General features: G+C 45.2%; 1 protein-coding gene and 1 pseudogene across 1 annotated transcript; one reads left to right on the top strand and one right to left on the bottom strand.

The window, feature by feature from the left end:
• Window positions 39,457–70,277, top strand: SPOCD1 (SPOC domain containing 1). Its single transcript, XM_018066346.1, has 15 exons — window positions 39,457–40,626; window positions 59,132–59,173; window positions 60,155–60,331; window positions 60,774–60,887; window positions 60,980–61,040; window positions 61,352–61,442; window positions 62,192–62,351; window positions 62,491–62,607; window positions 64,199–64,324; window positions 66,707–66,818; window positions 67,034–67,185; window positions 67,485–67,634; window positions 68,154–68,243; window positions 68,534–68,720; window positions 69,610–70,277. Exons 1-15 carry the CDS (start codon window positions 39,457–39,459, stop codon window positions 70,275–70,277), a joined length of 3,417 nt encoding a protein of 1,138 aa, XP_017921835.1.
• On the bottom strand, window positions 54,224–55,211 carry LOC102172397 (annotated as a pseudogene).

Here is a 71,829-nt window from a genome sequence, read left to right as displayed (position 1 = left end):
CAAGAGCACTGGAGTGGGTTGCCATTTCCTTCTCCAGAGGATCTTCCCAACCCAGGGATCAAACCTGGGTCTCCCACATTGTAGTCAGATGCTTTACCATCTGAGCCACCAGGGAACCACTGGACTGCCAAGGAATTCCCTCATATAAAATTATTTTACATACTTTGGTCCCATCTTTCTATTCTGTTTCGTTGTCATTTGTCTACTGTGTTCTACTGATCATTTAAAAACTTTTTTGTCTATATTTCAGGATGCTCTGACATCTTGGGGTCTTATTAATCCTGAAGAGACTGCCTCTCCCAGGGCTAGAGAGGCTAACTCCTAGAGATGGTAAACACAAGTTGCCTGCAAGCACACATGCAAAGGAGAGTGAAAAAGCTGGCTTAAAACACAACATTAAAAAAATTAAGATCATGGCATCTGGTCCCATTCAGTTCAGTTCAGTTCAGTCACTCAGTCGTGTCTGACTCTTTGCGACCCCATGAATCGCAGGCCTCCCTGCCCATCACCAACTCCCGGAGTTCACTCAGACTCACAGCCATCAAGTCCGTGATGCCATCCAGCCATCTCATCCTCTGTCGTCCCCTTCTCCTCCTGCCCACAATCCCTCCCAGCATCACAGTCTTTTCCAATGAGTCAACTCTTCGCATGAGGTGGCCAAAGTACTGGAGTTTCAGCTTTAGCATCATTCCTTCCAAAGAAATCCCAGGGTTGATCTTCAGAATGGACTGGTTGGATCTCCTTGCAGTCTAAGGGACTCTCAAGAGTCTTCTCCAACACCACAGTTCAAAAGCATGAATTCTTCAGCACTCAGCCTTCTTCACAGTCCAACTCTCACACCCATACATGACTATTGGAAAAACCATAGCCTTGACTGGTCCCATTACTTCGTGGCAAATAGAAGGGGACAAAGTGGAGGCAGTGACAGATTTTCTTTTCTTGGGCTCTAGAAACACAGCAGACAGTGCCTGCAGCCATGAAATTAAGAGATGCTTGCTCCTTGGAAGGAAAGCCGTAACAAACCTAGACAGCATATGAAAAAGCAGAGACATCACTTTGCTGACGAAGGTCCGTCTAGTCAAGGCTATGGTTTTTCCAGTAGTCATGTATGGATGGGAGAGTTGGACATGAATTTGAGCAAATTCCAGGATATAATGGAGCGAGGAGCCTGGCATACTGCAGTCCATGAGGTCACAAAGAGTCGGACATGACTCAGCAACTGAACAGCAACAACATGCAAAGCAACCAATCCACATCCACCATCACATTCTCTATCTACCTCTCTCACCAGGCCGGCATTCTCCCTGCCCTAAATCACCCTAGGGTCATGTATCAGACAACTAGGGACCGTTCCCAGAGCAGCTGAAATTTTTCAGACTGATCAATCTTAAACCTGTTTAGTTGTTTACCCCATGAAAACCACAATAAAGGACCTGGCCTGTGGTTTCCTGTTCCTCCTTCCTCCTGACCTACCTGGATTTCTTCCTTACCTGTCCTGGCATGGCCTGGCATGCCCATTCCTCTTGGGAACTGTAAATAATAAACTCTTCTTTCAAAGGCAGTTGTGCTTGCATCTATCACCCTGTCATACCTGATTAATACAAAATCCCAGGCACATTTAAAAACATCTCTGCCAGTACCATACTGTTTTAACTTCTAAAAGGTAATATTTTAATGGATGGGCAAGTCCTTCCTCTTATTTTTCAGACTTTCCATGGATATTATTATAGCTTTATTCTTCAAATTGCCATCAAAATTGCTTTGTTAAATTTGAAGATAAGGTCTTGGGGATTTTAGTTTGAATGTGTGAATTTTTGCATTAATTTGAGGAAAATAGTTGGATTTTAAATATTGAGTGTTTCTATTTAAGAAGTTTCCAAGTTCTCTTCCATGACCCTCAATAGACTTTTTCCGCCAGAAAGTTTATTTCTAGTTGCTTTATGTCTTTACTGATATTGTGAATGGAACTCCTCCCCATTGTAATTTCTAACTGCCTTTTATTTTATTCTTGTATACTTATTTTGTAAATTGGCCATGTTCTGGGACTCAATTTATTTTAAGATTTATTTTATTGGAGTATAGTTTTTTAGAATTTGTATTGAAGTATAGTTGATTTACAATGTCGTGTTAATTTCTGCTATACGGCAAAGTGATTCAGTTATACACATACATTCATTCTTTTTCATATTCTTTTCCATTATGACTTGTCACAAGATATTGGGTTCCCCTGGTGGCTCAGACAGTAAATAATCTGCCTGCAACGCTGGAGACCTGGGTTAGATCCCTGGGTAGGGAAGATCCCCTGGAGAAGGAAATGGCAACCTACTCCAGTGTTCTTGCCTGGAAAATTCCATGGACAGAAGAGTCCATGGAGTTGCAAAGAGTTGAACATGACTGAGCAACTAACACTTTACTTCGCTTTACTGAATATAGGTCCCTGTGCTATAAAGTAAGACCTTGTTGCTTATCCATCCTATATGTAGTAGTTTGAATCTGCTAATCCCAAACTCCCAGTTCTACCCACCACCCTCTGCCTCACCTTGGCAACTGCAAGTATGTTCTCTATATCTGTGAGTCTTTTTTTGTTTCATAGACATGTTCATTTTACATCCCACAGTATTTTACATTCCACAAGTAAATGATATCATATGGTATTTGTCTTTCTCTTTCTGAGTTACTTCTCTTAGTATGATAATCTCTAGGCTGGACTCAATATTTTTAATGGATTTTATGGGGATTTCCAGATAAATAATCATATTAACTCTAAATAATGATTACTTTGCCTACTCTTTTCTAATATTTACACTCTTTTTCATGTGTTTCCCTAATCAAATTAATAAGTATTTTCAGAACTCCATTAATGAAGAGTCATGATATCATTTCTGATTTTTCTTTATATTTAGAGCTTCATTATGAAGCACAGTGCTTAAATTTGGTTTGAGACATTAAAAAAAAATAATCCTTTGAAGGTATCATTTCTGTTTTACTAAGATTTAAGATAGTTAGTTATGGATATAAAATATATCAAATATATTTTCATTATCTTTTAATAATATTATATCATTTTCTTTTTCTACTTATTAATAAGATAAATTATATTCATAAATTTTCTAATATTGATTTATCTCTTTTTATTTCTGTAAACAATACCCCCAAGAGCTATGATATATTTTCCTTTTAAACCAATATTTTGGTCTATTTTTCAGAATAAATTGTATTAATAGACATTAATATTGCACTATCCTAACATTGCTATAATAAATACCTCTTGATCACGGCATATTCCTCTTTTAACACACTATTAGTCCTCTTTGTTAATATTTTTAAAAGTATAAACTCAGTGTATAGCTTAGTTGCACAAGAAATACCACATTTCTCATTGTGCCACAATTTTCTTCAGCAGTTTTGCATCAATATGAGTAAGTGAAGTTGTTCTATTCTCTTCCTTTGCTCCACTGTCCTTGAGTTTAGAGCACAGGGGTTTTGTAAAGAAAACCAGGAATATTTCCTTCTTTCTCTGTCTTCTGATACAATTATCCCTGTTAATTGATGTAACTGCCTGATATGTAGGCGGCATCATTCCCTTGTGATACCTTAGGAGAATGAGGTTCAGACTTGCCATCATTAAGCCTGGTGTCAAGGTCTCTGGGAGCCAAACCTCATCAGTGAAAGACACTGCGGCGTGGTGGAAAAGTCTGGGCTGGAGGGCGAGGCTAACTAGCCAGTGACCTTGGGCATCCTTCCCTCCGCCCCGTCATCTCCAGTTTCTTAAGAGAGTTTTAACAAGATGATTGTGGATAGAACTGAGGACAATGCCTGACGCATAGTAAACACTAAACAGACAACATCTGAAAACCAAACTGGAACAAAACAAAACCCAGAGGCTATCGGATGAACCAGAAATAAGCCAAAGGGAAAATGGTCCTGAAGATGACTCCTTCCACGCTGAAGAAAAGCCTCAGAAAATATCTCTGCCCACAGCAGGAGCCCCTCTCTGGCACCCGTGTCTCATGAGCCTTTCAAATTCAGCAGCTTTTGCCAGCAAACAGTTGCAGGGATCATTGCAACAGTCAACTTTCTGCCTGGAGACCTCAGATTCTCCTAAGCCAGGCCCTACGTGTGGATCCATTGTGACCTGGGACTGCATTCGTACAAAGGCTGTTCAGCCACCAAAAAAAGAGCAATTTCCATTTGTACTGACGCGTCCTGAGTAATGTAAAAGGGGTTCACACGAAGAAATCTCATACCTGAAATGGCCTTTCTCGACTTCACTCACACCTCCCAGTTGCCTTGAAGACTCAGCCTTTCTCAACTTCCATCCTAGCTGGGCAAGCATCCTCTCTCTCCTTCCATTCCTTCCATCCCCGTTCCCTTCCTTCTCCACCCTGTGCCCACTCATGGCGCTCAGTTCTCTACAGGACCCTCCCCAGCAAGGTATTTTGTCTTCGGCTCTGATCGCTTCTCCCACAAGCAGCAGCTGTCCCTGGGATTTGTTGATACTGTTCTCTGGTGCCCTTGAGGATGATTTTTGTCTGCAGAGAAGACTATTTAAAAGGTCTATTTTTGGTTTTAAGAATGGAGTCAGTTTATTAAAATTACAGGTTCTCAGACTTTGGTTCTTTCTCAGGCTTTTATGTTCAGCTTACAAACCTTATTATTCTATTTATAACCCGAACACATTTTAAGAATAATTTTTAAGGAGACTTTGAATAATGTTTGATCCTGTTTATGAGCTCAGTTAATTAAACACCTTCACCAACATAAAACTGCATTGATAAATTTAAATAGATTTGACTTCTTTTTAAGCATTCAAATTTTCTCACTTAACAAACAAAACCTTTGTAAGTGCAAAATAATTCTTATCAATCTAGAAAATTAAACTAATAAATATGGTGAGCCAAAAACTCACTTTGATGTTCCAACATTGTGCATTAGTTTAGTAAAATTTCTGACAATCATACATCTTAATCAATTACTTCATTACACATTTATGCTAGAGTTACACAGTTAATTTGTCATTCTAATAGACCAAGTGCTCTTAAACCTTCCAAACACATAAAATACCAAATATGAGTAGATTTCGTCTTATCACAGCATTATTAATGCTATAGTTCTAATTCTCTTAGACCTTTTGGCACTTCATTTTAAACAATAATAGCTAATACATTGCATTTTCTATGTGCCAAATTCTGTTCTAAGTGTTTTTCATATATTATGTATTAGCTCATTTAATTCTCACAAATTCTTGACCACAGACTTCAAGCGGGCCCTGAAGGCTGCCTGTCAGTCACACTGTATGGCAATGGACCCTTCACTCTCACATGGTTATAAGTGACTATTTCATACATTTTGTTTCAACCTTCTCCCCACATCAGTCTCAGTCAGTGACCTGTCTCGCAATGATTCACTGGATTATTTCCATCAGAAACAGGCCCATCTTACAAAGTAAGACCAAAACAAACCTTCTTTAAAAGCCATATTTTCTCTGCTAACTATCAGCCCATTTTGCTTTTTTATTTTTTCATTTTGAATATTTGTTTGGCTTGCAACAGGTCTTAGTTGTGGCTCGAGGGTTTCGTAGTTACAGTGCATGGGACTAGTTGTCCATGTGGGATCTTGGTTGCAGGGCATGTAGGATCTTGGTTCCTGATCAGGGATCAAACCTGTGTTTCCTCCTTTGGAAGGGGGATACTCAACCCCTGGACCACTAAGGAAGTCTCAGATTAGCCCATTAAAAAAAAACTTCACTTTTGCAACCAAATTCCTCTAAAGCGTTGTTGCCCTTGATCTCTACTCCTCTCCTCTCGTCTCCTCTAAACCTGTTCCCGGACATCCTTCTCTCCCAGTACTCCACTTTTGTTCATCTTTTCGGACCCATCAGCAGCATTTGACACAACTTATCACTCTCTTCCTGAAGACACCACTTCTAGGACCTCCTTGCTTCTGGTGTGTCCTCCTTCCTCACTGCTCGTCCCAACTCTGTCTCTTTTGTGGTTCGTCTCTCTTCTCTTCTCTCACATCGAGTGCTGCAGGCTTGGGCCTTGTTCCTCTCTTCCCTGTGTCTTCTCATTCCCCTGATGCTCCAGTTCCAGGTCCATGGTCTTAATACATTTATTTACACACCCATGAATCCCAAATTATATTGTCTTCCCAGAACTCCCTTTTTAACTACATGCTCACATATCCAGCCACATATTTACTCAATATTTGTACTGGGGGTCTAGCAGACATCTTAAACTGAACACATTCAAGACTGAATTCCTGATCTTTCCCTCATTCACAAAGACTGTTCCACCCAAGTCCCCCCACCTCCCCCACCCTACCTCAGTTGATGAGCATCCTTCTAGTTTCTCAGACTGAAAACCCTGGATTCCTCTCTTTCCAACTGGGAAATTCCACTGGTTCCGCCATCAAAATATACCCAGAAAAAAAAATATATATATACCCAGAATTTGGCCATTGTTTCTTATCTCCACTTCCTCACCCTTGTGTGAACCATCACCTATCACTTGGATTGCTGCATTAGCTTCCTTGTTGGTCTCCCTGCTTCTACCTCGCCCACTGACATTCTGTGCTCAACATAATCCATATAATGGATTAGGACACTGTGATCCCTACCCTCAACCCCCATTTCCTCAGCCTCCCTTTGTCTGTGGAAAAACTTCAGCCAAAGCATAAATTTAATCAGAGAAATGAGAGCATGTGCAAACAAAGGAAAACAGTCAAAGGAGATCAAATAACAATAATGTACTCCTTAAACGTAGTCAAGGACTTTTAGTTCCTTCTCAAGGGCTATACATGATATCCTGAGCCATATCCTGTGAGCTGTCTTATAGACCCTGAAAGCCCCACCAGGTGGGGAAGTTAACTTCATGATGTTCTGTTCCCCAGTGTCTCCTAAATGCCTAGAATGATGCCTGACATTTGGTGGGAACTCAGGAAATACTTTTTAAATGACCAATTCCATTAGAAAAGTTTTATTTACTTCTTATAGATGAGGAACCTGGGACGCAGAGAAGATAAGGAATCTGTCCCAGGTCACCCAGCCAGTGAGTGGTGAGGCTGGGATTTGAACTGACAATCCTTGTTCCTAAAAACAACACTGAATTGCCTCTTTGAGACTTAAAACATGGGAACGTCTATGTAGGCTATTTCCGGGATTCAAGTTCCTTATATTATCTAACGCTTTTTACTCCCCAAAGAATGTACTCCCAGGAATTCCTTGGTGGTTCAGTGGTTAGGACTCCTCGCTTTCACTGGTGCAGCAAAAAAAAAAAAAAAAAAAAAGAGTGCACGACCATTCAGGTTGAGGCTGAATTTTGCTGTCTTTTTTCCTCTTAAGATATGTAAACATGATTTTCCATTTTACAGGAAAGACCTTTGAACTGGATGGGATTGTTCATTCTGTCATGTTCTTATGGTCACATAACTCTACAGACCAAACATAAGCTTCATGAAGACACATTTGTGGATACTCTGTGTCTTTTGTTCCTTACTGATTCCCCAATATCTAGAACAGTGCCTGGAGCAAGGTGAGTGTTCCACAGATGTTTGTCAAATGTCAAATAGATGATATTTGAGATGATAGCCGGTTAAATTTTAGCTATACTATATGGCTTTGTCTGATACAAGGTCACCATTCATCATGCCACTTTCCAATTTATTGCACATGCCACTTGTTCCTTCCTGTTTTCACTGTCTGAAAGTCCTGGAGCACCTACAGCGGACTGTAGTCCTCCACTGGCTTTTATTTCTTTGCATAACTCCTCCCAGCTCCATGTGATCTGGGTACAGTTACCAAACGGTGGCTCAGAGGGTAAAGCATCTGCTTGCATTGCGGGAGACCTGGGTTCGATCTCTGGGTCGGGAAGATCCCCTGGAGAAGGAAATGGCAGCACACTCCAGTACTCTTGCCTGGAAAATCCCATGGACGGAGAAGCCTGGTAGGCTATAGTCCATGGGGTCGCAAAGAGTCGGACACGACTGAGCGACTTCACTTCACCAAACGTGGTGCCCCAGGCATTAAGCCATGGAGAGGTGAAGCATGGCCTGGCCCAGGCCAGTCCTGTGACTGATGGACCCATGACTGAAGTTGGCCAATCAGCTGGGAGTTTTTATTATTGTTGCTATTATTATTACTATTATTATTATAATTAGCAAGATGGATGTTATTCTTTCTTATGTTTCAGGAGGGAATGAAGTGCAGGCTGTCAGTGAGGTTGCTCCTGAGGATGTCAGTGGATTTCTTTCTCGTCACAAAGAGAGTATGTGACCTGAAGGCATGGAACCAACATAAGAATAAAGGTAGAGAGCGGGAGAGGGAGAGAGTGTGTGAGGGAGGCAGGGAGAGAGAGACCTATGCCATGTTTTAATGGTAGTTCTTTAATAGTCTTTAAAATCTTTGATTATTGGTCAGTTCAGCTTTTCTACTTCTACTAGAGACAATTCTGGTAATTTGTTTTGATAGATTGCCATCTTCCTGTGAATTTGCACATTAGTTGCCATGATGTTATTATGTTATTTTTAAATTCCCTTAGCCGCTTCTATATTCATATATGTATACATGTGTGTGTTATACTTAATTAGGCTTGCTAGTGATTTTGTACTTTAAAAATGTTTTTGAAAACCCAACTTTAGTTTATCCTTTCAACTCCTTTTATTTCTTTCTTTGCTACTTCATTCATTTTTTGTTTTATTTTTATTCATTTTCTTCAACTTTCCTTCATTTTGTAATTTCTCTAGGCCTTAGGTTGCATATTCAGCTTATTTGCATTCAGCAGTTTTTTTTAACAGTAAAATAATTTGAAGTTACAAATTGTCTTCTGAATAAAGATCACTGTACCCCATAGGTTTTGCTATAATGGGTTTCTCTTTCCCTTAATTTGATTATTACAATTTCTGTTTTTATTTCCTCTTTACCAGGTATTGTCTTCCATCAACTTTTCCTGGCTAATTCTTACTTGTTCATCAGATTCAGCTCAGATATTATTCCTCAGGGAAATCTTCCTGACCCTGCAAATCAGGTTAGGACTTCTTGTCGTAAACTCTTCCAGAACTGATACTTCCTAATACATCAAGAATGATTATTTGTGCCACCATCTGTTACTTTCTCTTCCTTACCAGACTAAGCTCCTCAGTGCAGGGACCATGTTTATCTTGTTCAGGGCTTCAATATGTATTTATTGAATGAATGATTGAAAACTGGTTATCAGGGAGAATGTGAAACAGTACAACTCTTTGGGAGGGGAACTTGAAGATACTTCTTAAAAATACCTGATTGGTTATGCATTCACCCTTTAATCCATCAATCCCAGTTCTAGTATTTTAACCTAAAGACACACTGGAAAAAAATGCTAAAATGATTTATTGCACAAGGTTATTCATTGTGGCATTATTTGAGATACAAAAGGTTGGAACCAATCCAAATGCCCATCATTAGGAGACTGGCTGAATCAGCTGTGGTCCATTCACACAGTGGAATATTCTCTGGCTGTAATAGGAAATGCGGAAGGTCACTGCAATGGCGTGATCTCCAGATGTATTGCTAAGTGAAAAAGCACAACTTTGTAGAACTGAATATCTAGGATGCTATTTTCTGTGTAACAATGGGGCAGGAAGAGTTATAAATATGTATACAAATTGTTTATATTTGCAAAAAAATAGTAAAAGAATAAACAAACATATAAAAACCCTTGAAAATGATGACTTTTGTGGGAAAGAATAGAGCAGAGGGACAGTGATGGAAGGGATATTTTCTTACACATAGACTGTTGCGTGGTTTTGACTTCAGAATCAGATAAATATTTTACACATTCAAAAATAAGATTAAATCAAAAGGAAAGGAGAAAAAAAGCATCTCTAGAATTTGAAAGCAACCTGAAACGAAGGACCTTGAATGTATATCAAGTTAGTGATATAACCAAGTCAGTAAAAATGATTGTTCTAGTGTTCCAATGGGCTTTACGAAACAACATAGCTACTGTATCTTTTTAAAAAATTAATCTTTTTTAGTTGCTATTTTAATTATTTACTTAGCTGTTCTGAGTCTCTGTTGCAGCATTCTGGATCTAGTTCCCTGACCAGGGAACTGAACCCAGGCCCTCTTCACTGGGGCTCAGAGCCTTAGCCACTAGGCCATCAGGGAAATCCGCAAAGAAACATTTTTGAAGGTCAAAAAGAACTGCAAAGAAATCTTAATGTTTCATTTGGAAGTCTTTCTGTTAGTAAAAATACTGGCATTATTTTTGAAACTAGTTTATATAAATCACAGGATAATGCAAATAAATAATGATGATGGACTGGAATCTAAGATCTTCAGTGGATTCTAGAAAAGAGATATGAGGGTAAGACCAAAGAAGTTAAGTAAAAACCTTAAAATGTTACATTTAAATTGGAAATAATAGCAGAAACTTGCAATCCTTTTATTTTTCTGTTCTAAAGTATATATTTTCCAGTTCTGTCCACTGAAAATGTTGGCAGCAATGATAACCCTTTATCAATGAGCATATCTAGAGCCCAGATTGTGTCCTCCAACTACCAAAAATCTCAGTTCCTTGGAGTCTGGCTAATTCCAGATCTGTGGCAGGAAATAGACAAGATGAGTCGGGGAAATCTTGTTGGGCCAGAAAGCAAGGACATTGTCAAAGAATAAGGGGATCATGTCCAAAGGATGTATAGGAGCCAAAAAGAAAAGCAAGATAATGAGTGAAACACATTGACTATATAAACATTTATATATCCCTATTGATACTCAGAGAAAGAAGGCTTCAAATCAACCAAATATCATTAAATACCATTGGAGGTAACCAGGGCATAATTCCTCATCCTGAGGATTAGCCATGAAAAGGAAAGAATTAGCCTTTATCCTGTCATTTTTCTACTATTTCATCTCAACTTAAAAGCCCTAGTTTATAAGAGAAAGTTCCCTATAAAAAATTCCAAGTAATAAATGTGGAAGGATTGATAGGATTAGAAAATCATCTTTTTTACAGCCCTTAATAAAATAATGGGTTCAGGCAATAATCACCAGCGGATGAAATTATTATACTAAAAGTTGACAGGAAGTTTTATGATGGAGGGATCAGATTGTCACCCCCTGAGCCCACTGGTTAATCTTAGTATCACTGTGTGTGTTTCCAGCTACAACGTCATGTGACACGCATAGCCCTGCCTGTCAAGTATCTGCCTTTGCTTGGATTCCCTCAAAAAAGCAGACCATAGGAAAAGGATCTGGGGACAAGTAGCTTATTTGGGAGATGATCACAGGAAGTACCTTTATGGGAGTTTGGGGAGGAAAGGCCAGGAAGGCAGAAATCCAATACAAAGTGAATTAATGAGCATATCACTTAGACACTGGGTCCCAGTTTCTCTGGGGACCCTCTGAAATGCTATGCAGGCAGTGCTAGAAACCTCCTCTGAGAGGCAAGCAAGCTAGAATGTTGAGCCACCCGCTCCCATCCTGCTTGGTCAAAGATTACTCCTGGGAACCTCCCTGATTAAGAATCTGTCTGCCAATGCTAGGGACACAGGTTCAATCCCTGGTCCAGGAAGTTTCCACATATCATGGGGCAACTAAGCCCGTGGACCAAACTACTGAAACCTGAGCATCCTAGAGCTTGTGCTCTGCTCCAAGAGAACCACCCTCCCCACCAAGGAGAAACCCGAACACTGCAACTAGAGTAGCTCTCGCTTGCCGCAGCTAGAGGAAGCCTGTGTGCAGTGATGAAGACCCAGTGCAGCCATAAATAATACATGCATACATAAATAAAAACAATTTTTAAATTTCACTTCTGTTGTATTAATACCCCAGAGAATGCCCTCAGTGTGCAAGACTCAGCAGGGCATTGGTATAGCACGTCTGCAAGTGGAGTCTAGGATTGACCAAGAGGATCAGCCAGGCATCAGCTCCAGCTGCATTGTGTCCTGCTGGAAGAGTTAACTTCTAGTGACAGGAGCTCCACGAGGAGGAACGAGATGAATGATACACATAGATGAAGGCAGACAAATCCAGAATGGAGGACACTCTACAGGACAAATGACTTCTTCAACATGCTGTTCTCTGAGCTAGTTACCCTGGTGAGCAACAGGCCCAATACCACTGGGGCCCCTCTGAGGACCCACGAGGAGCAGGCTTTGGAGTTGTGCCTTGTAAGACCAGAGAGCTGAGGTGTTTATCGTGCACTCCAAGGCAGAAGGTTACTCTCAGGGCATCAGCTTTCTGCATTTCCAGACTGTGCCTGCTGGAAGGCTGAGTGGCTTTCCCCAGCAAAGCAGAAAGCCCAGGGAAGCCACAGAGCCCAGGGGTGGCAGGGTGAGGTACACAAAACTGGCTCCCCAGCTGCCAGGAGTCAGCGGGCCAAAGGGTTATGGGGAGGGACACCATCATTGTCTGGAAGCATATTGGCAAATTCTCACGTGTTCTTAAAAACAAATGCCTTTTGCTACCCCTGCTACTGGGTACCTCCTGCAGATACCTCCGGTCCGCACCAGGTACCAGAATTTCCCCTGTGAAAGCAGGCTGTGATGTGTAATGTGTGTGTGTGTGTGTGTGTGTGTGTGTGTGTGTGTGTGTGGAGGGGGGAGTGTGAAGGCACTTGTAACAGCAGGTGGTGCTCAGAGTTTCTGTGCTGGGTGCAGCTCATTTCCTCCTCACAGACATGGGCTCTGTGAAGGTTCAAGTTCAAACATGTCACTTTCCTGTTTAAGATCAGCCCAGCAGCCCTGGGGCACCTCCTGAGATGGTGAAAAGAGGCTGGAGGATGGGCTGCTGCTCAGCTGCCTGGGTCAGGCACCTGGAACTGTGGGGTTGACAGGGGTATTGAGGGCTTGGTGGGATTATAGCAGGGCTGAGCCCCTCCATAGGTCCAGGCAGGTGCTTTGTCTCTGGTCCCTGGCCTGGATCCTGTTAAGACCCTGCCCCTGTTCTGGTCGCCATCTCTCATCTCTCAGGCTCTCTCAGCCTCACTCTTCCCCAGCTCTCCATCTGTCGCTGTCTCTTCCTTGCTTTCCCACCCCAATGCCTGGTTCCTGACCACAGGTCCCATTTCTGCCTCTGTCAGGCCTTGGGCCTCCACCCGGAACTCTTCATGGCTCTGTGTCCTTCCTCCTCCTTCAGGATAGTTTTCTGCTTTTCAAACAGGAGCCACTTAAAAAAAAAAAAAAAGTCTTATAAAAATTTTAGATTGTAAACATACCGTAAAGATATTAAAAGTTAGAGAGAGGAAAAAATTAACAATCCCTTCATCTGACTCAACAGCTGTGGTCAATTTGGTTATTTCCTTTCAGTCTTTAAAAAATGAGTTTTTAAGCATATCTTCCTATTTTGTTGTTGTTGTTTAGTCACTTCGTTGTGTCTGACTCCCTTGCTACCCCACAGACTCTAGTCCGCCATGCTCCTCTGTCCATGCGATTTTCCAGGCAAGAATATCGGAGTGGGTTGCCATTTCCTTCTCCAGGAGGATCTTCCCGATCCAGGAATCAACCCGCATCTCCTGCACTGGCAGGTGGATTCTTTAACCACTGAACCACCATGGAAGCCCCATATCATCCTATACTTTTAATGTAATATGTTGCTTTTTTATCTTAATAATAAATCCCTCCAGTGGTTTCCAATGTCACAGCAAAACCCACAATGCCTTTAAGATGGCCTATGAGGGGAACCCTGAAGGTTCCCACCTCCTGGACACTGTCCCTCTTCTCCAAGCACAATGACAGTCTCACTTTCCTGAACGTGCTAGGTGTGCTCCAGCCTCAGATCTTCACATTGGTTAACCCCACTGCCTGAAACGTTTTTTTCCCCAAAAGTCTGCATGGATCAGTTCTCACCTCCTTTAAGGGTTTACTCAAGGGTCACTTTCTTGGCCAAAACTGCTGTGACCAACCCATCTAAACAGTGACAGCTGCCCTCCCAATTTGCTACCCAATTTTTCACTCTAACAATGATGTTGCAGAACAGCTCTACTGCATACATTTTATCGATGATTTTCTCAACCATCCTCTAGAGGAACATTTTGATTGAAGTGGAATTCCTGGATTTAAAGGTATACACATTTAAAATTTCTGTGGAATTGCCAGATTACCCTTTACTAAACTTCGCCGGTGAATACCTTCATCAAGGGCACATGACTGTGCTCTGTCTCCTTATCTGACTTTTTAATTTTTGCCAATTTGCTAAGGAAAATGTATGTTAGTGCTGTTTTAATTTGCATTTCCCTAATTAGAACTGATACTGAACATCTTTTCATGTATCAATACTTATTGGATGTTTGTCTGTGAATCTTATTTTTCATATCCATTGCCTGTTTTCCTATTGGATTACTAGTCTATTTTTTATTGGTTTATAGGAGATCTTTGTATATTGTGGATCTATTTAGCCAGGGTATTTTTTACCATTATTTGGTTCTAGTCACATATAGGTTGCAGGGAGTCTTCATTTCCCTACTACCACCTTTTCTATATGAATAGCAAGGAGAAATAAGAAAGCCTTACTCAGTGATCAATGCAAAGAAATAGAGGAAAACAATAGAATGGGAAATACTAGAGAGCTCTTCAAGAAAATTAGAGATACCAAGGGAACATTTCATGCAAAGATGGGCACACTAAAAGACAGAAATTATATGGACCTAACAGAAGCAGAAGATATTGAGAAGAGGTGGCAAGAATACACAGAACTATACAAAAAAAGATCTTCATGACCCAGATAATCACGATGGTGTGATCACTCACCTAGAGCCAGACATCCTGGAATGTGAAGTCAAGTGGGCCTTAGGAAGCATCACTATAAACAAAGCTAGTGGAGGTGATGGAATTCCAGTTGAGCTATTTCAAATCCTGAAAGATGATGCTGTGAAAGTGCTGTACTCAATATGCCAGCAAATTTGGAAAACTCAGCAGTGGCCACAGAACTGGAAAAGGTCAGTTTTCATTCCAATCCCAAAGAAAGGCAATGCCAAAGAATGCTCAAACTACCGCATAATTGCACTCATCTCACATGCTAGTAAAGTAATGCTCAAAATTCTCCAAGGCAGGCTTCAGCAATATGTGAACCATGAACTTCCAGATGTTCAAGCTGGTTTTAGAAAAGGCAGAGGAACCAGAGATCAAATTGCCAACATCCAATGAATCATTGAAAAGGCAAGAGAATTCCGGAAAAACACCTACTTATGTTCTATTGACTATGTCAAAGCCTTTGACTGTGTGGATCACAACAAAGTCTGGAAAATTCTGAAAGAGATGGGAACACCAGACCACCTGACCTGCCTCTTGAGAAATCTGTATGCAGGTCAAGAACCAACAGTTAGAACTGGACACAGACCAACAGACTAATTCCAAATAGGGAAAGGAGTACGTCAAGGTTGTATATTGTCACCCTGCTTATTTAACTTATATGCAGAGCACATCATGCGAAATCCTGGGCTGGGTGAAGCACAAGCTGGAACCAAGATTGCCAGGAGAAATATCAATAACCTCAGATATGCAGATGACACCACCCTTATGGCAGAAAGTGAAGAAGAACTAAAGAGCCTCTTGATGAAAGTGAAAGAGGAGCATGAAAAAGTTGGCTTAAAACTCAACATTCAGAAAGCTAGGATCATGGCATCTGGTCCCATCACTTCATGGCAAATAGATGGGGAAACAGTGGAAAAAGTGACAGACTTTATTCCTTTGAGCTCCAAACTCACTGCAGATGGTGACTGCAGCCATGAAATTAAAAGACGCTTGCTCCTTGGAAGAAAAGCTATGACCAACCTAGATAGCATATTAAAAAAGAGAGACATTATTTTGCCAACAAAAGTCCATCTAGTCAAAGTTATGGTTTTTCCAGTGGTCATGTATGGATGTGAGAGTTGGACCATAAAGAAGGCTGAATGCTGAAGAATTGATGCTTTTGAACTGCAATGTTGGAGAAAACCTTTAAGAGGGCCATGGACTGCAAGGGATCCAACTAGTCCATCCTAAAGGAAATCAATCCTGAATGTTCATTGGAAGGACTGATGTTGAAGCTGAAACTCCAATACTTTGGCCACCTGATGCGAACAACTGACTCATCTGAAAAGACCCAGATGCTGGGAGAGATTGAAGGTGGGAGGAGAAGGGGATGACAGCAGATGAGATGGTTGGATGGCATCACTGACTCGATGGACATGAGTTTGAGTAAACTCCAGGAGTTGGTAATGGACAGGGAGGCCTGGCACGCTGCAGTCCATGGGGTCACAAAGAGTTGGACACGACTGAGCGATTGAACTAAACTGAACTGACTGACCTCTTCTATGAGAGCTGAAGATCCCATCCCCTGATTTGGGAACCTGGTGAATGTCCTGAACTGTTTGAAAAAGGAATGCATTAATAAGGGTAAATGTAGACGGGGCTGCTCAGCAAAGTTGAGCAGGACAAAGGTGCTACTCAGGACAAGGGTAACCATCACTCCCGCTGAGCACTCCACACAGCGGCCAATGAAGGCCCAGGTTGGTCAGTGAAGTCGATGGCTAATGTGGCCCTTTGGCCAAGGTGGCCTCTGGTGCCCACTTAAGTGGCCACAGAAGATCTGCTGGTGATGGTCCAGTGCCCAGAAAGCCCCCTGGTAGTGGTAATGGAGAGGGCTTAGCAGTCTCTGGGCACTGACTCCCTTCCCCTCCTTGTGGTCTCACACGTCAAGTTCCCTCATCCCAGGCCCCTACCCACCGACCTCTTCCAAGGTCATGCCTCCTCCCGCTCCTTACCCCTCTCCCAGCTCAGTGACCCCATTTACTTCCCCAGATGGCACGTGATCTGGGTTGTCTCTGTTCTCTTTTCCATCTATAGTTAACGCATAAACTCTGCCTCCAGCTTCCTTCAGGACCTTCCCTTTCGATTTTCAAGAACATTTTCTTCTCTCGGCAAAAGCAGTCTCTTGCAAATCAAAGGCTCTGCCTTTCAAACGTGTGGTTTCTGATGTGAGCTTCAGCAGACTATCTGGGAAGTTAAAAAACAATGACATCTGAACGTTGGCTGTTTCCTTCTCTTTGTATTCCTGCTATGAAAGCACTCATTCTCCTGGAGGTAAAGCGGGACCTCTGATTGACGTGAGGAAGTGGGGAAAATAAAAGGATAGTTATTTCGAGATGTGCTTGTGGTGCCTTCCTGCATGTCAATGACAGGTTTGTTTTCCAGGCTGTTACATGTCTTTTCACTTTGCTCCCATAGTCTTCTGTCATTCAGAAATGAAATGTTTCTGTGTAGTCAAATCTATCCACCTTTCCCACTTTTCTTCCAATGGTTTATGAGGTTTGTGTTTTACATGTAGTTCTTTAAATCAAAGGTACTTTGCACATGTGTCTGGTGTGAGGTGGAGTTCAGATTTTGTGGTTTTCAAATTGGACAGTCACTTGTCCTCATGCCATTGATTAAATAGTCTGAATTTCCCCTATGGGTTTGAAATGTTACACTTGATAGATAGAATTTCCCTTGTTTTATAAGTATTTTTATTTCTGGACTGGCAGCTGTCCCTTAGTTTTATTCATTAAATTTTTTTCTTGTGGGAGAAGGGAAGAGATGGGGAGTTATTGTTTAATAGGTACAGAGTCTCAATTTGGGATGATAAAATAATTCCAGAGATGGATGGTGGTGATGGCTGTATAACAATGTGACTGTACTTAATGCCACTAAACTATACACTTGAAAATGATTAAAATGATGTTTTATGTTATGTATATGTTACCACAGTAAAAATTCTAAAATTGTTTTTTATTTGTGTGTATTTTCTATATATCTTTTCTTCCAGTTTAACCTAAGAATTAGCTTGTCAAATTCCATTTAAAAAAAACTTCGATATTTTGATTAAAATTAGATGAAATTTATAGGTGACTTAGGGGAGAAGTGACATCTTTATAATACCGAGTCTTTCCATCCAGGGACACGATGTGTCTCTCCACTTATTCAGATCTCCTTTTATGTCCTTCAGTAAAGTTTTATAATTTCATTCACAGCAGCTTAGTCCCAGATATATAGTGGCTTTAGTTCCCATTGTGAATGGAATCACGAGTGTAGCACAGGGCTGTCACTTAGGTCTATCCCCAGCCTAGCCCCTCAGATGAATGACGGGGTCCAAAAGACACATGAGGCAGGAAGTAAAAATTACACGATTCATTTCACCAAAAGCCTCTGCAATAGGCAACAGGCGAATTCAAGCGAGCTGAGCTGAAGAGACGGCAAGGGCAAGAGGATGGTCGACCTTCAGGATCAGAGAGACCCGAGTTTGTCATCAAAAGGCCAGGAAGAGGGAGAAATGCAGAGGCTGGAGGTCGGCACTGATGCTCATCATTAGTGCTGATATAGCTAAAATGCCTCTTTCGCTTTGCAGAGCAGACTGTGACTTTGAAACCAGGAGACCTGAGTTTGAACCCTGACTGCCACTCACTAACTGAGTGGCCTTGGGCCAGTTGCTTAGCTTCTCAGAAGCCTAGAGTCTTCATGAGCAAAATAAGTGTGAATGCTTCCCTGATGGCTCAGGTGGTAAAAAGTCCACTTACAATGCAGGACACCCAGGTTTGATCCCTGGGTCAGGAAGATCCCCTGGAGAAAGGAACGGCCATCCACTCCAGTATTCTCAACTGGAGAATCCCACGGACGGAGAATCCCATGGACGGAGAAGCCTGGCAGGCTACAGTCCATGGGGTCACAACAAGTCGGACACGACCGAGCGACTAGCACTATCACTTTACTAATTATATATTCAGCTGTGTAATTATTTGTCTGTCTCCCACTGGACTGTAATTCCACGTGGGTAGGCTCCATCTTGAACTGCACATTCATAAATGGGCAGGGTTGCTGCTAGCCTGTCCAGTCCTCTCCAGGGAATTTGAAAAAGGCATCCTTTTTATGCCTGTGAGCTCATAGCTCTGTGAGCCCCTATCTTCGTGGCTGGGTGTATGTTGCATCTTGATCCCAGCTTGTCCTTGTCCTGGGTGCTCTTGTGCAGTGAGTCACCCTCCCTGTGTGTCACAGGTCTGGAACGTGGGATGCTCTCAAGAAATTTATTGGATAAGTTGTTGATTAGATGTGGGGTTTAGAGAAGGAGATGAGGAAGCCCCTGAGGGGTTCTTGTTTGTGTTCAAAAGAAGTTCTCTGCTTGCAGGTGCCCAATAACAAGGAATTGGTGAAGTGCTTTATTTCCTGTTGCAAGGGCTCAGGATGGCATCTTCCAGCACCCAGCCTGGGACCTCTACAGGAATGGGCCAATCTGATGACCTGGTGAGAGAGACCACCCAGGGCTTCTTTGCGTGAGGCCTAGGGAGCCTTCTAGAGGCAGCCTCCCCAGGGAGGAGGGAGCCTGACTTGGTAACAAAACCTTGAGCAACCCAGGGAAATAGAGATGAAAAGTAAGTGGGGAAGCTCTCTGTGGAGGGGAACAAAGTGGTGCCCTGAAGGCTGAGGAGGAGCTAGACACATGAAGAGCAGGGGAAAGCATTCTAGACACAAGGACAGTGTGTGCAAAAGTTTTGAGGCTGGGAAGAGGTTGCTTGGCCCCTTTGGGGAACTGAATGTTGGGCAGGGTGGCTGGCCCTCCATCTGTCTTTTCTTTTTAAAAAATTTTAATTTATTTATGGCTATGCTGGGTCTTCCTTGCTGTGCGCAGGCTTTCTCTAGTTGCGGTGAGCAGGCTTCTCGTTGCAGTGGTCTCTCTTGTTGTGGAGTAAGAGCTCTAGGTGAGTGGGCTTCAGTAGTTGCAGTGTTGGCTCGGTAGTTGTGGCACACGGGCTTATATGTGGGATCTTCCTGGATCAGGGATTGAACCTGTGTCCCCTGCATTGGCAGGAGCATTCTTTACCACTGAGCCACCAGGGAAGCTTTCCATCCATCTTTTCATAGAATCTTCACCAATCAGGTGCCTTTTGGAATGTCCTGCAACCATCCTCCTCTTTGTGAACTCTGTGAAGTTCAAATAACTGAGTCATACCCTGACTACACCACTGTCTCCCCAGCATGTCTTTTATCTCTGAGTACAGCCAGCCTAGGAGTTGACAGAGTCGTCCCACTAAGCTAGAGAAGAACCCTAGCTCCACTGTGTATCGACTGGACTTTGGCAACCCTTCCTTCTCCATCTCAAAAATGGGGATAAGAAGACCAGTCTTACATAGTTGTTGGGGAAATTCTTAATAATAAGGGCAAGAACAAAGGAAAGATATTTTAAAACTCCAGGGAAAAGATAAAGATGCAAAATAAGGAAATATACAAGCACATTCCTTGTGCTTGAACAGTATTCAGATGTTTACAGTAATCCTTAAGTTTTTATTTTTCTTCTTTCTGTGCTGGCCAGAACTTCCAATGCAACACGGAACAAAAGCAGTAATAGTGGGCAATGTTGTCTTGTTCCTGACTTTAGAAGAGATAGTTAGAATGTGCTCCATCCAGTATGAACACTAGCTTAAGAAACTGTGGGAATGGTGAAATCTGAGTCCTCACAGAACTGATCTCTTTCTTCTTGCAACTAAACAATGGTTTTCATGTTTCAACCACCCCAGGACTCCACATTGCCTAAGGCAGTAAAGTTTTTTTTTCTTTTCCCCCCAAAAAAAGACCAGTGTTAAAGGCCTCTTACCCTTTCCCAATCTCAAATCTTCCGAGTTCACACATTCATTCCAAATGCCTGAACATCCTAGAACACCCCCTTGATGGCATCTTGAATTATAATTTAGACTGTTTTTTCTGTGCCTTTATGCCTGCCTGCCTTTGTATAGTGATCTTCCCTCTGTCTGGGACACCCTCCCTTTCATGTACTCCCACTCATCTTTCCAAGGCCAGCTCACTTCTCCAAGGAGGCTCTCCTCCCACCCTCTCTAGCACTTAACATCAGACTCTTTTATGCACAAGGCTTACATGCATAAGACTCTGAGGCACAGGCCCCAACACATGCAAGAATCTTTAAGTATCTGTTGCACTAACACACGCATGCTGAGTCACCTCAGTCGCGTCCAACTCTTTGTGACCTGACCCTGTGGACTGTAGCCCACCAGGCTCCTCTGTCCATGGAATATTCTCCAGGCAAGAGTACTGGAGTGGGCTGCCTGTAGAGGATCTTCCCAACCCAGGGATCGAACCAGCGTCTCTTATGTCTCCTGCATTGGCAGGCAGGTTCTTTACCACTAGCGCCACCTGGGAAGCCTGTACAAACACATAAATGAACCCTAAGATTCTGGATCACCAAAAGGAAAAAAAAGTCCCCTTCTTCCAACAAATCTAGACGGCTTTGCTTCAGCCTCCAAACTCCCACATGTGTTCAAAAATGTTGTCTTCTGCCTTTATGCTGGCTCAACACTTCAGCTGAAAATAAAATTCCTGAGTCACACTTTCTCTCCTTGCTGACGTTGTAGGTGGTGCTCTATTGAATTCCAACACTGGATTCTGCCACCGAGTCAGAGGCCAGCCTTATTTCCCCACCTTGTAAGTGATTTGTTCCCTTTCATGGAGTTGGCCAAAGGATTCTTTCTGAACTTTGGAAATCCCACCACTTTCTTAGAATATATTTGGTATGGATCATTTTGAGTCAGTTTTCATGGGTCTCATTAACTTTTCAATGTCTCTTTTCCCCCTAAAATATGTTCTTGCACTGTATCTTGTAATAATATTGTTTGATGCCATTATTTTGGTTTACTTCTGTTATGTACATATGGCTTCTCTTTGTCATTTTATTTCATCAGTTAAACTTAAAAAAAAAAAAAAAACCTTTTCATTTCAGGTTTCTCACTTTATAATTTCTCCTCCCTTACCGTATATCAGCAAAGCCTGTTCTCTTTTGTGTTACTTTCAGCTTGACTTCCATTTCTGCGACATTGTATGGGGTTGGCCAAAAAGTTATTCATAAGATATTATGAAAAAATTCGGATGAACTTTTTGGGCAATCCAATAGTTTCCCTGAACCCTGACAGCTTATTTCCTTTTGTTACCATCTCACTCTGAAAAATGAATTCTCTACTTCCCCCTGAAGCTCTGTTCCTAGCTTCCTTGCTTTTATCTGCTTCCATTTCTGATTTCTCCTGGTTTCCTCAAAGATGGCCTTTGCCTCATTTTTCTCCTTCTTGTTGCTTTATGGCAGGAGAAGTGGGGAAGGACTAACTTTTTCAAATAGGACATTCCAACTGCATCATGAATAACCTCACTTCTCTCCTCTACAGTGATTGGCTGCTGAGCCTACAGGATTCACGGGATGAGCCTTTGTTAACCTTTCTGGCCTCATTTCCAATGTTCTCCACTCTGTCCATAGTGAACTCTTTGGTTTCATTTCCTTGAAAGCCCAGCATCTTTCCTTCTCCAAGACTCTGAATCATCCTTCTTTGCCTTTCCTCTGCCCTATCAAGTCTCCAGTGCTCAGCACCTTTCCTCCTGGTGCTCGGAGTCAGGACACTCTGTTATCTTCCCCCATGTTGCCCTAATACCATTCAAGCAGTGACACGGGACACTTCAGTAGCCCACGAGGCTTTGTTCAGGGTGAAAGCACAATTCCCATTTGGCCTTTTGAAATTCTGACATTAGTAATGGGATCCCCATTGCAGGGGTAGCCAGAGTTCCTGGGATACCTTGGGTGGGAAGGAAGGTCTTAGTGAGGAAAGGCCAGGTGCCTCCCAGAGGTTTTTAATCCAGTGAAGAGGGACAGAAGAGTCAGCAAGGTTTTTTTCCTGATATTGTTTGGGCAAAACCATGGGCATCAGCCAGTGGCAGGGTGGGGCGCTGGTCCACAGAACTCTCGGAGGGACCAGGGCTAAGCTGCCTGAGACAGCTTTGGTTGTTCTTTTAATTGTGTTTTGATCGCACACATGACATTTAGACAGCACTAAAGGCAATGTTTAAAAAGAAAGAGAAGCCACTGGACCCCATCCATCTTACACATCTGATGTGCTGGAAAGAGGCCTGGGCTTGGAGTCCAGCACACGAGGCTTGGCAGCCTGCCGATTCCTGGCTGTGCCACCTTGGGCAGGCTGTTGGCCCTATCTCTGCATTAGCTGCCTAAACTGTAAAGGGGAACAACACCTTCCTCACTGGGATTATTTGAGGACAATTGGGGAAGTAAGTGAGATCAGGTTTGTGGGATTCCTTAGGCATAGTGTCTGGGGTCTGGTGGATACTCACTAAAGTTTTTTTTTTTTTTCTATGAAGGCAACGGTTTTCATTTTCTTTAAATTTTCAGAAAGCTTCTGCCAAGCTTTCATCAAGTCCATATGAACATTTTGCGCTTGTGATCATGCTTGAAATTTAATTTTGCACTCTGCTTGTAAACTTACTGTTTCCTAAGCACTTGTTTCAACGTGTTCATGATTATTTCATGGTGGATGTGCCATTGAATCAATGTGTCATTATTTATGTAACCATTTTCCCACTTTTTTCAGTGGACATTTTTCAGTGTCTAAATAATTCCACATCGAATTCTGTATTCTGTATTATTGTTGCTTTCATTGGTATCTCATTTTTATTTCTCCTGCAGAAGGTTGACTATTCCTCCATGTTTACTTACTCCTCTATTTCCTCACCTGAATTGCCTGCTCGTGACCTTTGTCCAGATCTGTCTTAGCTACTCTGATATTTTTTATCGCTGTGTACGAAATCTTTACATAATGAAAGCACTAACTATTTGCCATTTTCCCCGCTCTCTGGGTTCATTTCATTTTAGTTGTTTTCTAATAGAAAAACTTAGTGTTTCATCTATCAGTTTTTGTGTTTTTTAAAAGATCTTTGTTTATTTTATTTTTGGCTGCACTGGGCCCTATTGCCGCTCCCAGGCTTCCTCTAGTTGTGGAGAATGGGGGCTACTCTCTAATTGAGGTGCTTGGGTTCTCATTCGGTGGCTTCTCTCGTAGAGCACAGGCTCTGGGTGCCCTGGCTGCAGAAATGGTGGCATACGGGCTCAGTAGTTGTGGCGCACGGACTTAGCTGCCCTGTGGCATGTGGGATCTTCTGGGACCAGGGATCAAACTGGCATCCCCTGCATTTCAAGGTGGATTCTTAACTACTGGATCACCAGGAAAGCCTCCTTTGCGCTTGTGATTTCTTTGGTTGAGTTCATCAGTTACCCAACAAACACCACATGGTAGATGAACCGCATGGAAAGGTATGGGGCAAGGGAGGAAAAGTTACTCCAGTTCTTGATTTCCAGAAGGTGTCAGTTAAGTTGATGTTACAGGCATGAACACAATCATGATGCTGCCTTATCATGAACAGAAGGGTTGCACCAGCTCCAGCATCAGCAGTGGTCTGAGTTGTTTCTCTGCAACAGGCCCTGTTCTGAGAATTTGCTTTTACTCTCTCATTGAAGCAGCACAACTCTGAGACTTAAAAACTATTATTACCCCTTGTTATAGATGAGGAAAATGATCCTCAGAATGATTACAAGACTTACCTGAGCTCCAGCAGCTAGAAAGAGCTGAAGCCAGTATTTGAAATCAGCCACCCCACTCCAGTACTCTTGCCTGGAGAATCCCATGGGCGGAGGAGCCTGGTGGGCTGCCGTCTATGGGGTCGTACAGAGTCGGACACGACTGAAGTGATTTAGCAGCAGCAGCCAGGCTGTAAAGCTTGCCTTCTTAACCACTACCCCAGGGCATCCCCAGGGTGGTGACAGTGGTGATAATGGCAGTGGTAAGGGATGGGGCTGTAAATCAAAGAAGGCCTCCAGGAGGAGGTGAGACAAGACTGAGAAATGAGAGATGAAGACACCTTCACCATCAGGTAAGGGGCTGGGGAGGAATGCTGCTAAGCTGCTATGGAGAAGGCAATGGCAACCCACTCCAGTACTCTAGCCTGGAGAATCCCATGGATGGGAGGAATGGGTATTCCACAAAGAAGGAGCAGCTCTGGGGCTTCCCTGGTGGCTCAGCGGTGAAGAATCTGTCTGGAGGCTGCAACTACTGAATCCTGCGCACCCTAGAGCCCATGCTTCACAACAAGAGAAGCCACAGCAATGAGAAACCTTCGCACTGTAACTAGAGAAAAACCTGTGCAGCGACAAAGACATGGCACAGTCAAAATTTAAATTATTTTTTAAAAAAGAAAAGGAGTAGCTTTCCCAAAAGCATGAAGCTGTACCCCTCCCCAACCAGAGACTGTAATTTGGCCAGTAGCCGCAAAGTACAGGTGTTCTTTCATTGCCCACACTTTATTTAATCTGTGTATTCTTCACAGGCTCCATGTTAGGTGTTAGAGATACAGAGGTGAACAAGACATTCAAGGAACTCAAACTGGGGCTCGGTAACAACCCAGAGGGAGGGGAGGTGGAAGGGATGTTTGAGTGAGAGGGGACATGGGTAAACGTATGGCTGATTCATGTTGATGTTTGCTAGAAATCAATGCAATACTGCAAAGCAATTATCCTTCAATTAAAAATAAATACATTAAATAATAAAAAAAGCAAGACGTTCAAGATAATACCTGCTTCACGGAGCTTTTGTTCAAGGTAGGGGGAAGCAGATAAGACGGATATACTGAAAGTTTATCATTCATTATTGACTAACAGTTAAAAACAATTCCTTTCTACATATTGACTAGCCTTTATATCTTAAGTTTCTCCTTCCCAAAGCAGAAGTCATCTCCCCTTATAGGGTATAGGCATGTGATCTACTTTCCTCCAATCACACTCATCCTCCTGAGATATCAACCAGAAGATAGGCTGTGTGGGGCACACCTTTTGCTTGCCTGGATGGTGGCCAAGGCAGGACTGGTCCCGGGGTTTGCGATGGCAACAACAATTCCCCCATCAGCTCAGTTCTGCTGTGTGCTTCTTGGAGATGCTCCTGAGCTGGATCTAGAGCTGAGTTCTCCATCGTCCAATGAGCCTAACATCCCTAATTAAATTCCCTTTCTACTTAAATTGGCCAGAGTGGACCCCATTGTCTGCAGGCAAGAGGGCTGTGAATATGCAGACAAACAAATAAATACACACACCAGGAAAACCAAGGGGTTTGCCCAGAGTTCCCCAGTGGTGGAGCTGAGATCTGAACCTAGGAGATGAGGATCCAGAGGCAGCATCTCATCCTAGAAGCCACTGGGTCAGTGGCCCTGCCTCGTGGTACCAGTCCTCCAGGTTTTCTGGTCTGAGAAGACCATCTAGTCTTCCCTCTTTTGTGCAGAAGAACACGATTTCCTTTCCTTTCAGGTGCACAGATTGCAGGTGGCTGGGAGGAAAACCTTTGCATGTGGTGCCCTGGCCCCGGGCTCTTGATCTCTTGCAGCGATCTCTGCACTATCCTCCTGCCCCAAGGACTGCTAGGTGATGGGATTGTGTATTTTTGTTAATGTTATCATAATTCAATTCTGTATCTATCCCAAGGTCAGAAATAAGGGAGGGGCTACAGCCTGACTGGACTGTCCCAGAAAGGGAAGAAGGGGAGAAACAACGCAGGGTGTATGGCCTGGGGGTTGCGGGCCATCCAAGTCCCGTATGTCTGTGTCTTTGTGAAGAAGGGGGGCTCACGCACACCGCAACTAAAGAAAGCCTGTGAGCAAAAACGAAGACTTAGCACAGCCAAAAATAATAAATCAATCAATCAAAGAAGGCAGGCTCAGTGCCCCTGGAAGCCGGAGGCATGTCCTTGACCTCGCTATTAAGAGGACCACTGCAGGGACTTCCCTGGTGGTCCAGCGGCTAAGATTCTGCTCTCCCAATGCAGGGGCCCCAGGTTTGAACCTTGGTCAGGGCACTAGATCCCACATGTCACAACGAAGGAGCCTGTATGCCGAAATAAAGACTGAAGATGCTGTGTGCCTCAGTGAAGACTTGGCGCAGCCAAAAAAAAAAAAAAATAAATGAATAAACAAAACAATACCAAAACAAGACTACTACTACAGAAGGGAAAATGGGGGCTCCTGTCTGCAATGCAGGATCTGCTTTTGTTAAGTCAGCATCTTGTTCTGGGAGACAAGACAACTCGCCCGGAGCATACACTGACAGCAGGGGAAGTCGATCACACACAAGTGGTCCCTTCACTGGCAGGACTTGCCTGTTAGCAGCAAAAGACAGGTGTTTTTCTGTTGGATGCATTTCTTTACATTTTCCAAGGCTGGTGGATCAATAGCTACAAATAGCTCAAATAAATTTCTGTCTCAGCTCCTTACAACTCCCAGGTGGGAAAATGCACCATTGGATAACTCAGGTTCCCATCAGGTGCCACTGCTGTCAGCAGCTGCTGTCCCTGGCTTCTCTAGACCCATGTGACAAGCCTTGTAGGGTCAAAACTACTGTGCCTATCTCAGAGATATGGAAACTGAGTCTCAGACAGGGGAGTCATTACCCAAAGTCCTAGAGCTGGCAGTCATTGGCTTCAAGGCCTCTGTGTGTGGTAAGCTGTGTTTTTACAGACCCCATGGACTGTAGCCTGCCAGGCTCCTCTCCAGGCAAGAATACTAGAGTCGGTTGCCATGCCCTCCTCCACTGATCTTCCCAAACCAGGGACTGAACCCAGGTCTCCCACATTGCAGGCAGATTCTTTACCATGTGAGCCCCCAGGGAAGCCCATTTGTTTTTACGAACTAGGTTATTACCATTGTCAGTTTCCCAGGCTGGCACTAACAATGATTCTCAGAGACAGCAAGTTGTCATCCCAAGGTCACAGAGCCAGTAAATGGCAAGGCAGGAATTAGAAGCCAGTTTGTGGGACCGCAGAGCTCGCTACTAGGAGAGCTTGTCAGCCTGGGCTGGTCCAGCCTCCACAGGCCTGCCCTGGAAATAATGGAGAAAGGACGGAGGCACTAAGATTTGTGTTTCTCTGAGCAGCCCCCAGAGGGAAAGGCAAGCTCCTTCTCCATCCGTGGTACCAAGGGCATCAATTCCCAGTTCTGGAAGGACCTACTCCCCAAGGCTGCAGTTCTATTTTTAGCCTTGAATCCATCAATAAGCAGAGCAGGCAACTCCTGGCTGCCTGATTTTAGTTAGAGAGAGACGGAGCATTTATTAAGCATTTTCTGTGTGCTGGCCATTACACGAAATGCTTCATGTAGATCATCTACTGAAATCTTTACAACGTTCCTATGAAATGACTATATTATTATCATCATTTTATAAGTAAGGAAAATGAGACTCAAGGAGGTTAGAGAATTTGCTCGAGGCTACACGGCTGATAAGCTGCAGAGCCAGGGTCCAAATGAAGATCACACGCAGTTTTGTGGGACTCTAAGTCCACACTCTTTCCAACCTGGCAGTCTCCAGATAAGGCAGCCTGGAAGAGCATTTTGGGCAGAGGGAACAACACAGGCAAAGGCAAGGACATTTGAAGTGCAAGGCCTGTTTGGGGAACAGTTAAGAGTCTGGTGGGATTTAGGTTGACAAGGAAGATGAGGCCAGGTCCTTAAGCAACACAGATTCTGTAAGATTGTCAATCCCAGGATGCGGAGTGGTTCTGGAATTCTGGTTTCTGGAAAGATTGTGAGTGGAAGAGTGATACTACCATGTCTGAGCTGTAGAGTAGACGATAGATTTGAAGGAGAGACTGTGGAGAGGAAGACAAAGGAAGATTCCCACTAGTAAGAGTAGTAATAGCTTCCATTTATTGAGCACCTACTATGTATGTTAGGAGTATTAAATGCATTTAGTAAGTTACCACCTAATTCATGGATCAGGGGCTCATTCAGTGGTAGCTATTTGGAGGCTATTATTATCTGTCTTTTACAAATGAGAATACTGAGGCATTGAGAGGTCAAGTGACTGCCCAGGGCCACTTGGATTGAAATCCGAGTCTGGTTGATTCCAAAGACCTTGATGGCTACCGTGACCAGATGGGAGGGCAGGTCATAAAAACAGTTTCCAGCAAAAGAACATTTATCTGACATTCAGGAATGAAGACGATAAGGTAGGTTGCAAAGATCATAGGGAAGCAGAATTTTTCTTTTGTTTTGTTCTTTAAATATGTTTATTCACGCACACTGAGGAAAGCAATTACGTCACTATGGTCACCAAGCTTTTCTGGGGCCAAAACTGGCAGACAGACTCAGCCAGGGGAAAGGGCATTGTTTCTGCAGGGCAATGACTGGGGAGGCAGGAAAGGGCAGGTCCCAAGTTCAGTTTGTCCAGCTACTCCGAGGCCTCTCATAGTCAGAGGCATAGTAGCAAGTGGCTGAGGCGAGTGAAAAAGCGGGGTGGGATCATTCTGAGTCTCAGCCACATCTGATAACTGACATCAAAAGTCTCCAAGGAGGTAGAAAACATACCTTCCCCCTGACACACACACACACACAGTAATGGGGGTGTGTCAAATGTCAAAGGGACACGGGAGCCAATTGAAAGAGCTCCCAGTGACCAAAACTGGAACAGTTTGAGCAACAAAAGAAAATAAGGTAGCATTGGATTACAACCCATAGCACACAATAAATACCCATGAGTTCTTACTGATTACAAATACATGATTGAATAAATGATATAAATAAATGATTAAGGAGAGAATAAACCTCCCATGCAGAATTCCAAATAATTTATGTAGACATTCTGCCCTCAAGGAGTAGAGCATTACTCCCCACTGTTTACGTGTGGGTTGCACACAGTGGCTGCCTTCTTAAGAGTACCAGGGGTGGGAGGGGGGTAGGGGAGGTGCGGAGAAGCCTTGCCAGTGGAGAAACTTGACAAATGCGACCTCAGCCAGGTGACGAAGGTCGGCAATGATAAGCAGTCACGTTGATACGATGTGTGTGTGCATCAGCAGCCTTGGGCAAGGTGCCAGTAGCTTTGCATAAACACAAGCATGTCCACCTGCAGCGGCCATGGCCCTGGTTTATCGTTGGCTGTGTCTGTCCACGACCCTGCAGGCTGAGGATCAGGAGCCTTGGAGCGTCTGACCAGCGATCGCCTTTGCTGCTAGGAGCTCAGAGGCACAGGAAATCCAGAACCTTCGGCCTCGGCCTGGAACTTAGAGGGGCAGCCAGGTTCAGGAACATCTTAGGAGGGCTCAGTCAGAGGTCCGGCAGTGCCCAGCAAACTTGGCCAGGATTGCAGAGTTCACAGTGTACAGGGCATGACCTTGAGTCAGAGAGGAGGTCCCAGGGGCTGGGGTCACAGCAGCTGGCAGCCTCAGCAAAGTCCCATGGTGCCTGTCCTCAGATGAGTCCGTGCCTCGGGACACAGAGCTGACGGCTTGTGTTCCAGAGTCTCTTGCCTGGGGCCCAGAGGGTTTGCTTCTGGTTTCCAGTTCTTAAGTCAACAACTCATCCTTCAGCAAATCGAAAAAGCTGGGAGGAGGTAGTGCGATGGTGAGCCAGAGGCCTGTGCAGGCCAGGTTCAGTGGAGGGGGACGGCACGGTGACCTCTGAGCGAGCTGCCCCACTGACTTCTGCTGCTGCTGGCTGGTGGAAGCCAGCCTGGGACTGACCGTGCAGGGGGTGCCTCTGGGGAAGCTTAGTTCCCAGGGACATCTGTTCTCCCGTCACGAGTTTACCTCCCTTCTTTCCCTGGGTCCCACAGATTGAGAAGCCAGAATTGAAGAAAAAGCACAGAGGTATCCATGGAAAAGAAACTTTGTCCTCTCTGCCCCTCCCCAGCAGCTGGAGAAGCTGACTGACAAAAATCAGCCCATCTCAGGGAGTCAAGACTGAGACCTTCCTGCTAGTTGAATTTGTAGTAGCCTCTGGTGTGGTGGCCAGAGGGGTATGGGACAGTCAAAGCCCAGCCTGTCGAGTAATTGACTGGAGGGAATCCTGCCAGCGGAGAGCTGCCTGGTGCCTGGGGAAGGTCCCCAGCCCTGGAACTGCTAGGAGAAGCAGAGGGAGAGGTGGGGCTGGTAGACCTTATGGCTGATGAGAGGTCGGGTTGACTTCTGGGTTTCTGCCGGGGAGGACTTGGTGGATGGACCTCAGGGCACGGAGATGGAGACGCAGGAGGAGCGGCAGGTGGGGCAGGAAGCCAGCTTGGGCCACGCCGGCTGGCTGCAGGCTGGGAGCGGAGATGGCACCTCTTGGGCCAGGAAGACAAAGCCCTTTGTGTTGGGGTTCCACATCCACTCACTCGGCTGGTGCCCGGCCAGGAAGGCCCAGCCCCCAAGCCCTCAATCAGCGGCAGTTTCCCTGCCAAACATACAGCACCAAGGTCTCCCCCATCAGCACGCTGCCTCTCCCTGGTTCTCAGGAGCCCCTTTGCTTCTCCCCGGCGGGGTCCCGGCCTTAGCTCTCCCCATCCCTCTTCCTTCCTCGGAGGCAGGAAATTTCTGCCCTTGCAGCCCACTTGGCCGAGGGTCACCTCCCAGCTTCCAAACCTAGTCTGGGCTTCAGACATTTGGGGAGAAGGAAGGGAGGGAAAGAACCACTGAGCATTGAGTGGCTACTGGTCTAGGTGCTCCGTGACTCTCACACCTCTCTGATAAGTGTGTTGTCACCCTTTCAAATGGCAGCCCTGGGATTTGAACCTATGTCTGTTCAGCTCTAAAGTGAGTGCTCTTTGCACAAAAGGAGAAAGCTGTAATGCCCATATGCTCTCAACATTGAGCTAGCTCTTGCTCCTGTGTCTCCATCATCCCCTCTTCCCTGGCTCCTTCTCATTTGGCCATAAACTCAATGCTCCTTTTCCTGGAAGTCCTCTCCCCTTGACCTTGCAGTCCTCCCCTTCCTTTTGCTAGCAAACCTCCTGCTTCATTCCCTTCTGTCATTCCCATGCTAGAGTCACCAATGCCCCTGGGCTCCATGTTAGGCTCTTTCTTGTTCTTTTTCATTACAGTTTTTTACAGGAAATTGAATATATTTCTCTGTGCTATACAGCAGTGCCTTGTTGTCTCTTTATTTTATGTATAGTAGTTTGTATCTGCTAATCCCAAACTAATTTATCCCCCACCACCCTCTTCCCCTTTGATAACCAAAAGTTTGTTTTCTCTCTGTGTGTGAGAGTCTGTTTCATAAATAAGTTCATTCGTGTCATACTTCAGATTCCACATGTGTAACACGATGGGCCCTTCCTTATTTAGTCTTTATATTTCCATGTTTGGACTTCCCTGGTGGTCCAGTGGTTAAGACTGTGATCCCAATGCAGGGGGCATGGGTTCAATCACTAGTTGGGACTAAGATCCTACATGTAGGTTGGTCGAAAAAAGAAAAAAAGAAAAAAAAAATATTTCCAGGCCCTTCTGTAGCAAATGACACTCTCGACAAACAACTCCTTGAAAAAACAAAAGATTTGTTTTTCCTTAAAAATGGAAAAGAAATATATGCCCCAAACACATACTTATTGCAGGAAAGAAAGAAGAAGAAGAAGGAGAGAGAGAAAGTGAGCGAGAGGCAGGGTACTAAGAATTAGAAAGTGGTCAAAAATGCAAGAACCTATCTATGAAACAGAAACAGACTCACAGACATAGAGAGCAGACTTGTGGTTGCCAAGAGGAGAGTGGAGGAGGGATGCTCTGGGAGCTTGGATTAGCAGAAGCAAGCTATTATATGTAGAACGAACAAAAAGCAAGGTTCTACTCTATAGCACAGGAGACTATGCTCCATGTCCTTTGATAAACTATAATGGAAAAGAATATTAAAAAAGAATGTATTATATATATCTATGTATAACTGAGTCACTTTGCTGTACAGCAGAAATAAACACAACCATACTTCAACTATACTTCAATAAAATAAATTAAAATTAAATTAAAAAGAAAGTGGTCATTAAGAAGTGAAAAAAATAGCACCTATTAGGATGCAGAGTCTTTAGGGGGTTTCTCCTAATGACTGGTGGGAGTGTAAGTTGGCACAAACACTTGGGAGCACAGATGGGCTTCAGTGATGAACATCAACATTCACCTGTTCTGAAGATTCTGATTTAAAGCCCGCTGCCAGATGCAAATGTACAATTAAAATGCACAGTGCGGCATGACCACCTCAACTTTACTTCTGATCATCAGGCATTAGATTTTGATACAGGAACGGACAACCTAGATCCCTAACATGGATAATAGCCAGGATATAGAAGCAACTTAGGTGTCCATCGACAGATGAATGGATAAAGAAGTTGTGGTACACATATACAATGGAATATCACCCTGCCATAAAAGGTACGGATTTGAGTCAGTTCTACTAAGGTGGATGAACCTAGAGTCTGTTATACAGAGTGAAGTTATACAGAAAGAGAAAAACAAACATCATATACTAACGAATATATATGGAATCTAGAAAAATGGTGCTGATGAAGCTATTTGCAGAGCAACAATAGAGACACAGACAGAGAGGACAAACTTGTGGACTCAGTGGGGGAAGGAGAGAGTGGACTGGATTGAGAGAGTAGCACTGAAACATACGACCTTATGTGAAATAGAGAGCCAGGGGGAATCTGTCCTGTGGCACGGGGATCTCAGCCTGGTGCTGTGACCACCTGGAGGGGCGGGATGGAGTGGAGCTTAGGGAGAGGTTCAAGAGGGAGGGGCCGTGTGTATGCCTATGGCTGACTCATGTTGATGTAATGACAGAAACTAACAACATTTTAAAGCAATTATCCTCCAATTAAAAATAAATAATTTATTTAAAAAGAAAAAAGACTGAAGTTTCAGGTTAAGAAGGAATTAAAAGGAGACTTCCCTGATGGTCCAGTGGCTAAGACTCCATGCTCCCAGTGTAGAGGGTCTGGGTTTAATCCTCGGTCAGGGAACAAGATCTCACACACTGCAAACAAAAGATCCTACGTGCCGAAACGAAGACCTGGTGCAGCCAAATAAACAAATATTTTTTAAAAAGTTATAAAAAGAGAAGGAATTAAAAGAACAATAGTAAACAAAAAGAAGCAGGAGAAATTACATAATGAGAGAAAGAGCAGAAGGTAATGAAATAGAAAATATAATGGCAAAACCAAAACAAAAGCCCAGAGAAAATAAACAAAAATCTAATTCTTAAACAAAACAAAACATAGAAAGACTGATCAGGAGAGAGAGAGAGAAAGAGGAAAAGCACAAATAAACAGTATTAGGAATGAAAAGTGGATTATAACTCTGATACAACAGAGATTTTTTTTTGACTCATGGGAATACTATGAACAACTTTGTGCCATACTATGAACAACTTTGAAAACCTACGCTGCTATCAAAAAGTCTACAAACAATAAATGCTGGAAAGGGTGCAGAGAAAAAGGAACCCTCTTACACTGTTGGTGGGAATGCAAACTAGTACAGCCACTATGCAGAACAGTGTGGAGATTCCTTAAAAAACTGGAAATAGAACTGCCATATGACCCAGCAATCCCATTGCTGGGCATACACACTGAGGAAACCAGAATTGAAAGAGACATGTGTACCCCAATGTTCATTGCAGCACTGTTTATAACAGCCAGGACATGGAAGCAACCTAGATGTCCACCAGCAGATGAATGGATAAGAAAGCTGTGGTACATATACACAATGGAATATTACTCAGCCATTAAAAAGAATACATTTGAATCAGTTCTAATGAGGTGGATGAAACTGGAGCCTATTATACAGAGTGAAGTAAGTCAGAAAGAAAAACACCAATACAGTATATTAATGCATATATATGGAATTTAGAAATATGGGAACGATGACCCTATATGTGAGACAGCAAGAGACACGGATGTAAAGAACAGTCTTTTGGACTCTGTGGGAGAAGGCAAGAGTAGGATGATTTGAGAGGGTAGTGTTGAAACGTGTATATTATCATATGTGAAGCGAATCGCTGGTCCAGGTTTGATGCATGAGACAGGGTGCTCAAGGATGTTGCTCTGGGATGACCCAGAGGGATGGGATGGGGAGGGAGGTGGGAGGGGGGTTCTGGATGGGGAGCACATGTAAAAACAAGTAAATAAATAAATTTGAAAACCTAGATAAGATAGACATAAAACATAAACTACTAAAATTGGTTCAAAAAGAAAAAGAACTGACTAGACCAAGAGTCATTTAATAAATCAAGCTAGAAGTAAAATGTCTCATGGGCCAGTGGCACCATATAATTTTCCAGTGAATTTCACCAAATGTTATAAGGAGTAGAAAATCTTCACACAATGCTATAAAAGATGCTATAAAAAAATTACCTGATTCATAGTATAAGACTAGTACAAACTGGACACTAAAACTAGAGAAGGCAGAATAAGGAAATAAATCTTTATGCTATCTTTCTTCTAAACATAGATGCAAAAACCCTACTAAACTGTATTAAATCAAATGTGGTGGTGTTTATTTTTTTTTAAATCATACTTCGCTAAGGACTGTATTAGTAATGCAAAGATGTTTCAACATTAGAAAATGCTATCAATGCATTTTATTGCATTGTTTTAGGTAGAAAGGTATCAAAAGATGTGGAGCAAACATACAATAAAATTTGCCTCATTAGTGAAAACAGTATTTAGTGATAATAACAGAAGGGAATGTCCTTAATGTAATATATATTATCTACCAAAAGTCTTCCCTGGTGGCTCAGAAGGTAAAGCATCTGCTTGCAATGTGGGAGACTTGTGTTTGATTCCCTGGGTCTGGAAGATCCCCTGGAGAAGGAAATGGCAATCCACTCCAGTACTCTTGCCTGGAAAATCCCATGGACAGAGAAGCCTGGTAGGCTACAGTCCATGGGGTCGCAAAGAGTCGGACACGACTGAACGACTTCACTTCACTTCACTTCACCAAAAGTCTACAGCAAATATTGCGAAACTTTAGAAATTTACCATTTAAGTAAAAAAAAAAAAAAAATTCCCATGCGTCTATTCAAAATGGCACTACAAGTGCTACACAATGCAAGAAGATTAGAAAAAGAAATATGACATATAATGAAAATGCAGGCTAAATAAAAGATATCAAATAAAAAAGGGAACCATAACTCTAATGCAATACAAGATGAAATTGTTATTTTCAGACCTAATGATCACATAGTTACATATAATTACAAGAAACCAATAGAAAAATTATTACAATTAATGAGAGAGTTCAGCAAAATTTCTGGATACACAGTTCACAAAATATAACTGTCTTCTTTTTCACTGGTAATAAACAAGTGGAAAAGTAAGAAGAAAAAAGTAACAAAGATTACAGAGCACAAAATAACTTAATAAAAATGCACAATGTTTTGGTGGAGAAAAATCACAAAATTGAATAGAAAGTATGGAGAGAAATAAATCAAATTTATAGGTTAGAAGATTCAGTATTATACATATTCAGTTATACCCCCAATCTGTACATTAAATGAAATTTTAGTATAATTCCAAACAGAATTCTTCAGGGAACTTGAAAAAATGGTTCTACCATTCATATGAAAGAATAAAGGTATGTAGACAACCAAGATAGTTATGAAAAATAGGAACCAAGTTGGGGATAGGACTTGCCCCCGAGGTATCAAGATGTTATCACAAGACCATAGTATTAAAATAATGGCATATTAGTTAGGAATAGAGAACTTGATCACTAGAACAGAACAAAGAATCCAGAAATAAACCCAGGCGTTACTGGGAACAAGGTATATGTCAGAGACGTCATGAATCAGTAGAGGAATCAGCAAACAATTCAGTAAAGGGCATTGGGCCAAAACCTGGCAAAACTTTACCTTGATCACTTTGTATGACAAGACATTTAGAATATCAGGAGACAGTGAGACCTGGTGGGTTTTTAAACCAATTTATTAAAAGTAAATTAAAAGAGGTTAATATAGGATTAATATAGGTTAAGGATATAGACCACATACCCAGCCCTCATTTTCCCTCATTGACATATGTTTGCTTTTTAAATTCAACATCATGTCTTTGAGATATTGGATAGGCTAAAAAGTTCATTTGGGTTTTTCTGTAACAACGTATGGAAACCTTGGCTTGAAGTAGCACTATTTGTTATCAGTCACCATTGCCCTTTTATCCTCTATGCCATGTGATACCTCTGCTTCTCCTTTCCTTGTCCAACTGTGGGAGACTTTCATTATCTAAATGGGCCAGAAAAATAGTTTACTTGGTCTTAATGGCCCTGGTCCATGTCTCTGCCATCATGACCAGGATATTCCACAGGGTGAAGTCATCTTCAAAAATTTTTCTTTAGAGCAGTAATTGTGGTCATTGGTAACATCCAATCTCACCTCTTAACCTCATTTGTGACCTTGATGGCCATATAATTAGAGTTTTCAATATAGATCACACTAGAGCTTCCTTTTTTTCCCCTTAGATTTTATTTTCTAGAAGAGTTTTAGATTTGGAGGGGAAAAAATGAAGATTGATACAGAGAGTTTCCATATACCCAGCACTCAATTTCCTTCATTAACATTTTCTTGCTTTCTAAATTCAACATCATGTCTTTAACATAAAACATCTTTATTGGATTGTTCGGGTTTTTTCATAACATCGTATGGAAACCTGTATGAACTTTTTGGTCAAGCCAATATTTAAATGTATTAATTCTAACTGAATGTAGTAATCCCATTGACTGGAAGCTTCTTGTGGTCTCGCATGGCACAAGTTTCATGCTGGGGAATTTCATCTACCTCTCAGTCAAATCTCTAGTTCTACAGTGAAAGTATTTACATAGTCATAATGTTATAAATGGGGCTTCCCTGGTGGCTCAGTGGTAAAGAATCCACCTGCCAAAGCAGGAGACACGGGTTCTGTCCCTGGGTGGGGAAGATCCCCTGGAGGAGGGAATGGTAACCCACTCCAGTGTTCTTGCCTGAAGAATCCCATGGACAGAGGAGCCTGGCAGGCTACAGTCAATGGTTTTGCAAAGAGTTGGACATGACTGAGCAACTAACACACGACAACTAGAGAAAGCCTGCGCAATCAAGACCCAGAGCAGCCAGGAATAAATTAATTATTTTAAAAAGTCAGCAACGTTTCTTTTAAAAAAGATATATACATTTATTTGGCTGCACTGAGTCTTAGTTGTGGCATGCACGATCTTTAGTTGCAGCCTGTGAACTCTTAGTTATTGCATGTGGGATCTAGTTCCCTGACTAGGGATCAAACCCAGGCCCCCTGCATTGGGAGTGTGGAATCTTAGCCACTGGACCACCAGGGAAGTTCCAGATGGAAAATTTTTTTTTTTTTTAATTTCAAGAAAGACTGCAAAAGCAAAATTTGGATTTCTTAAGCACATGCAAGATAGTCATACAGCATTTACAGTGTACAAGGAATTATACAAGTCTAGAGATGACAAGTATTGGGGAGGATGTACATAGATTACATACAATGGCTATGCCATTTGGTATAAGGGACTTGAGCATTCCAGAATTCTGGTGTGCCTGAGAATTGGAGAACTGAATTCCCCAAGCAAAGGGACGACTGTAATAGCAACTAGTCGCAAAAAATATATATAAATATAAAAGACAAAAACTGGGAGGAGCAAACAGGAAGGATCGGTAATGAAATCACACAGCAGTTAGTCAATCAACACTGTTAGCCTGGCGAGCTGCAGTCCATGGGGTGGCAAAGACAGGAACACAACTGAGCGACTGAACAACAAAGACATTAATAAACCAAGGAATAGAAGTATGAGTCTATTATTCATAATCACTGAATAAAAAAAGAAAGAAAGTTGTTCTCAAGAGCTGGGCAAGTGAGAGGACACTTTTAGGTTTTAATTTCTAACCTTCCTGTTGGGGTTGGGTGTTGCGTGTTCATCTACTAAATTATATTTGAGACAACAATAATTAAAATAAATAATTGAGAAAAAAATGTAGATCTGATTCTGATACTCCTCTAGAGGTTCAGGTACTTTCAGTAACGCCCCATTGCCGTAGGATCAAGATGAAACTCTCACGCAGGCATTCAAGGCCCTTTCTCGCCAGGCACTTCCTCCCGGGAGCCCTTGGGTGGGAGAGGGCGCCCTCTGCCGGAGCAGCGACGCCAGCACGCCCGAGGTCCCGCCCTTGGCGTATCAACAGACTCCGCCCCCATCCCTCGGGGGCTCTCCGCATCATGTGATCTCAGCCCCTTTACACCTGGGTGTCGCACCCCGAGAAGGGGAGCCCAGAGACCCCAGACCCCAGGTGAGAGCGAGTGGGTCGGTGGGTTCTGGGTTCCCTGAGCGGTGGGAGACTGCCTGGTCAGGCTGGGAACCTAATTGGGAATGTCTGTCAGGCGCAGCCCGATGTGAGGGTGATGGACAATTAACCTGAGTGATTTAGAGCTGGTCTTTTTTTCGGGGGCCGAATCCCGTGTCTTCCACTTTTTATCTGCGCGTGGCCTTGGGCGAGCCACTGGATATCAGTTTCCTCGCCTCTGGCTGCCAGCATGAAATGAAATAATGCACAGAAGTACATTATTCATAAATGATAACTTGTTTTTAAAGCTCATACAAGCAAATATGTGAACTCTCAGAAGAGGGGAAGACCTCATAAAAGGTGGCTGTAGCTCAACCCTGTTTGGAGACAGGCCTCCCCTCCCTCATCTGGGGCACTGTGTCCCGCTGGGGTGCTTATGTCAGTGGTTCCTGGGTGCCCTGGAGGTGCCACCTATAAGGGAGGCTGCCTCCGAGGTTCCCATTGGCTTGGTGTCCTGAGTGGGCCGGCAGGTCAGACCCCCCTCTTATCTCCTCACAGGGCCTGCCTTCTGCACTGGGCCCGTGGAGGCAAACAGACATGTCTCAGGAGGCGGCTCCAGTGGGCCCCAGCACGGAGGACCCCGTTCTCAGTCCCCTCAACAGCCTTGGACTTTTCCAGGAGGACATGGAAGAAACCAGCTCCATGTCAGGCCTGGCACCAGACCTGTCAGGAGAGAGCTCGGGGGACCCCGTTTGTGCTGGCAGTGGGAAGAGGGTCCTCAGGGAAGAGTCTTGTCAAGATGCCAGCTCCCAGGCAGTGGGTGCTCCTGGGGGTATCCCAGAGGCCACGGCCCATCCTGTGGTCCTGCGGCAGCAAGCTGTGGGACAGAGCTGGAATTTGGTGCCCAGCCCGAGGCTCTGCTGTCACCTACCCACAGAGCCTGCCCAGGGGAGGGCTCAGGCCTTCAAGAGGGTCCAGATTATTCTGCACGACATCTTAGCAGGAGGTTGTCCCAGGAATCTTTGTAGTGGGTGTGTGGGAGCAAGAAAGAAAAGCAGGAAGTCTGAAACCCCCTCAGAGGGTCAGGAAGGTAGCTTCTTACGGCTTGGTCAGAGCCCTAGTGGGAACAAGCCCCAGGCTGTGGGAGACCCCCTGCGAGGTGCTGACGTGGCGTCCTTGGAAGGCCCGTGCAGTCCTCTCTCTTGCAAGGGCACTGGGTCTGGGCCTGGACACCCAGGTGGAGATTGGGTGGACTGTGACTCAGGGATTGAGAAGTTTGAATATTTGCCCACTGTAAGGGGTGGGACCCCGCCAGGCAGCCCCTGGGACCCTGTGAACTCCCCTGTGCCCACTGGAGGACTGTCACTTCAGCTAGCTGCCCGGGATCCTCTCCAGAGCCCTGAGCTGTGCCCAGGAGGGTCTGGAAAGGCTTCCACAGCACAGCAAGAAGCTGAGCACATCATGAGGCCTGGCTTTGGTGATGGCCATGGTGCTTCACACAACCAGGAGGAGCTGGAGGTCGTGGCTCGACCAGTGTCTTGGGGGAGGCCAGGGCAGGGACTTGGTAACACCCCCTCCAGCTTCCTGGAGCCTGTAGCCAGCAAGGCTAGCTCAGGCCCATCCACGAGGCAGAGAAATTCCAAGTGTGCTAAACAGTTGAAAATGGACCCAGTGCCTGGTACCCAGGATCAGGGCACTAACAGATGGCCAGACAGCTCCAACCAGGACCAAACAGAAGAATCCAGCCCAGGAAGCGGTCCCAGGCTGGTAAGTTGACTCTGAGAGGTTGGGATGGGAAGGGCATCGTTATCTTTTGGTGTCAGTGAGTCGTGTCTTCAAATCCTATCTCTGCCCACTTCCTAGTTGAGTGGCCCTGGAATATTTTTTAAGCTGTTTCCTCATGTGTGAAAAGGGAATACTAGTTCCACTTTAGTGGGGTTGTTTTGAGGAATAAATGAGATGATGGTGTGAAATAACGTACTTAGCACAGCATAAGGCACAAGGTAAATCTATTTGTGTTAAATGTGCTTTTCCTTGAGTGTTGCAATAGTCCTGTGAGATAGGCATTAGCCCTATATTCGCAGGGCAAGCTGAGGCTCAGAGAAGTTAACAAACTTCCCCAAGCTCACACAGCAAGGGAGTCAGTGCCTAGCCATGTTCCCTGTATTCACTGCTTCCCTTTCCATTGTTCTTTTATTGATGATAATAATTGTCATTTTATTAATATTAATAGTCATGGTCAATATGTTTATATGCCAAGGGCAGAAAATGGCATTGCTCTGTTTGATGTATATTTCTGACATAGTTGAATTTTTTAAAAATTGAAGCATCATGTTAGTTTCAGATGTACAGCATAGCGATTCAATTATATATATGTAAGAGTTGGACACGACTGAGCGACTGAACTGAACTGAATATATATGTATATATACCAACCTAGATAGCATATTTAAAAGCAGAGACATTACTTTGCCAACAAAGGTCCGTCTAGTCAAGGCTATGGTTTTTCCAGTGGTCGTGTATGGATGTGAGAGTTGGACTGTGAAGAAAGCTGAGCGCTGAAGAATTGATGCTTTTGAACTGTGGTGTTGGAGAAGACTCTTGGGAGTCCCTTGGACTGCAAGGAGATCAAACCAGTCCCTTCTGAAGGAGATCAGCCTTGGAATTTCTTTGGAGGGAATGATGCTAAAGCTGAAACTCCAGTACTTTGGCCACATCATGCGAAGAGTTGACTCATTGGAAAAGACTCTGATGCTGGGAGGGATTGGGGGCAGGAGGAAAAGGGGGCGACAGAGGGTGAGATGGCTGGATGGCATCACTGACTCGATGGCCGTGAGTCTGAGTGAACTCCGGAAGATGGTGATGGACAGGGAGGCCTGGCATGCTGCGATTCATGGGGTCACAAAGTGTTGGACACGACTGAGCGACTGAACTGAACTGAACTGAATGTTCTTTTCAGATTCTTTTCCCTTATAGGTTATTACAAAATATTGAGTATAGTTTCCTGTTTTATGTAGTAGCTCCTTGTTGGTTACCTATTTTATGTATCATAGTCACATAGTTGAATTTTTATCCCCTTGATAGAATATGTGTTGTGTGCTGAGTGCTTTTGATTTAGTCTTCACATGAAGCCCAGAGAGGTGAGGTTACGGGCCCAAGGTCTCACAGCTGGCAAATGACAGAGCCAGCATGCAGACCCAGGCAGTCTGTCCGGAAAGCTTACTGCATTGCCTGCTTGCGCACATTCCCCACCATCATTGCAGCAGTAAAGGCCCCTGGCATGCTTACTACATGCTGGGCACTATTCCCAAGCACTTATCTTCAGTCTTCCTAACACCCTTATAGAGAAGATGCTGTTGATATATACCCATTTTAATGATGCAGACACTGAGGCTCGGACGGGTAAAGTGAGTATGTCAAGGTCAAACAAGCAAATTAGTTGAACTAGGATAGGAACCAATCAGCTGCCTGTGGTGATTTATCACTATTTGGACTATAATTACATTCGAGATACTATTACATTATCTGTGTAAATATCACTCAAAACATTAATTTTTAATAAAAAACGAATACATGTTTATCATAGAAAATAAAGAAGAAATAAAAATCCCCATAATGCCAACAACATTCAGAGCTATCTCCTGTTGACATTTTGGTGTATATATCCTTTCTTCCATTTTTTTCATATACATATATATCTTTTCTTTGCCTAGAAATGGAACCATGCAGATCAAAATTTATAACTTGATTTTTTAGGTATTAAAAATTGTTTTTACAGTGAATTTGTTGACATAGAATGAGGAAATCCCCTTTAATGTCTCCTGACCCAATTGCGCTTTGTTTGATGTTAATGGTTAGCATTCTTCCAGTCTCCTTTTTTATGAACTTCTATACATATATGAACATCTTATATTGATCATACCTTTTTATATATAAGTAGGCTCATGCCGTGCCTCATTGTTCTGGGACTTGTCCTTTGATTTTCAGATGCTTTAGAGTTTGAAGGCGTTTCCAAGTTGGCAAATCTGTGCTTTCCCTGAACGCTGCATCATGTCTGTCTACAGGCACTGCTGGGACCAGAGGGTGGGCTGGGACTTGCTTTTCTCATTTCTGGTCACTGTCCTGTAGTTAAGAGCATGAAGCTCAGAGGCTGACAGATTGGCATTCAGGCCTGGCTTTGCTGCTATCTGAATGTGACCTAGGCAAGTGGCCTCACCTTTCCGAGCATAATTTTCTCATTTGTAAAATAGAGGCAATAAATTACTTACCTCACTGGGCAGTGGTAAGGGGCAGGTGAGATGACATGTACCTATGTTCGGTAGCACAGTGCCTGGTACAAGAAAAATACTCAGAAATGTTACCTGTTGTTGACTATACTTTGTCCTCCTCCAAGGACTGCCGAGGTGAACCCCTGTGCATCTGGCTTCTCCCCATTTCAGATTATCTATGTGGGCCAGATGCCCAGAAGTGGGATTCCTGGGTCTGCAATGTTTTGAGGGGGTGTTTGAATTTGGTGGTGGAGGCAGGTGCCTGCCCGCCTTGACGGGAAGCAACCCACGGCTGCCCTCTGCTTTAGTCCCATCCTTGACTCTGCGACACGGTCCCTCATCCCACAGCATCCCAAACAACCGGTTGCCATGGCAACTGGTGCCAGCTGCAGGAGAAGAATGGAGATTGTACTGCGACAGGGATAGGCAGGTGGTTGAGGCCAAGGCTGAGTAGGGTGTGGGCAGGTGTGGGTGTAGTGCCCAGCTGATCTGGATCCCCTCCCAGGACTCTGGCACCTTCTCCTGGGGACCGCTCAGCTCAGGAACAGATAGACAGGTTCAAGGTCAGCCTCTGCTTCTTACAACTGAGTGACTTTAGAGACATCTCTTCTCTGAATCTTAGTTGCCTCCTCTGTGAAATGGTGCGGGGGATCAGCTGGGCCCCAGAACTACTGGGAATCTGGTGTGAGAGGCTGGCTGTGTTGTGTTCTTTCGGTTTGATATAGAGATTCTTGGAGGAGGGTGGAGAAGTTGGTTTGATCCCCAGGGTGGTTAGTGAGATCTGGAGCCACTCTGTGGCTGGGATAGCAGGAGGCGTGGGATGAGCAGCTCTGCCAGGGGCCCCGGCTCTGCCCTCCACAGTGCAGGAGGTACACAGCTCCTCTGGCCCCACTAGGCTCTCAGCTCAGGTACCCTGTCTGCAGCTACAAAGTATCAGGCTGTGTGTGAGGGAGGCACATGTCTCCAGCAGATGGACAGCCCAAAAATAGCTCTTTTAAGTGCTTACTATGTACTAGGAGCTTCACATAGGTCATCGCCTCATGTTTAATCCTCATAGTAGCATGAAAATTCAGTGTTAATATGCTTATTTTGCTGATTAAGAAAACTGGGATTCAGAAAAGTTAAGTGACTGACTGACGGTCACACAGCAAGTAAGTGATGGAGTCAGCGTTTGAATCCCGGCCTGTCCAGTTCCACTGTGTACCCTGAGCCCAGCTGCCAAAGGCCTAGCTACGAGATTTAGACTTTTTTCCCTCCTGAGGGAGAATGCAGTTTATTTATTCTTTTAAATTAATTTTTGTTGGAGTATAATTGCTTTTCAGTGTTGTGTTTCTACTGTACAAAGTGAATCAGGTATACGTATATGTACACTGTCTCTTTTAGATTTCCTTCCCACTTAGGTCACCACAGAGCACTGAGGAGAGTTTCCTGCACTCTGCAGTAGGTTCTCATAGTTATTTCTTTTTTTCGTAGTAGTGTGTGTATGTCAGACCCAGTCTCCCAGTTCATCCCATCAGTGCTTTCCCTCTTGGTATCCATAACTTTAATCTCTACTTTTGTGTCTCTATTTCTGCTTTACAAATAAGTTCATCTGTATCATTTTTCTAGATTCCATATATCATATGATACGTGTTTTTTTGTTTCTGACTTACTTCACTCTGTGTGACGATCTCTAGGTCTGTCCAGAGGATTTAGGTTTTTATGGAGCTTTATTTGTTCAGCACACAAGGGTGCTCCTTCAGGATCTCAAAGTCCAGGGGAGAGGAGACAAAGTAACCAGAATTGAAATGCAGATAGAAGCCTGGCATGTTCTGGATCCCCAGAGGACAATTGAGTCTTCCCTGGGGAGGGGTGAGAGGGAAGGCTTGGAGGTAGGGTGGAGCAGAAGGAGGGGCTGTTGGAGCTGGGTTTGGGCAAAGAAAGTGGGTGTGCAGCAGGCCAAGACATAGGAAGAACATCCCAGGAAGGACAGAGCACACGCAGAGGCACAGAGGAGGCAGCCTGGAGCACTGCAAGAGAGGAGCAGTAGGGGGGACAGGGTCAGAGGGGAGGAAGGAGGTGGGAAAGATCAGTGAATGTAACATTGCTCTATTTTGGGGGGCTCCAAAATCACTGCAGATGGTGACTGCAGCCATGAAATTAAAAGACATTTGCTCCTTGGAAGAAAAGTTATGACCAACCTAGACATTAAAAACCTAGATATTAAACCTAGATATTAAAAAGCAGACATTACTTTACCAAAAAAGGTCTGTCTAGTCAAAGCTATGGTTTTTCCAGTAGTCATGTATGGATGTGAGGGTTGGTCTATAAAGAAAACTGAGCACCAAAGAATTGATGCTTTTGAACTGTGGTGTTGGAGAAGACTCTTGAGAGTCCCTTGGACTGCAGGGAGATCAAACCAGTCCATCCTAAAGGAAATCAGTCCTGAATATTTATTGGAAGGACTGATGTTGAAGCTGAAACTCCAATACTTAGGCCACCTAATGTGAAGAGCTGACTCATTGGAAGAGACCCTGATGCTGGGAAAGATTGAAGGTGGGAGGCGAAGGGGGCGACAGAGGATGAGATGATTGGATGGCATCACTGACTCAATGGACATGAGTTTGAGTAAACTCCGGGAGTTGGCAATAGACAGGGAAGCCTGGCTGCTGCAGTCCATGGCGTCACAAAGAGTCGGACCCGACTGAGCAACTGAACTGAACATTGTTTAAAGGGAATTGGAGAGACTGAAGTGTGGTCAGGTACCAGGAGGGAATCTCTCAAGGACAGGAACCAAGGAATCTTTAACAACATCAAAGTTTACAGAGAGAGCTTTCTGTCTTCCAGGCACTGTTCTCAGAGCCTTGAATAATGATAATAATCCTTGCATTGACACTAGGAAGTTGATAATTGGTATGATCCTCATTTTACTAACGAGAAAACTGAGGCACAGAGAGGTTAAGTAACTTTCCCAAGATCACACAGATCCTAGGTATTGGCAGCAAGTATCCTGTTGCATGAATATGGCACAGTTTATTTATTCCTTGACTCCATGTGAGCATTTGGGTTGTTTGCAGGTTTTCGCTTTTACGTCTGGTGCTGCTGTGATGAACAGTTTTGTATGTTTCTTGGTGCATATGGGCAAGAATGCCTCCATGGAATATTCCTGGGAGTGGAATTGCTAGGTTATAGAGTGTACATGTCTTCAACTTAGGGCCAGATGTGTCTAAAATGGTTGAAGATAGTCTGTACTCCCATCAGCAGTGCCAAATTCTAGTAGCCCCGTATCTTTACCAACACCTGATATTATCAAACTTCAGTTTTTGCCAGAGTGAGGATATGCTATGGTGTCTCAGTGTTTTAATTTTCGTTTCCCTATTACTGAGGAGACTCTTGGCATAAATTCTGGTATTTTCTGTTCAATCTTTTACCAAAACATTTTGGTTGTTTTAACTTTTTCTTATTGATTTGTAGGAGTTTTTAAAATAAGTATATATTTTAGATACTATTCCATTGCCTGTTATATGTTTTGCAAATATATTTTCCCAAAGTTCATATTTTGATTTCTTTATGGTATCTGTTGATAGGTAGAAATTCTTTTTTGTTGTTGTTGGTGTTGTTGTCTGGCCACATCGCACAGCATGTAGGATCTTAATTCCCCAACCAGGGATCAAAACTGTACCTCCTGCAGTGAAACTCGAAGTCTTAACCACTGGACTGCTAGAGAAGTCCCAGAAATTTTTAATTATTAAAAATTGTTTTACTGTGATAAAACATATGTAATGTAAAAATTCCCTTTTAAAACCATGTTTAAGTGTACAGTTAAGCATGAAGTGCATTCACGTTGTTGTACAACCATTACTACTATTCATCTCCAGAACTTTTTCATCTTCGCAGGCTGAAATTCTGTACCCATTAAATAATAATTCCCCAATCTCCTCTTGCCCTTCATAACCTCTATTCTACTTTCTGTCTTTTTGAAATTGACGATTTTGGTACCTCACATAACTAAAGTTGTACAATAGTGGTCCTTAATGTGTCTGGCTTATTTCACTTACCATGATGTCTTTAGGGTTCATGTTGTAGCATGTGTCAGAATTTCATTCCCATTTTAGGGCTGAATTAACATTTCATGGTATGTATTTACCACCGTTTGTTTATCCATTCATCTGTTGATGGAAATTTAGGTTATTTTCACCATTGTAAGTATGCTGCTGTGAATGTGCACGCAGGCTAAGTTGCTTCAGCCATGTCCAACTCTTTGCGACCCCATGGACTGTAGCCATATCCAAATTTCCAATAGTCTCATAAAGATGATCATTTATTTTTATACTTTTTTTTTAAGTTAGGGTCTAAATAGGATCTGTATGTTAGAATTGGTTGATATGCTTTTTAAGCCTCTCTTAACCTATAGATGGGAGTCCCAGGTGGCTCAGTAGTAAAGAATCTGCCTGCTAGTTCAGGACACGCAGAAGATGCACGTTCAATCCCTGGGTCAGGAAGATCCCCTGGAGGAGGAAATGGCAATCCACTCCAGTTTTCTGGCCTGGGAAATCCCATGGACAGAGAATCCTGGGGGGTTACTGTCCATGGAGTCGCAGAGTCAGAAACAATTGAACATGCACACACAACCCATAGATCTCTTTCCAATCTTGTTTTTTCTGAACTTTAAAGAGTTTTATAAATTAAAATATTTTTATGTTATATAGAAGTATAGCTGATTAACAATATTGTGATAGTTTCAGGTGTATAGCAGAGCAACTCCACTACACATATATGTATATGCATATATATTTATATATAAATTTATATATTTATATATATCATAATAATATATTATATGTAGTATATATTTGTAAGGGAACTCCCTTCTATTCCTCATTTGCTTGTTATGAAGGGAAAGTACATTTTAAGAAACACATTTTCTACAGGTTTTGAAATAAAATGATTTTTATTCTCTTACTAATAGTAGTAAATTTAAAGAGTTGGATTTTTTAAATGTTAAGTCAGTCTTTCATTTCCAGGATAAACCCCAGTTGATCATGTTGTATCTTGTTTATGTTTTCTGAAAACATAAACATGTGTTGTGTTTGTTTCCAGAACATAATGATGTGTTTTATGTTTGTTATGTCTTCTTGTTGATAGTATTGGGTTTGGAAATTTTGTGTTTCTGTTGATGAGTTAGTTAACTGGCCTGAAATGATTTGTTCCCATACTGCCCTTGTGAGGTTTCGGTATTCAGTTTTGCAGCTTCAAAGAATGAGTTGTAGACTGTGTTCTCTTTTCCCATTTGCTGCAGCAGTTTGTATAAAATTGGAATTATTTGTTCTTTGAACATTTCAGTAGAATCACTGGTTAAAGAAAAATCTGGACGGATGTTTTCTTAGGGAAGATAATTCCTCCCCTACTGAGTCAATTAATTCTATGCTTATGTGTTTATTCAGTTTTGTAAAAAATGTTCATTGAGTCAATTTTGGTAAGTTATGAGATGGCTGGATGGCATCACTGACTCGATGGACGCGAGTCTGAGTTGAACTCCGGGAGTTGGTGATGGACAGGGAGGCCTGGCGTGCTGCGATTCATGGGGTCGCAAAGAGTCGGACACGACTGAGCGACTGAACTGAACTGAACTGAACATCTTTCTAGAAATGCACCCACTTAATCTGAGTCTTCAAATTTACGTGCATGTTGGCATAAAGTATTTTACAGATCCTCTAATTTTTTTTAATTCATGATTACTCATTGCAAATATTGTCTTGTTGTACCTTCCCTCTTTTCCTTATTGTTGCCAGAGAGTTGTCTGCTTTTTGAGTCTTTTCACAGACCTGGTTTTTGGTTTTGTTGACCCTGTCTGTTGTATATTTGTTTTTAGTGTCACACTTCTTTCCATTTATTCTCTTATTTTTATAATATTTTGAGAATAACGCTTGGTTCATTAATTTTCTTTATTTTGTTTCTAATAAAGTCATTTAAAGTTACAAAGGAACCTCTGATGATCATGTTAGCTGCATCCACATACTCTCGTATATAACCTTTCTTATTATAATTCAGTTCTCAGTATTTCATAATTTTTACTACTCATTTTATTTGGCCCGTGTACTATTTATAAGCGTTATTTCTTAATTTCCATTCGTATGAGTTTCTTTCTTTACTTTCCTTCTCTCTCTCTCTTTTTGTTATCCTTTTTTAAATTAATTAATTTATTTGACTGTGCTGGGTCTTCACTGCTGTGTGGACTTTTCTCTAGTTGCCGCACGCGGGGGCTACTGTCCAGTTGCCGTGCTCTGGCTCCTCATTGCAGTGGTTTCCCTTGTTGCAGAGCACAGACCCTAGGATGCAAGAGCTACAGTAGTTGTGGCACGTGGGCTCAGCAGTTGAGGTTCCCAGGCTCGAGCGCACAGGCTCAACAGCTGTGGGGCATGGGCTTAGTTGCTCTGTGACGTGTGGGATCTTCTTGGACCAGGGATCGAACCTGTGTCTCCTACATTGGCGGGTTGATTCCTTACCACTGAGCCACCGGAGAAACATTTATTATTGCTTTTCAACTAACACATATTGTGCCTGAGAAAATGATCTTCATCTGAGTCATCTGATGTGGTAGCCCCTAGCCACTTGTCTCTGCTGAGCACTTGAAAGTTGGCCAGTCCAAATTGAGATGTTCAGTTCAATTCAGTCGTTCAGTTGTGTCCTACTCTTTGCGACCCTACGAACCGCAGCACGCCAGGCCTCCCTGTCCATCACCAACTCCCGGAGTCCACCCAAACCCATGTCCATTGAGTTGGTGATGCCATCCAACCGTCTCATCCTCTGTCGTCCCCTTCTTCTCCTGCCCTCAATCTTTCCCAGCATCAGAGTCTTTTCAAATGAGTCAGCTCTTTGCATCAGGTGGCCAAAGTATTGGAATTTCAGCTTCAACATCAGTCCTTCCAATGAACACTTAGGACTGATTTCCTTTAGGATGGACTGGTTTGATCTCCTTGCAGTCCAAGGGACTCTCAAGAGTCTTCTCCAACACCACAGTTCAAAAGTATCAATTCTTTGGTGCTCAGCTTTCTTTATAGTCTAACTCTCACATCCATACATGATCACTGGAAAAACCATAGCCTTGACTAGATGGACCTTTGTTGAGATGTACTATGACTGTAAATACAGTCCTGGATTTCAGTGACTTAGTCACTGAAAAAAAGAAATTAAAATTTCATTAATAATGTTTTAGATGGATTATTAGGCTTGTCATATTGGCATGCATTTTAAAAAACATCAAAATTGGTGAATTCTTGTGTTCAGTTCAGTCGCTCGGTCATGTCTGACTCTTTGTGACCCCATGGACTGCAGCACACCAGGCTTCCCTGTCCGTCACCAACTCCCAGAGCTTGCTCTAATTCATGTCCATCGAGTCAATGATGCCATCCAACCATCTCATCCTCTGTCGTCCCCTTCAGTCTTTCTCAGCATCAGAGTCTTTTCCAATGAGTCAGTTCTTCGTATCAGGTGGCCAAAGTATTGGAGTTTCAGCTTCAGCATCAGTCCTTTCAATGAATATTCAGGACTGATTTCCTTTAGGATGGACTGGTTGGATCTCCTTGTAGTCTAAGGGACTCTTAAGAAGCTTCTCCAACACCACAGTTCAAAAGCATCAATTCTTTGGTGCTCAGCTTTCTTTATAGTCCAACTCTCACATCCATACATGACTACTGGAAAAACCATAGCTTTAACTAGATGGACTTTCGTCGGCAAAGTAATGTCTCTGCTTTTTAATATTCTGTCTAGGTTGGTCATAGCTTTCCTTCCAAGGAGCAAGCATCTTTTAATTTCATGGCTACAGTCACCATGTGCAGTGATTTTGGAGCCCAAGAAAATAAAGTCTGTCTCTGTTTCCATTGTTTCTCCATCTGTTTGGCATGGAGTGATGGGACTGGATGCCATGATCTTAGTTTTCTGAATATTGAATTTTAAGCCAGCTTTTTCACTTTCCTCATTCACTTTCATCAAGAGGCTCTTTAGTTTCTCTTCACTTTCTGTCATAAGGGTGGTGTCATCTGTGTATCTGAGGTTATTGGTATTTCTCCCCGAAATCTTGAATTTTTGTGTAGCTAGTTTAATATTAAAGATAGAGATAAAAAGAAACATTTTCAGAATACTATGCTTTATTATTTCAAGAAAGGTAAAAACACAACTGAAATGCAAAAAAAGATTTGTGCAGTGTGTGGAGAAGGTGCTGTGAGTGATTAAACATTTCAGAAGTGGTTTTCGAAGTTTCATGCTGGAGATTGCTTGCTGGATGATGCTCTACGGTTGGGTGGTGCTGATGGTGGTTTAGTCACTAGGTTGTGTCCGACTCTTGCAACCCCATGAATGTAGCCCCTGTCCATGGGATTTCCCAGGCTAGACTGCTGGAGTGGGTTGCCATATCCTTCTCTGGGAGATCTTTCCATTGAAGTTGAAAGGGATCAAATAGAGGCATTAATTGAGAACACTTAAAATTAGTGTTATACCCAGCTTCCCAGGTGGCCCAGTTGTAAAGAATCTGCCTGCCAGTGCAAGAGATACATGAGATGTGGATTTGATCCCTGGATCGGGAAGATCCCCTGGAGGAGGAAATGGCAACCCACTCCAGTGTTCTTGCCTGGAGAATCCTGTGGACACAGGGGCCTGGCAGGCTGCAGTCCGTGGGGCCTCAAAGAGTTAGACACCACTGAGTGAGCACAGATGCAGTGTTACACCACATGGGAGGTGGCCGACACACTAGAATATCCAAATAAGCGCTGAAAGTCATTTGCACCAGCTTGGTCATGTTAATTGCTTCGATGTTTGGATTCCACCTAAGTTAAGCAAAAAAACCCTTCTTGACTATCTCTGCATGCGATTCTCTACTTAAACATAATGAAAACGTTCCGTTTTTAAAACAAACTGTGACAGACGATGAAAAGTGAACACTGTACAATAATGTGGAATGGAAGAGATCTTGGGGCAAGTGAAATGAACCACCACCAACCATACCAAAGGCCAGTCTTCAGCCGAAAAAGGTGATGTTGTATATATGGTGGGGTTGGAAGGGAGTCCTCTATTATGAGCTCCTTCTGGAAAACCAGACAATTAATTCCAACAAGTATTGCTCCCAGTTAGACCAACTGAAGGCAGCACTTGATGAAAAGCATCCAGAATTAGTCAACAGACTACGTATATCAGGATAACACAACATCACATGTTTCTTTGATGACCAGGCAAAAACGGTTAACAGCTTGGCTGGAAAATTCCGATTCATCTGCGTGTTCACCAGACATTGCACCTTCAGATGTCTTTTTAGTTCATCCTTATAAAATTCTCCTAGTGGAAAAAAATTCAATTTCCTGGAAGACTATAAAAGGCACCTGGAACAATTCTTTGCTCAAAAAGATAAAAAGTTTTATGGAGATGGAATTATGAAGTTGCTTGAAAAATAGCAGAAGGTAGTGGAACAACCAGTGCATAGCTTGCCCAGTGAAGTTTTTGGTGAAAATGAAAAATGTGTCTTTTGTTTTTAACTTTAAAACCGAGGGAACTTTTTGGCCAACTTAGTGCATGTTGAAATGATAATGTTTTGGATGTGTTAAGTAAAATGTAAAATAAATTTCACTTGTTTCTTTTTACTCTTCTTTAATGTGGCTACTGGAATACTTAAAAATACACCTATGGCTCACATTCATATTTAATTGGGCAGTGTTGGTCTAAAAAATACTCATTTTTTGAAACTTGCTGAGGTTTGCTTTATGGTTTAGGCTGTGTTTAATTTTCATATATGTTGCATGTATACTTGAAAAGATATGTGGACTCTAGTTGTTAAGAACAGTGTTCTATATATGTACACAGGTTAAGCTGCTTCATTGTTTTCATTGAATCTTTTTTCTCCTGACTGATTTTTTTCAGCTAGATTTAACAATGATTAAGAGAAATTCATAAAAATTTCTTGCTACAATGTGGATTTGTCATTTTCTTCATGCTTTGCCAATTTTTACTTTCTGTTTTTGGAGGTTCTGTTACTAGATGCGTATACATTTAGAATTGTTGCAGCTTCTTGGTGAAACTGCTAGTCATTATGTAATAAAGTCTTTACCTCATTATTTTTGCCTTAAATCTGTTTTATCTGATATTAGTGTAGCTATATAACTTTATTTTGGTTAGTATTTACCCATTCACATATTACTCCATTTTTTTCTCTTAACCTTTTTGCATCACTGTGTTTTAGAAATAGGTTTTACAAATACTTTTTTTCCCTTTAAAAAATTTTATTATTTTTAAAATTTAATTTTATATTGGAATGTAGTTGATTAACACATATGTTTCATGTGTACAGCAAAGTGATTCTGTTATACACATATCTACTCTCGTTCAAATTCCTTCATAAATATCTTATAATTGGATTTTCTTTTTTAAAGATCTGATAATTTTTATATTCATTTGAAGTGTTAGTCCATTTACATTTGTTGTAGTTACCAATTTATTTGAACCTATTCCTACTGCCTTATTTTGTACTTTGAATATACCCTGCATTTTCTATACACTTTCTCCCTTTTATTGCCTCCTTTTATTTATATTTTCTTTAAAAATAATTGATTAATATTGGATCACAAAATATAGGGAAGACACAAGGGCAATGCCTGTGACCCCTTGGCTGTACTTCCCTTCCATAAATACCTTTTAGAACCCCAGATTCTTCCTGCCCAACCATTGTCTCACATCCTAGCAGCTGCAGAGTATATATCCGACCATGTGGGAAGCTTAAGCAGACTCCTTTTACTCACTGTGGTGTCCCTTCCAACTAAGTCTTCCAGCTCATGTTGCAATAGCACTGATTGTTCCAACCGTCTGTGTTCCAAAACTCTCATGAAGGAATAGGTCTCAGGCAGGTTATGCCTGCACAGCCCTTAGACCATGTAGACAACACAGCCCTGTCTACACTTTTAAAAAGGCCCTTCTTAGACAGCCATGGCAGAGGCCCCTTCTCTGCACCCAGTGTTCTAACCCCAGGCTGCCTGTGGCAGCTGGATGGCAGCCCCTGGGGGTCCCCTGCAGCCTAGCGTGGTGATGGAGGAAGGCCAGGCCAGGCCAAGCAGGAGGAGTAAACCATTTTATTGGCCTCAGACTAGAAATCCACGGGTCTTGAGGACCTCTGTGAATTTTTCAGTTTTCTTCTGTGTTCTTTTCGGCCTGCTTCCGTCGCCTCTTTAGCTACTACTGTCTCCGAGAATGGGCTTCCCTGGTGGTGCAGAGGTTAAAGCGTCATATGGTACTTGGCCTTCTCTTTTCTCTTCTCCTTCTGGGTGGCTTTTACTGCCTGGTACGTCCAGCCAACCTTATGAGCCAGGTGCCCTAGGTAGGCAGACTTCTGCCTGGGCTTCAGACGCACAAGCTCGAGGGAGGCAGGAACCACCATCTGCTTTTTCTGGCCATAGGGTGGTGGGACCCCTTCAGACACCTTGAGGTGGTCCAGAGCAGCCTGGCCTCGCTTGGTCTTGCGAAGCAGTGTGCCTCAGGCCTTCAGGGGTTCAGCAGTGGTGGGGCCGCAGAAGGGGGCTGGTGTTTATCCGTTTGTGGAGGAAGGCCGGGTAATTCAGTTTATTTCTGTAGAAATTGCCAGAGATGCTGATGCCCTCACAGCACACGACCACAACCTTCTGGCCCAGAAGCACCTGCTCGGCCATGATGGCTCCCGGCGCTGAGCACGATGAACTGCCCTTCCGCCATCTTTGGCAGCCAAGTGGGGCTTATCACCTCCTTTTAGATTGACTGCTTTTTCTTATTCCTTTTTATCTCTCTAGTAGTTTGGAAGTCTTCTGTGTCCTATTTAGATTCTTTTGATGTCTGTTAGAAATGTCAACAGAAATGCCTAGGCTATCAAAGTATAAAGGTAGTTACTATCTTCCTCTGAAATAACAGGATTTTGGAATGCTTTAATTCCAGGCATGCACCTTCCCAATTTATGTGATGTTGTTATCTAGGAAGTTAGTCCTCAGTTATTTTTCCAATCCCACAAATTACCCAAATATTATAGTTTCATAGAATCTGTGTTTGTTTAGGTTTAACCACATACTTATCATTTTCTTTGGTCTGAATTCCTCTTTGCATCTCAGCTTTTCTGTCTGGATCATGTTTTCTTCCTTTTGCCTCAAGTACATCTTTTAACGTTTATTAAGAAAGATAAAATTATAAAAAAAACACTCTCTAGGTTTTTATCTATGATATCTTTATTTTTAAATTTTTAAAACTTTTTTAATTGAAGTATAATTAATTCACAGTGTTATGTTAGGTTCAGGTATACAGCAAAGTGATTTGATTCACTGAATCTGTTCTTTTTCAGATTCTTTTCATTATAGCACAGGGAACTATATTCAATATATTCTAAGGTATTGAATATAGTTCCCGGGAACTATATTCAACATATCCTAAGATATTGAATATAGTTCCCTGTGATATACAGTAGGTCCTAGTTGTTTATCTGTTTTATGTGTAGTAGTGTGTGTATGTTAATCCCATACTCCTAATTTATACCCCACCTTGCTATCCTCTTTGGTAACTGTAAGTTTGTTTTCTATGTCTGTTAAGTCTGTTTCTGTTTTGTAAGTTATGGTATCTTTATCTTCGTTCTCAAAAAATATTTTGTCTGGGTGTACAATTGATAATTATTTTCTTTAAACACATTGAAAAATATTATTCTGCTATGTTTTGCCATCCATATTACTATTGAAAAGTTAGCTGTTAGTTTAACTGCCATTTCTTTGTAAGTAAAATATCTTTTGGTGAGAGGCATTATAGCGTTGGGCTTCCCCCCATGGTACAGTGGTAAAGAATTCACCCGCCAAGACGCAAGAGACACCGGTTAGATCCCTGGGTCGGGAAGATCCCCTGGAGTAGGAAATGGCAGCCACTCCAGTATTCTTGCCTGGAAAATTCCATGGACAGAGGAGCCTGGCGGGTTACAGTCCACGGGGATCACAAAAACTTGGACGTGACTGAGCGCACATATGTATTGTAGCATCAGTGGTTAAAGATGTGGCCTCTGGAATCAGCCTGTGCTGCATGCTCAGTCGTGTCTGACTCTTTGTGACCCCAGGGACAGTAGCCCACTGGGCTCCTCTGTCCATGGGGTTCTCCAGGCAAGAATACTGGAGTGAGTTGCCATGCCCTCCTCCAGGGGGTCTTCCCAACCCAGGGATCGAACCAAGGTCTCTTGCATTGCAGGCAAATTCTCTACCATCTGAACCACCACAGAAGCCCAAGAACACTGGAGTGGGTAGCCTAACCCTTCTCCCCCGGATCTTCCTGACCCAGGAATCAAACTGGGGTCTTCTGCATCGCAGGCACGTTCTTTACCAGCTGAGCTACCAGGGAAAACCCCTGAAATCAGACTGCCAGGATGTAAATCTCAGATCTCTGGTTTACTAATTGTGTGACACTGAGGAAACTGACTAGCCTTTCTGCACCTCTGTGTGCCTCAGTTTCCACTTCTGTAAAACAAGGGCAATAATAGTACCGATATCTGACTCACAGGGTTTTGGTGCAGATTAAGGAAACTAACATGGAGAGTATTCAGAACAGTGATAGCACATTGTCAGTGCTAGATGGCTAGCAAAGTGTTAGATGGTTATTTTTTCTCTTATTGCTTTTAGGATATCCTTATCATTACTGTGGCGCAATTTCACTATGATGTGTCTAGGTGTGAATCTACTTTTACTTAAACTTTTTGAAATTCACCAAGCTTTTGGAATCTGTAAATTGTTGTCTTTTATCAATTCTGGAAAATTCTTAGTCATCTGTCTTCAAATACTCCCTCTGCTCAGTTCTCTCTTTCTGGAACTTTGGTTTGAGTGAAATCAGTGCTTTTCACTCTGACTTTTTTGTTTCTTTGATTGTGTTTCACGGTCTCTGTGCTGTGAATAATTTGGATAATTTCTTTAAACTTATCTTCTAGTTCACTAGCTTATTTCAGCTGTCTAATACTGTTAGGCCTATATATTGACTTTTTAAGTTTTCATACTTATCATATTTTTCATTTCCAGAAGTTGTGTTTGGTTCCCAACCAAATATGCTTGGTCTTTTATATGTATTTTTGCCCTTTATCATATATTTGGACTATAAAGAAAGCTGAGCACCAAAGAATTCATGCTTTTGAACTGTGGTTTTGGAGAAGACTCTTGAGAGTCCCTTGAACTGCAAGGAGATCAAACCAGTCCATCCTAAAGGAAATCAGTCCTGAATATTCATTGGAAGGACTGATGATGAAGCTGAAGCTCCAATACTTTGGCCACCTGATGCAAAGAACTGACTCATTTGAAAAGACCCAGATGCTAGGAAAGATTAAAGGCAGGAGGAGAAGGGGATGACAGAGGATGAGATGGTTGGATGGCATCACCGACTCGATGGACAGGAGTTTGAGCAAGCTCTGGGAGTTGGTGATGGACAGGGAAGCCTGGCATGCTGCAGCCCATGGGGTTGCAAAGAGCCAGACACGACTGAGCCACTGAACTGACTGATATGTTTGACCTCGCCTTTTCTTTTTTTTCTTTTTTGGCTGCACTGGGTCTTCATTGTGGCATGCAAACTTTCTCTAGTTGCAGTGTGCTGGTGTAGTTGCCCTGAGGCATGTGGGATCTTACTTCCCTGACCAGGGATCAAATCCATGTCCCTGCATTGGAAGGCAGACTCTTAACCACTGGACGATGAGGAAGGTCCCCTCACCTTTTATTTATTTAAGCATATTATACATACATACGTTGTATTCTTGTCTGATAAGTCCAGTATCTGAAGTCTTTGCCGGTCTGATTCTGCTGCCTGTTGTTTGGAGCCTCATAACACTGGTATGTGGACTCCTGAGAAGAGGGGCCAGCCTAAAGGTTTTAAACTGGGAAAGACCATTCTTAATCTCTTGCCTGCTTTCCTTCCCAGATATCCTGTTTTCTTATCTCCTCCCCTTTTTTTTTTCTTCTCAATTTACTTTTTTGAAAGGCTGATTCATTCCCATGGTTTAAAAAAAAAGTGAAAAACCTCCTTCCCAGCTCCCAGTTCCTTTCCCACTGGAAGCCTCTGTTACCAGGTTCTTGTGGATACTTCCGGAGGTATTTTATGCAGATGCAAGCAAATACAAATTGAAAATTCTGTCTCTTTTTAAAGCAAATGGTAGCACACTACACACATTGTTCTGAACTTTCTAATTTTAAAAATAGTATGTAATTGTAAAAGAAACACATGCTCATTTTGAATAACATAAATACCCAGGTGTCTACGAGTAGAAAGTGAAAGTCCCCCTGGAATTTCATTCCCCGGAGATAACCTGTCTTATGCGTCTATAAATATGTATTTACATAAATCGGCTTATGCAACATGTACTTCTCCATAACCTATTTTTTTCTTTTTCTCCAAACTATGCAGCTTGACATCTTTCCATGAATCTTACCACATCTGGCAGTGCTCCCCACATAGCTCAGCAGTTAAATGCCTGGACTTTGGAGTCAGACAGAACTAGATTCTAATTCTAGCTCTGCCGCTTAGTAGCTACGGGACTTTTCAGAGCCTCTCTGAGCCTCAGTTTCATCATCTGTAAAATGAGGGTAGAAATAGTACATAGTCCATGGTGTTGTTCAGAGATCTTAGTAAGATCATGTATGACGTGCTCCCTCCACAGCCAACTGCTTTATGAGCCCTCAACAAACGGTGGTTTTTACGATGACTCACTCTTTTTAATGGCCACTTAGTATTGTGGCCTGGAGAATTTCATGGCCGTAATAGTCCATGGGGTTGCAAAGAGTCAGACACGACTGAGCAGCTTTCACTTTTAGAATCCATAGTATGATATGTTGCTATTTACTAACCATTCTCCTTTTGATGGACATTGGATTGTACCCCATTTTTTAGTTACAAATGCCAACCTGGTGAACACTGAATATACATCTTTCACCTTTGTGTGGGTATCTTCTTATGAATTCACTGCCGTGGGGGGGTGGTCACTGGGTCCTCTGAATTCGAATCTTTCTATCCTCTTTCTCTCCAAGGAGGCGATGAGAATGGCCCATGGAGTGAAGCTTGTGTGTTACGTAGGTTTTTGCTTTTTATTACTGCTCTTCTTTCTCCCTCTTCTGAGGTCTGGTGGGGGTGGGAGGGGTCCTCCCCAGAGACAATCTCAGCCCCTTGCCCCTGCCTGCCCTCTTCCAGAGCATCCTTACTCCCTATGATGTGAATCAAACCTTGGAACCTGACCATTCATGATCATTCACTCAAGGATTAGTGTTCAGACCCATCTACTTTCAAAACAACTCCTGGTGACTTGTAATAAGTTGGAAGAATCAAAATACACTGAAATGGGATAAAAGTCTAAAGAAAGCAAGAAAAGGGCAAGGGGAAGGGGCACTTGTTACTAACAACCCCTTGTTACTTGTTACTAACAACCCCCTTACTCTACCAATCCTGGAAAGGTACAACCACTAGGTTTAAAGTTAAAACTGAGCTTCCTGGTGGCCAAAGCAGAAAGGGGAGCAGAATAGGTTCTATAGGTCATCAGAAGACCCAGAACTACTCTGCACCTTGAATGGGTCATGAAGGGCTTTCTCTCTGGGTAACAGAGGGATGATCAGTAGGCTTTCAGAGGGGTGATGGATATGTTCACCATGTGTCTGCTTCAGGGGGAAAAGGCAAGTCACTGACCCCAAAAAAGGGGCCTGACAGAGATTTTGAGAAAGAGAGGGTGGACTCAGAACAGGATATGAGCACCTCTGGTCATAAGGGTGAGAAGGGTCTCGGTACAGGGTCCAGGTAACTGTGAACATGGCTGGGAGGAAGGGTGAAGCTGAGAGGATGAAAATGAAGCCAGGCTCCTTTCCTGGGATGGAGACCAGGCAGTCAGCAAACATTTACTGAACCCTACTGTGTGCCGGGCCTTTTCCAGGCATTGGGAGTACAGTGGGGGCCAAGACACACATGCTCTCTGTCCTCATGGAGCTTACAGTTCAGCGGGGAAGAGAAAGGACCGTAAATTGCAGGTGAGGTTAGCGGTCTGAAAGGCACTTCTTCCCTGGCAGGTTGGTTCCGAACCAGTGATCTACCTCCTGGGGGCCGTGAGCTACAGCCAGGCAGGGGGCCAGCTACCTCCAAGGTTGGAGGTTCTGGAGGACATGATGGAGGCCTACTCAGCCTCATCTGTCCAGAGGCCCAGAAAGAAGCAAAGGTGCAGGGCCCGGGGCCGCATGAGGCGCCAGGTACAGAACAGCGTCTTTACACTGACGTCACTTAATCCTGCTGGGAGAGACACATGGGCATGTGGTTCACAGAGACGTTGCTGCGGCCCAGAGCGATGCTGTGACTTGCCCACGGTCACACAGAATGTGACAGCGAGGGGTGCATTAGACTGTCATTTAACCTGGTGTCTGTATGCTCCTTCCTCTGCACTGCTGAGTTCAGGAGCTTGGCTGCAGCAAGGGAGGGAGGGAGGACCCGTGGCCTCCATGCATCTGGGGAGAGAGCGGTCATGGACCTTCCTTCCTGGCCAACTGGCATGTCCCGCCATTCCAAGATCCTCTAGCCACCTCCCTCGGGGAGGGGGACCCTGGTGGTCTCTCTGACCCCTTTCACCATCCCCAGGAGTCACTCCCTGCACCCCAGGGACTCCCCCTTCTTCTCTGTGTCCTCGTTCTGTTGCAGGTGAGGGTTCGTGTTCAGAAGCCCAGTGCTGAGGGTCTAGGGGTGAGTGCTTCTGCTCTGGCCACGTGGTCTCCCTCCCTGGGCACAGGTCAGGGCGAATGTGGGGGTGCACAGGTGACTGGAGAGACAGTGCCCCTGCCCCCGACCCTGGGGCTGGGAGGCTGTACCCAGGGACGAGGCCTCAGTTTCTCACCCCTCCCCAACAGTGCAGCCCAGTGGAGGCTGAAGAGGAGGAACCTGGAGAACAAGCAGGGGGCGAGGACTTAGGTGAGGGGCTGTGGAGGGTGCCCTTCAGCAGCCGCCTGTCTTCCAGGAATTTCTGAGGACACACAGGGCTCATGCCCAGCTCCTGGCCTGACCCCTGCTGGGACTCCTCTCCTCCCCTCACCATCTGCCTGCAGTCCTTCCCCAAAGGGGTGGGGCTGCTGGCTGCCTGGGCTCAGCAGACAGACATCCTAGACACTTTGGGTCCCTGAGGTGGGACCCCTTCTTTACCTCCTGAAGCCCCTCAGCCTTGAGTTGCCCCACTCCCTTGCCCTGAGCATCCCCTGGGAGCCCATGACTCTCTCTCCCCACAGCTCAGCTTCAGCCCCAACAGGAGAAGCCACCCCTGGATACTGGGGTACGGAACACCGTGGTCCGCACCATGCAGGAGGCGCTGTGGAGTCGGTAAGGCCTTACTCCACCTCCTCTGACACCCGGGACATCCTGAAGGGCTGCCCTCACATGTCCCACCTCCTGGGGCTGTGCCGTGTTCTGAGGGCTTGTGTGTGTACCGCTAACCCCATTTTGTCCTGTGAGGCCATTTGCCCACACAGCAAGCCAGTGGAGAGCCGGATTTGAACCTGGGTCTCTCTGGCTTCAAGGTGGCGCCTTTCCTTTAAGCCACTGCAGCTCTGAGTGTCTGCTTGGTCCTTGTGGATATCACCCACAGAAAATGCTTTCAGACATGGGGCAACTCTGTGCTGGGACCATCTCAGAGATCTGAGCTCAGAGCGCTCATTTTACTAACGGTGAGACCAAGGCCCAGAGAGGGCAGGAGTTTGATTCAGGGTTATTTCCAGGACCAGGTCTCCATCCTCTGCCCTGACCAGTGCCTCACCCTCCCACCCCCCGGCTTCTGCCCCTCCATCCATACCCTGGTTCCCTGGTCAGGGAGAGCAGGGGCTGAGCAATCGGACCTTGCTTTTCCACTCATCATGTGGCCTTGGCGAGCTCCTTATCTTCTCTGAGCAGCAGTCACCCATCTGTAAGTGGGGAATGATAATACCTGTTCCTCACAGAGTGAGGAGAGAGGGGTTCACTTAGGAAAATGTTCAGAGTAGGAACCGGAGTTGGCCCAAACCCTGCTCCCCACCCCTGCCCGCTCTCAGGCTCAGTGCCCTGGCCCTGCCCTTGTTCCCCTCCCTACCCCACAGCCTTCGGAAGCACCCAGACCTGGTGCTTAGTGAGAAGGTCGTGGAGGGCATCGCTGCTGGCATCGAGGCAGCCCTCTTCAACCTGACACAAGCCACCAACAGCCGCTACAAGACCAAGTACCGCAGCCTGCTGTTCAACCTGCGGGACCCCAGGAACCCGGTGAGCGGGCCTCTGGGCTGGGCTGGGGCCCGTTCTGAGGTGGGAAGCCCTGGAGTATCTGGGAGCCTGACCTGGGAGTGCCAGGCAGGGTTGGGGTGGGGGTTCTCCAAGCGGCGTTATGTAGCTCCTACCCCTGTAGGAGCTGTTTCTCAAAGTGGTTCATGGAGACATCACCCCCCACGGCCTGGTGCGGATGAGTTCAGTCCAACTGGCCCCCCAAGAACTGGCCCGCTGGCGGGACCGGGAGGAGAAGAGGGTGAGTTGTCGGATCAGGTCAGGACCTGGTGGAGGGACTCGGGGGAGGCCCGAGGATGGAGCTGGAGAGACAGAGTGAGGAAGAAGGCGGTGAGATGGGAGCACAGGATAGACAGAAGCAGAAATGAGGAAACAGAGCAGGCAGACGGGGAGAGAGTCAGAAAGCCTCTTCTCACAGGGGGAATAAAACGGGAGAAGAGGCAGAAATGAAGGGGGTTGAGGATGGAGAGCCTGGTAGAGGTGACATCCCTGGAGGTGTGGTCGTCCCCTGGCTTTTCTGTGGAGCTGGACTCGGGGTGTGTGTGTCGGGCTGGGGGGGACTGGGGATGGTGGCCCAGACTCTCGAGTCCAGGAATATCATCCGCCATCTATGGTGGGTAGACCCAGTGTGAGGCCTCTGCTCCAGTCCCAGCCCCAGAAGTTCCAGAAAAGGCTGAATGTCTTCCTGGTGCCCCAGGCCCGGTGAGGAAGCCCACAGCCTCCCACACTTCACAGTTACACCCCCACACACTGTGTGTCTGTGGGTCTCTCCCTCCCTGGGAATGACTCTGAGACGGAAAGTGTGGTGGGCACTGAGCCAGCTTTGGGAGATGTTTGTGTACTGGTTGTTGGTGGCTCAGTGAGAAAGAGAGGAACTGACCAAGGGAGTGGGGCCCACGGATGGACTGGGGGCACTAAGCCCTTGTTCTGACAGATACTAGGCTGGTTAGAATTAATGCGTGGAATCCATTAGGCCCGTCTGCCCACTGCAGTCTGAGCTTCTGTCGGGGCATTGTCGGGGTCAGGGAGTAGGGTCATCTGTGTAAACTGTGGGGCCCCTGCAGAATGAAAACGCAAGCATTGTTGAATGATTAAGAATTTCAAGACGACAGCAGCATGAAGCGTGGGGCCCTTTTAGAACAGGGCCCTGGGCTACTGCATGGAGCCCATGCCCACAAATCCAGCCCTACAGGGAGGACTGGGCTACAGGGAGGACTGGGTTTCTGTTCTCCAGGCGTTGTTAGAAAGGGACAGGCAGGCTTTCCAGAAACATTTCAGATAGGATGACATTGATCAACAATAAGGATCACAAGGAGCAAATACTATGAACTAGACTCTAGGGTAAGCACTCTATATAAGCTGTTTAATATGACAATCTTAATTTCATTTCTAAAGAACAGATCAGCTGAAGCTTAGAGCCACGAAGGGCTTGCCCAAGGCCTCACCACGTTGTGGGTTTTTATTAGTGGCAGCTGGTGGGCCGGCGGCTCTGCTTTCTCGACAACACCGCACACTCTTTTCCAGGACAGAGAGTGGGTGGGATACTGTCTGGGGCGGATTTGACTTGTGGGAGGAGCAAAGTTCAGGAAGGCTTCCTGGGGGAGGCAGGGTTTGAGTTGGAGGGTGAATGAGTGGACTGTGGAAAGGTAGGGCAGCTGGTGGAGGTCTGGCCGGGTTAGGGAGCTGCAGAAGCGGAGGTGTGGAGGAAGGGAACCAGCTGGCATGGCAGGGGAGCGACAGTGGAGGGACCTTGGGGGAGGAAATGGAGCACGTGGGCTCCTGGTGGCCAGAGCCCCCAACCCCAGCTGAGCAGGGGCTGCCCCCTCTACCAGGGCCTGGAGATCATTGAGCAGCTGCGGAAGGAGCCACATAGCCTCCCGGCCTCCAAGCTGACCCATAAGGGGGAAGTCGAGATCCTGCGGGACATGGACCAGACGCTGACCTTGGAGGACCTGGTGGTAAGTGGGAGCCTGACCTGGTGGTTGCCAGGCAGGGCCTGTGCCCACAGGCCCAGCCCTCACCTCCCCAGCCGCGTGGCCGTGGGCAAGGCACCTGATTGCGCTGAGGCCCAGGGTTGTCGCTGTAAACCGGAGTTGGTTGCTGCACAGGGTCTGGGAGAGCATGGGGCGAGACGGCCGCCGGCACTGGGCCTGCCGACACCTTCTCAGTGCTGCTCCCCCGCCTTTTGGCCTAACCCCACGTGTGGAGTAGTGAGTCCCGTCTCTGCAGTTCCCTCCAACCTCAGGCACTCCGACCACATCCCAGGTTGGGAAGCAGGAGGGCCACGCTGTTTGAGGCAGTGACTTTTGGGAATGTTAAGGAGCAGAGGCTTACTCTGTTCCACAAAAGGACCGAGGATGCTCCAGCAGGGAGCTGCGTGGAGTCCTGGCCATCTGTGCAGCGTGTCCTTTTATCCCCTGGGGTCTGCCCCATCCTCGTGCCCATCCTGCTCCTTCACCCCGTCGGCTCCTCCATCTTGCACTTGGCCCAGCAGGCTGGAGCAGCCCTCCAATCAATGAATCCATCCAATCCATTGTCAGCCTCCTGTAGCCAATTGGAGCGCCTCCTTGGCTCACTTCAATCACTCCCAGGAGAAGGCTGCTTTGGCTTTGGTTGGGTGTTCCATGGATTGGATGTTCACCCTGGTCTAATCAGTTGTGTGTCCAGGATAGGGGAGTGTTGGGCAGGTCCCTTGAGCCATGTTTCCTGGGGAAACGGCCGTGACCATGACCCACAGAAATCCCTACTCTTCTGCACCAGTATCCAAGCCAACAACCAGAATTGTTGGCAGTGCAGAGAAGAGCCCTGAGGGGGTGTGGCTGCTCCCCAACCCAAACCAGTCTGCATTCCCTGAGAAAGGTGAATGCAAATGTAGGGGGAGGAGCCAGAGACAGATGGGTAGAGAGAGTGGTTGGAGAGTAGGGGAGGGGAAGATGACACAGAATAGCAGTCCCTCCGGTTGAACACCTACTGTGCTCCCCTTTTACAAGCAGTGCCTCATTCAGACCTCACGATGAGTGAGATGGGTGAGGCACCTCAAATCCAAGGTCGCTTAGTTGGCAGTGGGGGAGACTGGCACCCAGGCTGTCTGACTCCAAAGCTTGAGCCTTGTCCACTGCTCTAGAGGTGGTTTTAAGGCAAAAGTAAGTTTCAAGATCTTTTCAAATCTTCCTAAAGAAATGTTTGCTCTGTGTTTAAAGCTGGTTCTATTGTAAGGTAAAAGGCTGATTTAGCAATGGGCATTAGGACTTTAAAAATGTTCATTCTCCCCGATTCTGTCATCTGCTTATGAGAACTCATCCTAAGGAGGTAAATTGAAAGTTTAGGAAAATACTTTATGCTCAAAGATGTCCTCAGTGTTATCTGTACTAGTGAAAGCCTGGGCATGACCCAGTTGTCATTCAACAGTGCAACAGCGGTGATGCACACACTCCAGTCCACCCCATGAGTGCGGTGTCTATAGGGACCATGTAACATGGTAGATGCCTCTGCTGGGGTTCACGGACAAAATGAAAAGACAAGCTTGCATGTATAATCCCAGCTCCTTTTTTTAAAGTTATTTATTGACGTATTTGGCTGTGTCAGGTCTTAGCTGCAGCCCTAGGGATCTTCGTTACAGCCTGCCGGCTTCTCTGGTTGTGGTGTGCGGGCTTAGTTGCCCCGTGTCATGTAGGATATTAGTTCTCCTACTAGGGATTAAACCCACATCCCCTGTACTGCAAGGCAGATTGTTAACCATTGGGCCACCAGGGAAATCCCCCAGCTCTTTTAGGATTCCCCGAACTCTGGGTACAGATAAGCTATTATAAAGGAATACCCAAAATATCAGCAGTTGCTTCTGAGTGGTGAGACAAGGAGTGATTTTTTTTTTTTTTTCAAATTCTCTATGTTTTCTAAATTTTTTGCAACAAGTTCGTGGTACTTTTGTTATTAAAGAATGTATGAGGCTGACGCTGTCTGGGGCTTTCTGGCCAGCATCCGCCCAGCTGAGGCCAAGGTAACCGCCTAGCCGTGAGAACCACCTCTCCTCCTAGCACTGTCCCCCCAGCCCTGAGCTCTCTTCTGCTCCAGCTCTGGAGCAGAGGCCTGGTTTACAGTATCTGGGTCCAGTTCCCCCTGTGACTGGAGAGCTACTGTGTGACCCTAGGCAAGGCCCTCTGTTCCCACCTCTGGAAGATGGGGACACTCTTCCTTACACGGCTCTCAGAGATTCAGATGAGACCAGGCGTGTTTATTTAGAAACATAAAACCACATTGCTGAGGCCCCCATATAACAGGAGGCCTCCTGACTCCCCGGCCGCCTCCCCAGCCCACCCCCTCTCTCCTCTTGTGCCTCCCAGGGACCCATGGTGCCCATAGATGGCGGCCCCCTGGCCCTGCCCGCCGCATCGAGGGGGAGCACGGAGCAGCACGAGCACCGCTCCCTAGACCCCAGCTGCCGCGTCTGCACAGGTCGGGGGAGACACAGGAGGGGCACAGGGGCGGCGGGCAGGCCCGGACTGGTGTGGGCTTAAGCAGCAACATGGATTCATGACTTGGGGCGATGGTGGCAGGGTGTCCCAGGTCACCTCGAAAAGGACTTGGTTCAAACCCGGTTTGTAATGCCCTGGGCTGGCTGCAGCCTAGCTGCTGGCTTCCATTTCAGCTCCTGCCTCTGCTCTTTGCAGACTGGAAGCCCTCGCGTGAGCAGCCAGGCTCCCTCAAAGCTGCAGGGAGGATGCGGGATGATGCTTTCCAGAGAGCCCCAAGCCAAGTTCCTGTGTCCTTTTCAGATATGCCCCAAAACAAGGAGAAGCCTCTAGCAGCACGCAAGGACAGGTGTGGGGAAGTGGGCAAGGAGGTGGGCAACCCAGCAGGGTGGGTAGGCGAGGCACCCACTGGGGCAGCAGACAAAGCCTGGGCTTTTCCATACGGCCTTAGGCAAATCTTGCCTCTTGTGTGGGCCTCAGTTTGCCCATCTGTGCAATGGAGCTAATCACCCCACCTACTGGTCTCCGCCTTGTAAGGCCTTACTTGGACCAGTGTTCCAGCACCCACTGGAGTCACAGGACCTTCTCTGGAAACTAAGGAGCTGCTGGGGAAGCCCTGATGACCTGTTCTGCCTGGCCCTGTCTCTCTGTCCCTCCTTCTAGGCTCCAGATGCCTGCTGGGCCCACAAAGGCCCTGCCCAGCCAGGTGCCCTGGGAGGGGTCTTTGGACATGTTCTGCATCAAGCGGTTCCGGGTCAGGGCCCAGCTGGCCTCGGGACACAGCTGTCGCCTCATCCAGGTACTCCTGCCCTGGTGTCTGGGGACTCCCTCGCACACTAACCAGCCCCCTCAGCTACACACACCACCATTCATTCATTGACACACTCATCATTCTGAAACTAATCATTGGCACCCTCTCTGTGCTTGGCCCCATGCTAGGCATAGGGGCAAATGAGATGCCAGCTGCACTTCACACATGGGCAAAGGACTCCCTGTAACCCAAAGCATAAAGTAGGAAGGACCCAGGACAAGGTCTGGTGTTTCCTGGTTCAGAGGAAACCAGGAATGAGCGAGTGATCAGCTAAAACATTGGATGAGGGGGTTAAGGAGGGAGTTAGGGGTTTCTGAGAAGTTGCAGATTGGCCAGGACAGGCTGTAGGCCTCCAGGAGTAATTAGGGCCCCAACAACCAGGGGGGCTCTGATCGACTGCCTGCCCGTCCTCTTGGCCACAGGCTGTGACTTCGGGTAGCTGGTCCTGAGTCTGCCCTAAGTGGGTGGGAAGTTGGGAGGCTGACTGGCAGTCTTACCTGCCTGCAGGCCCTGCCCCAGGTGATCCGCTCTGCAAGCTGCATCGCCCCTGATGCTGTCTGGGACTTTCTGGCCAGCATCTGCCCAGCTGAGGCCAAGGTAACCACCCCGCCACGAGAACCACCTCTCCTCCTAGCACTTTGCTCCAGCCCTGAGCTTTCTTTTGCTCCAACTCTGGAGCAGAGACCTGGTTTAAGATATCTGGGTCCAGTTCCCCCCCAGTGACTGAAGACCTCCTGTATGACCCTGGGCAAGTCCCTCTCTTCCCACCTCTGAAAAATGGGGACACTCTTCCTCATATGTCTCTCAGAGGTTCACATGAGACCAGGCGTGTTCATAGGAGTAAAGCATGACTGTTGCTAAATCTGCTGTCCTTCCTGCGACCACAGGACGTTTGCGTGGTCAGACTGTGCCCACGGAGCTCTCGGGACGCCCAGAGCTGCCACCTGCTGTACTCCTACCTCAATATCAAGCAGCGCCACGCCTTGGCAGCCATGGGGCAGGTGAAGCTGGTCCTGCTGCCCCTGCCTGCCTTCCAGCCCCTGCCCTCCAGGCTGCGCTCTCTTGGAGGTCCAGGTGAGTGCCCGACGCCTGTCCCATACCCTGCCTCCCCTCACTTGGTGGCCAGACAGGCATTGCTGACATAGTCACCCCATTTCTGTGGAGGCAGGCACATCTCAGCAGGGAACTCCTGAGACAGGCACATGTGAGAACAGACTGGTATACTGCCTAGTATGTGCCGGACAGCGTTATTAAGTCATTCAGTCCTCAGCATTACTCTATCAGAATGGTACTATTAGTTTCTTCATTTCATAGATGAGGAAACTGAGGTAGGGAGAAAGCAAGTGACTTGTCTAGAGTCACAGAGTCAGTCAGTAGCAGAAACTGGGCTCCTAGCCACCACTTAGACAGCCTCTCCAATAAGGCTGATAAGAAACTCACTGGCCAGTCACGGTGGACTCAAACACGGCAGAGCAGAGGCAGGAACCAGAAATAATCGGCTGAAAGCCAGGCCTAAATAAAAGAGAAAGGAGAGATGTTCTTACCACAGCTGTCCTGGGCCAGGCTTGGCTTTTGTGCATGGGTAGCCTCCAGGGCGTGACTCCAGGAAAGCATGGTTGGGGGCGGGGGGTGGGGTGGAATCAAGGAGTGGGATGTGCCTATTCCTGAGCAGAGGGTTTGATGTTCCTGGGCTGCCTGATCTGGGGACTGTATGGTAGAATCACAGTCTGGAGATCTAACTATCCATGCCTCATTCTCAGCCAGTGAACCCGTTCTCTCACCATGAGAGCATCTTAAACCCTTCTACTTACTTTTCTCAGCCCCTCATGGGCCCCATCTTACTGCTGGAAAGATCTCTTGGGGTCTAAGCTGTAGACCTCTTGGCCACAGACAGAATGCAGTTTCTGGGGGCTGTAAGTTCTCTCTGTCCAGGCCTTTGGTCTCTTCCCCCATCTTTCTCCAGGCCTGGAAGCCACTCACTCTAGCCTGTTGCTGGCTGTGCTGCTCCCACAAACAGGGCTTCCGGCCATGGCAGGATCTGGTGCCTTGAGGGGGAAGGTTCACAAAATGGTCTCCTTCAACAGAAAAGTGGAGATGAGATACTACCAGCCAGAGGACAAGGGACCACATGTGGCCCTGAAGGGCTCCGCTCCCCCAGGGGATGCCGTGCAGCAGAGCCAGGGCAAAGACAGCCTGGCTCCAAGGGGAATTTGTGCTTGGCAAAGACCACCCAGAGGCAGGGGGAGTCTGTGGGGAGAGCCTGAGACCTGGCAGGTTCCTGGGCGAGGGCCATGGCCTCCAAAACCAGGCTGGTGCCAGTCCTGGCATCCCTATTCAGCATCACCAGTTGGCCATGACCAGCACCGCCACAGGGCTTCCTGTCCCAACCAAGCCCTGCTCCAGCATCTCGAATCCCTGGTGGCCATGACCCAGCAGCTCCAAGCCTCACTGATGTCCCCAGGACAGGAGGAACTTTCCCAACCCCCCGCTCAGCCTCCCACAGTCCCTGGGACTCTTGGCCTTCTCTGCCAGCCCCCTGCAGCTCCAGAACCCCCTGGCCCAGCCCTGGGCTCCTCTTTGGGCCCTACAGATGGAGCTGGCACTGATAGTCCCCTTCCTGGAGAGACCTGACCCTCATTACTCATAGAAGAGGGGTTTTAATTCCCTCATCAGTGCTGAACTCTTAAGTGTTCCAGGGAGAGCAATAGGGATATAGGAAGGAGAGGCTTAGCTGTTTACGTTTGCTGTTCTGCTATTTGCTTGGTGTTGATTTTTGGTTTAATAAAGAATTTGGCAAAGTTGAGACTGCATCTGCTGACTGGACAGGAGGGACCCTGGGACTGGCCCTGTGTGGGTTGGGGTGGGTGTATCTGGAAGATTGTGTGCACAGGTAAGGCAGAGCTAAAGTGCTAGGGATGGAGGGGCGGGGCAGCTTTGAGGATCTGAGGTCCAGGGCCATCCCTGTGCGCCAGGGTTCACCTGTTGCCATGGTGGGCTCTGGAAACATTTTAATAAGTATTTTGAACTGGATGGAAGAAGTAGTGATGGGAGAGAGGGCAGCTCTAGGTTGAGGAGAGAGAGAGAAATGAGGTTTTTTGAAAGGGCATAGACACTTAAAGATTGTTAGGGAGAGAAGGAGAACAAGTTGCAGGGGTTTCTTAATTTTTCAGTTACCAAGGTTTTCCCCTTTGGGTAGCTGGAGGTCACCACCATAATCCCCATGTCTCTGTTTCTGTGCGTATCTGAGGGTCTCTGTGTGTCTAGTGCTGTGGGCATGTGTGTGCATTTGATTCTGTGTCTGTCTGTGGGTCTCTGATGTCTCTTCTTTGTTCCTCTTGCCAGCCCCCAGGGACTGATACTGGAGACAAACCAAGGGTCTTGGCTTGGGATGTGGACTCTCAGGGTGGGTTTGGAGGCTGTTGTTAGGGCGGGATGGTGTTGCTTTGTTTGGGGGCTAGGGTGAGCTCCTAACAGCAGCTGCAATTGTAAGGTATCTGAGTGTGTGTGCACCTCCAGAGAGCAGCATAGGAACTAACTGCCTCCTGGCTGCCTAACTCAGGGTCCGGAAGCAGGGCTAGCATTGGAGGAGAGAACTTGCGGCATGGACGCCAGCCTTACCCCCGCTGCTTCGGCTTGAAGGGTTGTACCACTTCCCACCGGTTGTCTACCTTCGTCGCCCTGGGCTGGGAACACTGGGACAGTAGGTGGGGGTGTACCACCTGTCTGCCCCACGAGCTCTGCTGCTGCCCTACTCGCGATCGACAGCAGAGGGGGCCCTAGACCTTGGGATGGAGGTCGGGGCTGGCAGGACTGGAGGCCCAGCTGGGGGAGGGACAAAGTGTGGGAATTTAGCGGCAGGGATTGGAAGCACGTGCGGGGGTGGGGTGGGACAGTGGGAACTGGATTGATGAACGGGGGAGGGGGCAGGGTTCCGAGGGCCTTGTCTGGGTCTCCGTCTTGTATGCAAATTACGCAAATTACCATGCAACCTGTGGCTGGATGCTGACTCGGCAGCAACTTGGGTCATTATTTTAATACAAGGCAGTAAGGGGACGGCTGTGCGCCCCCTCTCAAGGCCCAGGGCTTCCTCTCAGGAAGACAGGAGAGCGTTTGCTGCTTTCCCAAGCACTCAAGGAAGAAGCAGCTCCGTACCCTGGACTGAAACTTCCTTTCGGAGCGTCAG

The sequence above is a fragment of the Capra hircus genome, chromosome 2, assembly GCF_001704415.2.
Source record: "Capra hircus breed San Clemente chromosome 2, ASM170441v1, whole genome shotgun sequence".
In the NCBI taxonomy this organism is placed as follows: domain Eukaryota; kingdom Metazoa; phylum Chordata; class Mammalia; order Artiodactyla; family Bovidae; genus Capra; species Capra hircus.
Note: the sequence above shows the minus strand (reverse complement) of the source record. Positions and strands in the feature narration are given on the sequence as shown.

Bases quoted from the DNA above. Each gene is read 5' to 3' on its own strand.
- SPOCD1 (XM_018066346.1), top strand. From the start codon at position 39,457: ATGTCTCAGGAGGCGGCTCCAGTGGGCCCCAGCACGGAGGACCCCGTT. The intron at 60,332-60,773 runs GTACAGAACAGC...GTTCTGTTGCAG, and splicing joins GGGGCCGCATGAGGCGCCAG to GTGAGGGTTCGTGTTCAGAA. The intron at 60,888-60,979 runs GTGACTGGAGAG...CCTCCCCAACAG, and splicing joins GCGAATGTGGGGGTGCACAG to TGCAGCCCAGTGGAGGCTGA.